The sequence below is a fragment of the Pongo pygmaeus genome, chromosome 11, assembly GCF_028885625.2.
Source record: "Pongo pygmaeus isolate AG05252 chromosome 11, NHGRI_mPonPyg2-v2.0_pri, whole genome shotgun sequence".
NCBI classification, from domain to species: Eukaryota; Metazoa; Chordata; class Mammalia; order Primates; family Hominidae; genus Pongo; species Pongo pygmaeus.
The window spans coordinates 139122236-139194324 of NC_072384.2; the positions used below are offsets into that span (position 1 = coordinate 139122236).

A 72089-nucleotide genomic window follows, 5' to 3' on the forward strand; every position below is an offset into this window, starting at 1 on the left:
GAATTTTTTTTAGTGTAAGTATGTTCTAAATATTACATGGGGCATACTTATACTAAAAAATGATTTGTTGTTGATCTAAAATCCACATTTATCTGGGTCCTGTATTTGACCTGGCCACCCTAGGTAGGGTTGCCTTTCAGTAGCTTCAGGGTGGGGTGTTGGAGCAGCGCCTGGGGCTGGAGGGCTGCGGATGCAGCCACATCTTTAGGTCTTTATTGGAGGGGCGAGTCTGACTCAGCCCTGGGGAGCCTGCTGGAATGGAGGTGTGGGTCTGTGCACAGTGTGTGTAAGATCTGTTTACTCTGCTCGCCCTGTCCGCTGACCCTCAGTGTCACCCTCTCCAGGGAATGAAACAGTTGGTCTTCTGCTCGGACACAGTCAGGGGACAGAGAGAGCCTGAAGCATCTTACACAGGCCTCCGACCACCCCTCTGCACGTGGCCCCTTCCTGACCTCCAGAGGCAGTGGAGCCGCCCTCGCCTGCACCTCCCAGGCCTCCCCCAGGTAGCCAGGCCGCTTCTGGGCTGCGTGGGCTCCTGGCTGAGGAGTCAGCTTTCTTGGATCTGCTGGGAGTTCCCCTTGCACAACCCTGGTTGCTGTAGCCGCTCCTGGCTCTCTTTGTCTTTCTGGATTAATGCCATTAAAAGTCCCCTGCTGCTCCCTGCACTGGGCTTCTGGAGCGGGTGATTAAATGCTTTTGTTCCTTCCACCGTCTTCTACAGGAGCCCACCCTGGTTTCATTCCTAAGCTGGCCTGCTCTTCCCAGGGTGTGTTTCATCAGCTGCATCTCCAAACAGCAGTAACCGCAGCCATGTAGAGGCCTTTCCCTCAGCCATCCTGGAGGTAGGACCCAGGTCCCCAGTTTTTAGGTGAGAAAAGTGGCTTCAGTGAGTCCGTGGCTTCAGTCACACCCCAAGGTCCCACAGCGAAGGAGTGGGTGCAGGGCCCCTGCACTTGACCTCTGACTTGCTGCCCCTCTGGGGGTCTCTGTTAGTTCTCTCTGGTTGGGGCAGTTGGTCCTGCTCAGTTTCTGATAACACAGCTGGGTGGGCCCGCCCAGTGCCCACTTTGTAGCTTGCTTGCTGGGGCAGGTGGTGGAGCGCGAGCACCCATTTAACCTACTAGAAAGGGGTCCCTGGAGGTGGGCGCCTCAGGGATTGGGGAGAGACAGGGGCTCTGCCCGCCCTCCACCTCCCGGCCACCCCAGGCCCTTCTCTGCCACGGCCTGCTGGGGTGGGGGTCAGCACAGAAGATTTCGGAAGGCCTTACCACTCGGCTGCCCTCCTTCAGGTGTTTTTTCATCTTGATTTCTTTTGGGAGGAGTCTAGATACTTTTACTTTTTAAATAAGCCTTGTATCTTCTCGCTCTTTAAACACCACAAAAGGGGTGGCATTATTAAAATATAAAAAACCGCTCCAAACTATAACTTTCCTGTGCACAATGGAGAAGACTGATTTTAAAAGTGGAGCAGGTGTTTTTTATGTTGTGCATACTTAGTGTAAACAAACTGAGCAATCTGAGTAAGTCCGAGCGCCCCTTTGCTCTCATATTTGTGTCTAATGCTGACAGTTTTGTGGAAAAGCTGTTTTTACGATTCTGAAGTACCTACGCCCCTCCCTCATGTAAAATTTAATCACATCTTATTGCATCGGGTATTAACACTCATAGTTTATTGAGGAGTTTTCTCTGGAGCTTGCTGAGCATGGGGTTGTGAAGTGATGCCTGGGTGCCTGGGAGGAGGGATATGAAAGTCTAGACACTATGCGCAGGGAATGAAATATTCCCCCGAATTCCGGGAACACACCAGCTCCCAGCGTCCAGGTTCCCATCTGGAGGGTCTCACCTCCCAAGGTAACAGCATCATTTTCCCAGCTTGAAGAGTGAGGTGTGGGACTCGGAGCTGGCCTTTCCTGTCTCTCTCGCTGTGGGGGGCATCCATGGAGCTGTGTGCGAGCTGCTCCCGGAGCTCCTGGGATCAGGTCCCAGGGGATGTGCTCCAGCCTAGTGGGGGCAAGTCTGCAGGGCCACACTCAGACGTGACAGCACCGGGGAGGGCCACACCATGCATGGCCCCGTGGGGCAGGGCACCCCCGAGAGGCCACCTGGGGTTGGCTGGCAGGTGGTTCCATACTCCACTCTCATCAGCACCTCTCGGGGGAGGACTGGGCCCTGGGAGCGGCTCTTGTAGGGAGGAGGGACTCTGGCGTACTGTGAGGGACAAACAGTGAAGTGGCTGCGCCTGCAACATCAGACTGGCCATCCAGAAGAGTGGCCAGGACCCCCACCCAGTGTCCAGCGGCCGTGGTGAGGGCAGGCCTGGGTGTCCAGGAGCAGGAGACATGGGGCAGAGGAGCCCTCAACGAGACCCGTGTTCTCTTGCGTTGGAGCAAGACCCCAGGCCGCGGCATGGAGGTCGGTGAAGCTGGGCAGCCGCTTCCGTCCGGAGCTGGGAAGCTTGGGGGGGCCCTCTGCGGATTGGGAGTGTGACGGCCCTGTTTGGAGCTGGGAGGCAGGGGGGGCCCTCTGAGGGTCAGAGTGTGATGACCCTGTCTGGAGCTGGGCAGCCCCCGATCCCTGGCACTTCTGGGCTTAGAGGACGCCTTGGCTGCTTCAGGGGTTGGCCTCAGCTACTCCTCTGGCGGTACTGGGAGCGAGGCAGGCTTGGCGGGGGGCTGGCTCAGGAGCCCTGCCTGATGTCCTATGATCATCTTGGGGACAGTCCCCTCGGCCAGGTTGGTGGCCACCCTGTCTGAGTGCTGGGTGCCAAGCACTCGACTCCACTGGGCAGCAGAGGGGACACAGCTTCTAGGTCCAGACTGCTGCACACAGATGAGGCAGTTAGAATGGCTGCCCGAGAGTGATGGGTATCCAGAAGATGAGAGTGTGACCCCATGGACAAAAGGGTCTGCACAGATAAAATTAAGGATCTTAAGATAATCTTGGACGAAGGTGGGCCCTGAATCCAATGGCAAATGTCCTTGTAATAGACAGAAGAGGACAGACACAGACATGAGAAGGCAATGTGAAGACAATGCCAGGTATGGGAAAGATGGGGCCACAGCCAGGAGTGCTGACAGCCCCCAGAAGCCAGAAGAGGCAAGGAGGGCCCTCCCCAGGAGGGCACACCCTGTCCACGGGTGTGCTCTCACCTGCAAACCTGCAGTCATCCCCAGGCCAGGGACCACTTCCTGGGGAACTCAATTCTTGACAGGATGTAACTGGGCTTAGGGCTGGAATCACGCTGCGGAAGGTAGGGTGGGCTTCTGACCACCGGCTGAAGTGTTCTGCCTGGACGGCTGGGCAAGGCCCATCGTTCTACTGATGCACAGACGCCCAGCCCTGCCTTGTGCCAAGCCCTTCACTTTCATGTCTGGAGCTGCCCCCATCCCACTGTGGCTGCTGGCTGAGGGCAGTGAAGGTGCTGGAGGAGAACCAGCACCCAGTGAGGGATGATGTCATTTGCAAGGTTTCATGTGGGCAGAGACTTTTTTTTTTTTTTTAATCTGCCACACGTTTTGCTCACCCTTTTACTTTCAGCTTTTCTGAGTTTTTTTGTTTGTTTTGTTTTAGGGCAGGAATCAGCAATGTTTTCTGTAAAGGGAGAGATAGTAAATATTCTAGGCTTTGTGAGCCATTTGGTCCTTGTCACACATACTCAACTCTGCTGTATTTTGAGAAAGCCACAATGGGTGTGGCTGTGTTCCAATAAAACTTTATTTACACAAGCAGGAGGTGAGGCTGGATTTGGACCAAAGGCAGTTTGCTGAGCCTTGTTTAACGGCTGTAATTTTTATTTTTATTTTTATTTTTATTTATTATTATTATTATTTTTTGAGACAGAGTCTCGCTCTTGTCACCCAGGCTGGAGTGCAATGGTGCGATCTCAGCTCACTGCAACCTCCACCTCCCTGGTTCAAGCGATTCTCATGCCTCCGCCTCCCTAGTAGCTGAGATTACAGATACCTGCCACCATGCCTGTCTAATTTTTGTATTTTTAGTAGAGACAGGGTTTCACTGTGTTGGCCAGGCTAGTCTTGAACCCCTGACCTCAGGTGATCTGCCCACCTCAGCCTCCCAAAGTGCTGGGATTACAGGCGTGAGCCACCGCGCCCAGCAGGGGCTGTAATTTTTAAATCACAGTGCTGATTTTCAAGAAGGTTGAATCTGAGTGTTTTTTTCTTTAAAAAGTTTAGTGTGGCAGATTAAAGATGGCCTCAAAGTCTTTGACATTCCTTCTATCAGGAGGTGGGGTCAACTGCCAACTCCCCACAAGTCTGGAAAGGTTCTATGACTTTAAAAAAATAATGGCTTTATTGATATATAATTCACCACATATGTCTAAGCTGATGTCTCATACAGAAGATAGTCTGCTGTGGTCTGAATGTCCATGTGTCCCCAAAATTCATATATTGAAAACCTGATCACCAAAGTAATGGTGTTAGGGGTGGAGTCTTTGGGAGGTGATTAGGTGAATGGGACTAGTACCCCTTTAAAAGAGGCCCCAGAGAGCTATTCTTCTTTCCACCATGTGGGGGCGCAGTTAGAAGGTGCCGTGTGTCAACCGGAAAGTGGGCCCCTAGCAGACATTGAACTTACCAGTGCCTTGATTTTGGACTTCTCATAACTGTAAGAAATAAATTTCTGTTGTTTTTAAGCTACCCAGTTGTTGGTATTTTGGTATAGCAGCTTGAACAGACTAAGATGCACCCCTTTAAATAATACAATTATGTGTTTTTTGTACATTCACAGCGTTGTGCAACTGTCATCACGGTTCATTTTCAAACATTTTGATCCTCCTTATGAGAGACAGGACTAGCTGGATTTCCTAGGCCGACTAAGAATCCGTAAGCCTAGCTGGGAAGGTGACCGCATCCCCCTTTAGACGCAGGGCTTGCAACTTATCTCACACCTGACCAATCAGGTAGTAAAGAGAACTCACTAAAATGCTAATTAGGCTAAAACAGGAGGTAAAGAAATAGCCAATCATCTATCGCCTGAGAGCACAGGGGGAGGGACAATGACCGGGATATAAACCCAGGCATTCGAGCCAGCGATGGCTACCCCTTTTGGGTCCTCTCCCATTGTATGGGAGCTCTGTTTTCACTCTATTAAATCTTGCAACTGCACACTCTTCTGGTCCGTGTTTGTTACGGCTGCAGCTGAGCTTTTGCTCGCTGTACACCCCTGCTGTTTGCTGCCGTCGCAGATCTGCTGCTGACTTCCACCCGTCTGGATCCGGCAGGGTGTCCGCTGTGCTCCCGATCCAGCGAAGCGCCCATTGCCACTCCTGATCGGGCTAAAGGCTCGCCATTGTTTCTGCATGGCTAAGTGCCCAGGTTTGTCCTAATCGAGCTGAACACTAGTTGCTGGGTTCCACGGTTCTCTTCTGTGACCCACAGCTTCTAATAGAGCTATAACACTCACCGCATGGCCCAAGATTCCATTCCTTGGAATCCATGAGGCCAAGAACCCCAGGTCAGCAAACAAGAGGCTTGCTGCCATCTTGTAAGGAGCCCGCCACCATCTTGGGAGCTCTAAGAACAAGGACCCCCCCCGACCCCCAACACTTAGTTATCACCTCCTTAGCTTTACCCTTCCCCACGGACCTAAGCAATCACAAATTTACTTTCTGTCTCCATAGATTTCCCTGTTTTGAATCTTTTATATGAATGGAATTATGTAATATACAGCCTTCTGTGTCCAGCTTTTTCCACTCAGTATAATGTTTTCAGGGTTCATCCATGTTGTAGCATGTATCAATACTTCATTCTTTTTTATGGTGGAATAATACTCCATTGTATGGACAGACCACATTTGGTTTATCCATTTGTCAGGTGATGAACATTTGGATTTCTAGAAATCCTTGTGGGTGTGAAGTGGTATCTCCTTATGGTTTTGATTTGTGTTTCCCTGACGACAAGTGATACTGAATATCTGTTCATGTGCTTATGGGCCATTTCTATCTCTGGTTTGGAGAAATGTCTACTTAATCTTCTTAACTCATTTTAAAATTGGGTTATTTGAATCTTAACTCATTTTAAAATTGGGTTATTTGTCTTTATTATTGAGTTAGAAGAGTTCTTTATGTATTCTGAATACAAGTCTTTTATCAGACATGTTATTTGTAAGTATTTTCTCCAGTTCACTGAGTTATTTTTACTTTCTTGATGGTGTCCTTTGAAGCACAAAAGGTATCAATTTTGATGATATGAGGGAGAAAACATCAAGTCTTTCACAATCAAGTATGAACTTAGCTGTAAGTTTTTTGTAGATGCACTTTATTAAGTGAGGAAGTTCTCTTCTGTTTTCTAGTTTGTTGAGTGTTTTTTTTTTATCGTGAAAATGTGTTGAATTTTTTCAAAAGCCTTTTCTGGTTCTATTGAGAATATTATATGACTTTTGTTTTTTATTTTATTGATATGACGTATTATATTCATTTATTTTCAGATGTTGAACCAAGCTAGCATTTCCGGGACAAATCCCACTTGGCCACGGGTGTATGTATAACTCTTTTTATATGTTGCAGACTTAGTTTGCTAGTATGTTGCTGAGAATTTTTTTGTTTATATTCGTATGAGATATTGGTCTGTAGTTTTCTTTTCTTGTAATGTCTTTTCTGGTTTTGGCATCAGGGTAATAGTGACCTAAAAATGAGTTAAGAAACGTTCCTGCGGTTTTTCTATTTTTTGGAAGAGTCGTGAAGAATTGATATTAATTTTTTAAATGTTTGGCAGAATTCAGTGATAAAGCTTGGGTGGGCCTGGACTTTTCTTTCTGGGTAATTTTTGAATTACTAGTTCAATCTCTTCACTTGTTATAAGTCTATTCACATTGTCTTCTTGAATCAGCTTCAGTAGTTTGTGTCTTCCTAGGGATTTGTCCATTTCATCTAAGTTATACAATTTGTTGGTGTATAATTGTTCATGGTATTCCTTTACAACACTTTCTATTTCTTCAGGGTCCTTAGTTATGTCCCCATTTTCATTTCTGATTCTAGTCATTTGAGTCATTCCTCTTTTTTCTTAGTCAGTCTAGCTACAGGTTGGTCAGTTTTGTTGACCTTTTCAAAGAACCAGCTTTTGGGTTTCATTGATTTTCTCCATTGGTTTTCTATTCCCTGTTTCTCTTATTTCTGCTTTAATCTTTATTATTTCCTTCCTTCTGCTTGTTTTCAGTTGGGTTGGCTCTTATTTTTCTTATTTTCTTAGGGATTATCTACCACTGGGGTTTGCAAGTGGAAGGTTAGGTTATTGATTTCAGATCTTTGTTCTTTTGTGATCTAGCATTTATACCTAGACATTTCCCTCTAAGCACTGCTTTAGCGGCATCCCATAAGTTTTGGTATGTTGTGTTTTTGTTTCACTCAGTTCAAAGTATTTTCTAGTTTTCCTTGTGATTTTTTTCTTTGAACCATTGGTTACTTAGGAGTGCATTGTTTATTTTCTTCAGTTGGTTTCCTCCAGAGCATTGCAGCCTTTCCTGACTTCTGAGTGACTCTCTTCTTTTAAGAGATAAGAATGGCAGATTAAAGATGGCCACAACTTCTTTGACAGTCCTCTCTTCAAGAGCTGGGGTCTATGGTTCCCTTCCCTTGGAATTTAGACAGGCTCTATGACGGTTTTGATCAATGGAATGCAGGAGACTTGATACCGCATGACTTCTAAGGCTAGACTGAAGAAACTTTGGTGCTTTTACTTTGGTATCTTGGTGCTCACTTGAAAGGGGATGAGGGTAGGCAGCCATTATGTGAGAAGTCCAACTACCTTGAGGCCACAATTCTATGATGAACCCAAGCTAGCCATGTCAAGAAGCCACTTGGAGAGAGAGAGAGAGAGAAAGTGCTGTCCAGCCCCTAGCTATTCCACCCATATCATCCCAGGTGCTAGGATCACTAGACTGGCAGTAAAATAAGTCACCTTGGTAATTTCTGCCACATCAAAGCTCTTGCTTCATCTAAACATCCATGCAGAGCTACAGGACTGGGAGACTTGTCGGGAAAGAACTGCACTGTTGGAGGTTCAGGAAGGACTGATGTAAACCAGTAAATTGTTTCCCCAGAATCCTGCAGGATTTCATGGAATTAAATACCCTCACAGACTCAGAAGGTTTAAATGGAAACATAAACAGTTCATCATACATACTTGATGGGATAATGGTTAGCTTCTTTTAAAAATGCACCAAATCTACATAAGTTACTGAGAATCCCCAGAGGATGCCATGTCAAGAAGAATCAAGGCCCACACATGTGGCACGAGTTGAGCTGTCCCTGCTATCTCCTATTTCAGCAGAATGAGGCTGCCAACATGGTAGGGCAGAGACAAGCTTTCCTCTCTGTGCCTGCCCTGACTCCTGACCTGTAGAATTGTGAGCATAAATAAAATGGCTTTTATATTGCTAAGTTTTAAGGTGGTTTGTTACCCGGCAAATAGAAACTGGAACAGTGTATTTGTCCCATTTATATTTATTGTTATAATTATCAGTTGACTTCAATTTCAGGTGCTTCAGTTTCTTCATATGTAAAATGGAAATAAGACTATTAATTCAATTTAAGGATTAGGTAAGATAATATATATAGAGTACTTACATATATATTTATATGATTTATATAAACATTTATATAAATATATGTGCTTTATGTATATAAATAAACATATATACATATATAAGATACTTAAAAAGTTAGCTAGATGAAAAAGATATCTACATGTCTAAATTTTTACATATTTTCTTTCATTTACTTGAGAATATGAGAACAGTTTTTGTCTCCACTTTAATTTCTTGCCATGTTTTGAAGTGCTCTCTTTATCTGCTTTTTTACTTTGCTGTATTTTCATTTTGAAGTTTTGTATAGCTTAAGGTGCTGGAATTCTTTTATTTACGCATCTTGGAGTGATGGGAGTTTCATATGGGTTTTCCATTGGCCCCAAACTAGAGAGAGCAAAAGTCCTTGGCCTGTATGCCTGGGCCCCGCAACTCCTTTTACTCCGGACTTCGTTCTCTGTGCACCCCCACAGCGGGTTTCCTCTAGAGCGTCTGTCATGAGCTGGTGGTTTTTGGCGATTTCAGCATCCTTGAACTTTTCTTTGTCTTTATTTTTGGTAGTAGTGGGTAAGAGGGAGTATGTTCTGTGGTGCGATTTGTGTAAGAACGTATGACATGTTGGTAAGTGTGCAGCATTATGCCATTTTTCTTTCTTTCTTTCGCCATCCAGGGTGAAACAAAACCCTGCCTCAGCCCTGGAATTTACCGGAGCTCATTTATGGGAAATCTCCTTGGTCCCTTCAAGGGGCAGCTGTGTCTGTTGGCTCAAGCGACGGCACTTCTCTCACATCAAAGCTCTTGCTTCATCTAAGCGTCCGCCCTGCTACGGGGGTGGGAGGCTCATCGGGAAAGAATTCTCATTTTGTCAGAGGTTTGGGAAGGACTGACGTGAATCAATAGACTGTTTCCTCAGAATCCTGCAGGATTTCAGTGGTTTCCACAGAATTAAATACCATCTTAGACTCAGGGGGTTTAAATGGAAACATACACACTTCGTCCGATGTACTTGACGGGATAATGGTTAGCTCCTTTTAAAAACGCACCAAACCTACGGAAGCTACTGAGAATCCAGCAGGGGTCATCTCAGTTCCTGGAGAGGGGAGGTGGGAAGCTTGTTTTAATTAGACTTGGACTTGCTGTCATACACGTCTGCATCTGATTTTCACTCTGAGCACTTCCACCTCCCCAGGCAAACGGAGGGTCGGAACGCTTGATGTGAGAACACATTTCACACACACGCTGGTGTATTTACTTACACAGACACGGACTGCACACACATGCAGACCTACATGCTTTCCTGGGCTCGTCATGTGGGGGGCACATTGCAGCTCCTCCTCCCGCTCTGCTCTTTGTGGAGAGCTGGGTCGTCATGCTATTTATTTTTACACAGAGGAATTCATCAATCAAACGTCCAACTTTGAGATCCGGCCTATCAGGAACTATTCCTGCAGTGCCAACTCAGCGCTTTCATCTCCACCCTTGGCCTCGTTGTGCTATTTGGACAAAGATCCTGTAGCCTTTCTTATCCAGAGGGAGCAAAGGAGAAGTTGGGGTGTTCTTACTGTCCTGTGGGGGCCCTGCTGCTCGGGCGTTGGATCTGCTCTCTGGAGGTGCCCCCTCACCCCCCTCCCACCCAGGGACTCCGCACCGGCCATGGTGGTTGGGCCACTAAACCTGGAGGTTCTTGGGGATTATCTACCACTGGAGTCTGTGTTCGGTTTTCAGTGCTGGGTCCCTGGGGATCTGTTGGAGATCACAGAGCGCCTCCCTGGAGGTTTGTGCACACACCTCCTCACACATGCACACGCTACTTCTGGTACATGGGCCGTGCTGGTCTGGCCTTGCTGTTAAGGGCCGAGAAGCCAAGGCCCAGGGTGGGTATGTCAATCTGTTGGTGCTTAGTGATGTGGCCTGGACTGGAAGCCAGCTGGCCAGGCACCTGTACACCCTGCCTTTTGCATGCTGGGGCCGCTGTCTCTTAGCCCTGGCTTTCCTTCTTACCTTGAATGAGTCTTTCCTTGCTGCCATTTCAAGAGGCCTGGCTTGGCACCCAGTGAGGGTCAGCTGGGCCCCTGGCAAAAGCTTGTGGGGAGGCTTTACTCAGGCCAGGTTCGACCGGTCCCAGGGGTCCCACCCACCCCACCTCACAGAACTCCCACTCACCTGTGGCCCTGCCATTTGGGGGCCCAGCCACCGGCAACCCTGGGCCGCAGAGGCGACCCCAGCAGCAGGCACTGCTCTCCCTGTGGGCCTACTCCTTGGAACCTGCCCTCCCTCAGTGGAGCTCACAGGGAGATACACATTTTTAGCCTCTTCTTGGGGGTGAGGCTGTGTACCAGGTAATCATATGGCCTCCTTTAATTCTCAACATAACCATTTGGGGAAACTCAGGCTCAGAAAAGCTAAATGACATGGCCAGGTTGATAAAAGTCTAAATAATATAGCCAGGCCTGGAGCTCCAGAACACTTGCTCCCCCTTCTCTATTCTGTGTTTGAAAAGACACAAAGCAGGGACTTTGTGTCACACCGCCCTGCACCCTGATCACAGGGGGAGAAGGGAGGCAGGGTCTCCTTGCTGTGACTCCCAGAGAGAGGTGGGGGGAAGCTTGCCATTCCCCCGAACTTCCCAGCCTGTACAACCATGGGCTAAATAAACCTGTTTTTTTAAAAATAATAAATTATCCAGCCTCAGGTATTCTTTTCTAGCAATACCCAACAGACCATATAGATGGGAAGGCCAATTACAATGGAAACAAGCAAACAAACAAAAGAAGCAAATAGCTTTCTATTAGCAAAACTGTCCATAAATGAGATGGGCTGACTCAGAGAGTTGCGTGTTCTCTGTCACAGGAAGACCACTTGAGAGTGATGATGGTTGTGGTGGTGATGGTGATGGTGGTGATGGTGATGGTGATGATGGTGATGGTGATGATGGTGGTGATGATGGTGGTGATGGTGACAGTGATGGTGATGGTGATGACGGTGATGTGGTGGTGATGGTGATGATGGTGGTGATAGTGATGGCGCTGATGGTGATGGTGATGGTAATGTGATTGTGATTATGGTGGTGATGGTGATGGTGACGGTCATGGTGATGGTGGTGATGGTGATGATGGTGGTGATGGTGGTGGTGATAGTGATGGTGGTGGTAATAATGATGGTGGTAGTGATGATGGTGGTCATGATGATAGTGATGATGGTGATGGTGATGGTAATGTGGTGATTGTGATTATGGTGGTGATGGTGATGGTGACGGTCATGGTGATGGTGGTGATGGTGATGATGGTGGTAATGGTGATGATGGTGGTGATGGTGGTGGTGATAGTGATGGTGGTGGTGATAGTGATGGTGGTGGTGATAGTGATGGTGGTGGTAATAATGATGGTGGTAGTGATGATGGTGGTCATGATGATAGTGATGATGGTGATGGTGGTGGTGGTGGTGATGATGGTGATGATGATGGTGATGAAGGAGGTGATGGTGATTATAGTGGTGATGACAGTGACGGTGGTGGTGATAATAGTGATGATGGTAGTAATGATGGTGGTGGTGATGATGGTAATGATGGTGGTGGTGATGGTGATGGTGGTGGTGGTGATGGTGATGGTGGTGATGGCAGTGATGATGGTGATGGTGATAGTGAAAGTGATGGTGATGATGGTGATGGTGATTATGGTGGTGATGGTGATGGTGGTGATGGTGATGGTGACAGTGATGGTGGTGGTGGTCATGGTGATGGTGGTGATGGTGACAGTGATGGTGGTGGTGGTGGTGATGGTGGTGGTGATAGTGATGGTGATGGTGGTGGTAATAGTGATGGTGGTGGTGGTGGTGGTGATGGTGGTGGTGATAGTGGTGGTGGTGATGGTGGTGGTGATAGTGATGGTGGTGGTGATGGTGGTGATGGTGGTGATGGTGATGAAGGTGATGGTGATAGTGATGGCGATGATGGTGGTGATGGTGGTGATGGTGATGGTGACAGTGATGGTGATGGTGATTATGGTGGTGTGATGATAGTGATGATGATGATGGTGGTGATGGTGGCAATGGTTATGGTGACAGTGATGGTGTTGGTGATGCTAACAGTGATGGTGATGTGATTATGGTGGTGATGGTAGTGGTGATGATAGTGATGGTGATGTTGGTGGCGATGATAGTGATGGTGGTGGTGATGGTGGTGGTGGTGATGATGGTGGTGGTGATGGTGGTGGTGGTGGTGATGGTGGTGGTGGTGATGGTGGTGGTGATGATGGTGGTGGTGATGGTGGTGGTGGTGATGGTGGTGGTGATGATGGTGGTGGTGATGGTGGTGGTGGTGATGGTGGTGGTGGTGGTGATGGTGGTGGTGGTGATGGTGGTGGTGATGATGGTGGTGGTGATGGTGGTGGTGGTGATGGTGGTGGTGATGGTGGTGGTGGTGATGGTGGTGGTGATGGTGGTGGTGATGGTGGTGGTGGTGATGGTGGTGGTGGTGATGATGGTGGTGGTGATGGTGGTGGTGATGGTGGTGGTGGTGGTGGTGGTGGTGGTGGTGATGGTGGTGGTGGTGATGGTGGTGGTGGTGATGGTGGTGGTGATGGTGGTGGTGGTGATGGTGGTGGTGGTGGTGATGGTGGTGGTGGTGATGGTGGTGGTGGCGATGATGGTGGTGGTGGTGATGGTGGTGGTGGCGATGATGGTGGTGGTGGCGGTGATGGTGGTGGTGGTGTTGTGGTGGTGATGGTGGTGGTGATGATGGTGGTGATGGTGGTGGTGGTGGTGATGGTGATGGTGATGATGATGGTGCTGGTGGTGGTGATGGTGGTGATGGTAATGGTGGTGATGGCGATGGTGACGGTGACAGTGATGGTGATGGTGATTATGGTGGTAGTGATAGTGATGATGATGATGGTGATGGTGATGCTGATGGTGGTGATGGTGATGGTGATGGTGACAGTGATGGTGATGGTGATTATGGTGGTAGTGATAGTGATGATGATGATGGTGATGGTGATGCTGATGGTGGTGATGGTGATGGTGATGGTGACAGTGATGGTGATGGTGATTATGGTGGTGGTGATAGTGATGATGATGATGGTGATGGTGATGCTGATAACGGTGGTGATGGTGGCGATGGTTATGGTGACAGTGATGGTGTTGGTGATGGTAACAGTGATGGTGATGTGATTATGGTGGTGATGGTAGTGGTGATGATAGTGATGGTGATGATGGTGGCGATGATAGTGATGGTGGTGGTGATGATGAACTTAAACATTCTTAACATCCTTAATGTTCATGTTATTTTAACAATGAACAAAGCATTCCTTTCCATACCCAACTGATACTTGCACCAGCCCTCTGTGGGTGTGCTCATGTGTGTTAACATCCAGCAGAGTGAATGAGGCTGAAAGATATGGTCACTGGTGTAACAGAGACAGAGCTCAGACTTGGCTCAGCCTTTCACTCCCAGCCCAGGGCTTTGTCCCCCTTGATCTGAGAGTGGCAGCACCTTGTGCAAACCAAAGGCATCTGGAAAGGCTTTTTCTGTGGATCCCACCACACAGGCCTGTGGCTCGGGAAAATGTGGCCACAGCCTGCACCCTCAAGCCTGGGACAATGTGGGGTGAGGAGCGGGTTTGCAGGAGCACGGTGTGGGCAAGAGTGTTTCTGTGGTGGGAGCCTATGGTCGTGTATCTTGAGACCTTCCCCTCCCACAGTAGCAGCAGGGGGACAGGTGACTCTGTTTCCCCAGGATGGGCCACACTAGTCTCCAAGACCTTATCCTGGCATTCTGCGGACCTTTCCACTTTGCAGCCTGGCCCTTGAGTGTGGAGGCTGCCCTGGGTCCCTCCATTTCCAGGCTCTGCTTCCCCACATTTGCTGTGGCCTCATCCCCTGCCTTTGGCCCAGACGGCCCTCCTGACGTCTGACCCCAGCTGGCTGTATCCGCCTGCCCTCTGCCTGGTCGTTCCTGCTACCTGTTTCCGTCATGGTACACTAAGTGCCGCCAAAGCAAAGCCCCTCCCAGATGGCACTCATATTCCTGCCAGGCACCTTGTCTGGAGGGGCCCGCATGCCACCACCTGCTCAGGGGTGTGCAGTCCCAGGTCCTGGTGACTGTTCTTCCCCGTTCTTCTCAGAGCTGCCTCCCCCTCCTCTTCAGCTGTGGCCCCCCTCCCATTTTGGGGTACAGCAGCCTCTGCACTAGCTGCTGCCTGCAGCCACCCAGCTGGCTGGTCAGCCTCTCACACTTTGCAGGTGGGTCCCCTCCCTACTGTCTGCCCTGCGTGGCTTCTGGGCTCTCAGGGGGATGCACAGTCCCCTTTAGTAAATCTTTTCTGTCTCTTTGAGGTTTTCGCTCTAGTCACACGGGCTCCTGAGTGGTCCCCAAATGTCCTCAATCTCTTGTGTCTCCAGGTACCCCCAGGCTTCATCCTCTGCCTGGACTGGTCTTCCTTTTTCCTTCACTTGAGAAACTCCCTCCATCCTTTGGGCTCAGGTGGGTGTCAGCCTGGGAAGCTGCCATCCTGACGCCTATTCCTCCCTCTGGTGGGCACCCCAATGTCCTTCCATCAGGGTCTCTGTCACAGCCCTTGTTACACTAATGACAATTGAGGGCAGGGGTGGCATCCATTTACTGTCTGGCATGGAGCAGGTGATCAGGGTGCTTATGGGGTGTGTGAATACAGGAGGGAGGGAATGAAGAATAAATGGAACTGGCCCTGGTCACATGGCTTCTCATGGCAGAGCTGGGATTTTCATCATTCAGCAAGTGTCTGCTGCCTCCCCATCTGGGCCTAGCCCTGAATTCAGAGCCAGTGCCACAGAAGCCAAGCAGGCAAGCAGAGGTTCAGCCTGCCCGGGGCATGCAGGCAACTGGAACGCAGGCCTGCAGACTCCTAGTTCAGTGCTCTTCCTGACATGCTGCGGGAGGGTGACACGACCTGCGGGGGATGCTGCACCTTCAGCTTGAGTGAAGTGCAGTCGAGAGCCCAGCAGCCCTGGTGACTGGTTGCACTGTGCTCCAATCCGTCGGGGACCCCAAGGGCTCTGCATTATCTACTTCTTGTCTCTAAGTGGCCACTGTGGCGAGGAGGAAGACAGTGGGCTGGCTCCCCATGCATGAGGTGAAGGCCTGCGGGAACAGGAGAGGGAGCTGCTGAGCGGCTCTCAGAGGGCTCCTGGGCCGGGTCCCTGCCTTGCTCCCATCAAAGGGATGGCTCTGCAGTGACGGCACAGAGCATCAGACACATGCCGGCCCGGCGGGGCCAAGCCAGCCGTGCTATTAAGCAACAGCACCAGATCCCTTTGTTTCTCCCCTTCTTCCAAAGTGGCAAAAGATCAAGGCCCTGAGCTTGAAATAACAAAAGGGAAATAGCTTGCAGACTGCGCATCTGGAGGCCAGAAGGGGTTTAATAGCTGTGCTCAGGAGGGAGAGGGGAGGGGGCTGGACGCCGATTCATAAATTCTTCTCTGTGGCTCCCCAACCTGCTCTGCTCAGGCTCCCCGTGCCCGTCCCTGGCCCCGCGGCAGGCTCCCCCTTCGTCATTCGCAGGGCAGGTGGCATACCTTGCCCATCAGCATGGGCACAGGACATCTGGGCCTCTCTGCAGGTTCCCCATCCCTGCCAGCGCCCAGGTCTCCCTCGCTCCTCTCGGCCCCTTGCTCCTCTCAGAGTCCTTGAGTCCCCGGGTTAATGAGGATCTACTGCAGGGTCGTGGGAGTCTGACCAGTGACATGTGCAGACACATGTCTGTAATTACTTGGGGCTGAGGAAAGCCAGCCCCCAGAGCTCTGTGGCCTTCCCCATAGACAGAGCTGAGCCAGGTGGGCCTCCTGGGGGAGGAGAGCCATGCAGGGCATCACAGCACCCACGGCCATGGTCAGAGGCCTGACCTCAGAGGCAGAGGCCTCTCGTTCTCCTGTGGGTCCCCTGGTCTCTGACCTTTGGGGGCGTTTGCAGTGAGGAGCTTACACAGCACATGGTTCTGTGGGCTGACTCTTCTCTGTACAAGTGGTGAGAGGGGAGCCTGGAGTCCTGGGGGAGTGGGGCGGGTGGAGGGGGCTCCCTGCTGCCGTGCTTCACACTCACCATGAGACACCACCATGAAACTCACCCAAAGACACCAGCTAACAAGGACCGAAAGGAAATGTTCATGAGGGGCTGCAGCCCATGCCAACATGACACGGTGCCATCTCACAGCATTTGCCCCAGGCCGGGCCCACTGGGGTCACATCCCTGAAGGGCCTGGCCAGGTGGCGTTTCCGTCCCTATTGGACAGAAAGCGGGTGGTTGTTGTTTGAAGTCACACAGCTTGTCAGAGTCAGTGCTGAGATTCGAATCCACACCTCCCTGACAACTCGGGCTTTCCCGAACCCTTCATCCCCTGAGATCCCAAGCAAAGGAATTATCCAGCCTGGTCCAATCCTTTCTTGGTGCATATTTTCCTAAAAGGCAATTTGGAACCCGTCACTTCCCACCTCAAGAGCTGGCTGAAGCTCTCCTTTCTTGGCGGTTCTTTTGGATGGCTGGAGTGGCAGATGACCCGGGAGGCTGGAGTTGGTCACGGTGCAGCCCCCAGGGCAGGCGGGCAGAACCGATGGGCACGCGTGCCCTCCCTCCTGAGCGGGTGTGTGAACCCCAGCAGCTGGCTGTCCAGGTTCCTGGGCGGTGCTCACTGGGGGCTCAGGCTACCCATTGGCCTTCATTTGTTGGGCACAAGTGATCAGTTTGCCCTGTCTCTAAGGTGCTTCAGCCAGGGGAAGGGGTAGGAAGTGAGGGCTGACACCTGGCTCATCGGTACCACTCGAGCCTCGTGGACTGGAGTTGCCCTGGGCTCCGCTCGACACATTGCACATTTTCAAGCTCCTCCAAGGAGCAGGATGTGTTTCCCCTTGCCTAGAATGGAGCTTGGGGCTTGTGTTTGTTCAGCCAGTAGCTCAGTGGGGCCAAGGAGGAGGCTGTCCCTGCGGGATCCCCTGGTTCCTGAGCTGCAATTCTTGGGTCACTTTTTACTAAGCGAAATTACTGGAATGTCCTGGATGTTAAGATGTCCTAGGAGGCTTTATCCTGGGGTGACTTTGCCACCCTCCCAAGCCTTTGTTTCCTTCCTTTGTCAAGCTGGCGACCGGGCACTCCCTGTGTCTTTTTGTGGCCGCAGGTTCTTACTATGGCTCCCAGGCAGGTCACCCCATGACTTAGGGAGCTGTCGCTAGCTGAAGCCTGGTCGGGGGCAGGGTGGGTGGTTCAGCCAAGCTCTCTATATCTATTCTAGAGGTCCTAGGAGGTCTGCTGTGAGTCCCATCACAGTCCCATGCCCCTTCCTGCTGAAAGTCACGAATGTTGCCACGCATGAGTTGTTGCTGAGGCTCCTCAGGGAAAGCCCGTCCCACGCCAGTGCTGCCCTTTGCTTCTCCCTCTGTTTTGTTCTGGCATCGGTGTGATGGATTCTACTTACATCCTCCAGAATTAGGCACCATTCGCTATTTCTAGTGCTATAGGAAATATATTCATAGTTCCATACTTACTTTGTTAATTTAATGGGATTTGTGGCAGAAGATGTAAACGCTTCAGTCTGCAATTTTGAACGGGAAGTCAAGTGAATTTTAAAGACAGGAAGAAAGGCTACAATTTGGCGGGGCGTGGTGGCTCATGCCTGTCATTCCAGTGCTCTGAGAGGCTGAGGGGGGAAGATCGTTTGAGCCCAGAAGTTTCAGACCAGCCTGGGTAACATGGTGAGACCTTGTCTCAAAAAAAGAATTTTTATTAAAAAAAGAGTACAATTTAAGGAACCACACAAATGCAGATTCTCCTACACAACTGTAATTATTGTGGTCGAATAATATTTTGAAATATTAAGTGATTTAACTTGTCCAGCATGTCCTTTTTCCTTTTTTTCATCAAGGGTTTTTTCTACCCTGTTATTGGAAAGAGTGGTGGCCTGAGGAAGAGAAGACACAGCTGATCTTGAAAAGGGAAGTCGTCAGTCCATGGCTTTGTGAGCTGCCGGCATGGGGTTTCCTGGGATACTGGCCAACAATGGCTGCACCTGCAGCTGCTCTTGCCACACCCAGTCCCCCTCATGGACCATGGCCCAGGCCTCTATCAGTGTCTAGAAGGTGCTGGAGAGCAGTGCGGGTCTGATTTGGGCTTGTGCCCCTCTTTTTTTGAGATAGAGTCTTGCTCTGTTACCCCGGCTAGAGTGCAGTGGTACAATCTTGGCTCACGGCAACCTCCGCCTCCCGGGTTCAAACTATTCTCCTGCCTCAGCCTACGGAGTAGCTGGGACTGCAGGCGCGTGCTACCACACCTGGCTAATTTTTTTTTCTTTTTTGTATTTTTGGTAGAGACGGGGTTTCACTGTGTTAGCCAGGATGGTCTCGATCTCCTGGCCTCGTGATCTGCCCACCTCGGCCTCTCATAGTGCTGGGATTACAGGTGTGAGCCACCGCGCCTGGCCCCTGGGCTTATGCCTCTCAACAGTCTCAAGCGCTGTCCTGGCATGAGGGATGGTGCCTCCAGGACCCTGCTTCTTGGTCCTGGAGCTGGAGATTTTCAGGGGCCGATGGGCTCTGCCCTCTTCTGCTCTCAATTTTTGTCCATCAGGTGGGCTTGGCAAGTCCCCTTGACCTTCCTCAGGAAAACTTTGGTCCGTCTGGCCCTCCCCGACCTCCCACAGTGTCTGCTCCCTGCGAGGTTTCTCATGCCTTCCTACACGTGCTCACCTGGAATGCAGCCCTGCCCTTTTGTATCACGAATGTCCAGAGTAGGCACTGGCTCGAGGAGAATTGGTGAACATGCTAAGTAACTTCCCCAAAACGACTGACACTGACAACAGGCACTGTAATTCCAGTTAGTGCACTGATCCTTGTGCAGAGATTCCAGATCTGGAGACCATATGTGGCAGAATTTATCATTTGATATGTGCGGCATTTCAAATAAGTAGGGAGAATTGAATACAAGATTTTAGATCACTGGCTATCCACAGGGAAAACAATGTTACCTAAAAAGTAACATTGCCTTCTGCCACTCCGTACACACAATCCATTCCATACATACAATACATTCCATACGCACAATACATTCCAGCTGCATTAAAGATTTAGCAGTAATAAAGAAAGACTGAAAAATTACAGAAGGACATATAGGAGAGTATTTTTGTCTCCTCGGGGATAGCAAGGTATTTTTAGCCAAGACATAGAAATCACTGATTTTAGGAACACGTTGGAGCCAATCCTGGTGTCCCGGAAACTGACCCAGCACAGATTTACTTCTTTTTCAGGCTACGTGTTTTGTGGAGGTTGGCTGGGGCTCTGCTCTACCGAGACACCCAGGACCCAGGCTGATCGAGACTCCACCATTTGGGAGAGTAGAGCAGTGGAAGGGACCCCTGGGGGCTCACACACTGTTTCTTCTATATTTTGGCCCAGAGGTGACACACACCACGCTTGCCCAAACTGGTCCAGAACCAGTCACATGCCCCTGCTCTGGCTGTGTGGTAAGAATGCAGGACAATGTGGAGACTGGGTTGAATGCTGAGGAATGTTACTGTCCCTGCCACAGACTCTCTCCTGATACAATCTGACATCAGAGGGGATGGTGACTTTCCTGGGAAGTGTTAACTAGCAGAATTGATCTAAGATGTAAGAATTCCAAAGAGATGCGTAAGAAGACAAGGGAAAGGTTTCTAAGATTTACCTTCCAGACTGGATCCCATCCCAGATGGTTTTATTGAAAGGATATCCAGTGCGTGTGTCTGTCTGGGGGAGGGACAGGATGCTCCCAGAATGGACTTGAGGGCTGGGTGCCAGGTGTGGAATCAATGAAACTCAGGGGGCAGGAAGTGCCATAGCATGGTGTTAGGGGCTGGGCAGTGGGCCACCCGGACCTGCTCTCTAGTTCTTCCAAATCTACTGAGAGGCTGCTCAGGCCCTGTTACTTCTGCCGTAGAAGCTGATTACCCGGAATTGTGCTCCCAACAGACTAAATGTAGCAGGGGAGCTGTGATTCCCCATAAGAAACTGGGGAACATGGGGTACTGTCACAGGCTGAGAAAATGAACTCTTGGCAGCCAAAGAGGAATTAAAGAAAGCAGAGACACCATGGGCATAAGACTGTGGAAACTGTCAGAGAATATGACAAGGAGGCATGACAAGCTAGCAGTTCATAGAGCGAAGCTAAGGAAATCACAGGAAAATGGGTGTTATTTATACATGTACATACTTGGTCCAGAAAAGTGGCTCACATCTGTAATCCCAGCACTTTGGGAGGCTGAGGCGGGAGGATCACTTGAGGTCAGGAGTTTGAGACCAGCCTTGGAAACATAGCAATACCCCATCTCTGTTAAAATAGTAATTTAAAAAATTAGCCAGACATGATGGTGTGCCTGTACTCCCAGCTACATTAGCCAGGCATGATGGTGTGCCTGTACTCTCAGCTACTTTCAAGGCTGGGGTGGGAGGATCGCTTGAGCCTGGGAGGTTGAGGCTGCAATGAGCCATGACTGCACCACTGCACTCCCACCTGGGTGCCAGAGTGGGACCTTATTTCTGAAAAAAAAAAGTACATACTTAAAGAGGCTTCTTGTTAATCATTGGAAATGGATATAATCCAAAGTCCGTAGCTACTAGGCACCTACCACCTTCATCATCATGGTACCATTTGAAGGTCACCTCTGTGCTGGGGACCAATGGCTCTGAGACCATCATAGCTGTGCCTGGCAGTGCAGGAGCAGAGAGCTGACATGTGTGTCCCTCAAGCAGAGACATGGATAAGATGGCACCCTGACGGGAGGGTGAGGGTCCAGAGAGCCAGTAAATCCACAGCCACATGGCTGGTCATGGAACAAGATTGGCTGAGAAAGAAGGTTTTGGAAGGTAAGAGGTTCATTTCAGATCTTCCCTTAAAGGCGCCCTGAGGCATCTTCTTTAACAAGAGCATCAAAGAGGAGGTTTCTGGTAGGAAGCTCTCTCTTGCATGCTGAGCAGAACGGGCCGGCCATGCCAGGTGCTGCTTTGCTTTGTTTGAACAAAGGTCCTGGGGTCCTCACAGTGAGACACGGTTCTCACTTCTCATCTCTGCTCTCAAGGCCTTTGTGATCTTTGTGCTATCCTATTGAAGACAGGTAGAGGAGAGGAGCAGAGGACCCCAAACAAGTCCCTGTTCAGCCTGGACACCTGGGAAAGGGAGGAGTGCGGAAGAGGGAAGGAAGCTAGCTGGGGGACAGTGAACACCGATGTATGTGCAGATTCAATCAGCAGCGATCTGTGAGTCAGAGGCTCTCAACATGCTCCAAAGCAAAGCTGGGTAAACACTGCCACTTTTTGTTTGCGTTGAGAGTTAGCTGCCTGCAAGCACATTAGGAAACCCTGGCAAAGAGCATTCTAAATGCATGTGGTGCCTTTGAGTTTATTTGTCTCAATTTATTCCAGTTACATTTGAGCATGGCATGATTATACATCTCACACTGATTGAAGACCTTGGGCCTGTGTGGCAGGCAGGGGAAGAAGTGGGGGAGGAAGAGGGTTTCCTAGCACCATCTAATTTAAAGCACCTTTAGCTGAGTGGTGCAGTGAAAAGGATGTGGCTAAAACAAATAAAAATCATAGCAGGATCAAAGTACACGCACAGATTTATTCCTTCTGGAAGCAGCTTCTCTTTCCCTCTCCCCCTCTCCTCTTCCCTTGTTTTCCCCTCCTTTGAGTCCCAGCGATTCTTTCATGGCAGAACTCCAGGATGGCCTTGTCTCCTTGCAACGCAATCACAGTTTCATCTCTGATTGATGGGGCGAAGGCACCGGCACCGTGGGTTTGAAGGAGATCTAAGGGCCTTCCTAATTTCATGGTGGGCATGTGAAGTGTCACATTAATCAGCGCTCTTTATGAGCAGTTCAAAGACAGTCATAGATGTTGGGAAGATGCCTGTTTGAAGCACAGAGCCAAGGGATTTCAGGATTTTATCAACAACCTGCGGGTTCCACCTCCTCTCCCCAGTGCACCTCTTGCCTGACTGCTGGGTGGAATTTTACATGAGAATCATACAGAGCTAAAGGAGCCTACGATACCATCCAGTTCCAACCCACACTTTACATAGGAATCAGCAGAGGCTGGGAGTCTCTCTTGGGGTCACACAGAAAGCCATCTAGTCTGGAAGCAGTGGGTTATTCAAGCCTCCTGGTTGCGTGTGACAACTCAAATAAGGTTAAGCACTGATATAGTTTGGCTCTTTGTCCCCAACCAAATCTCATGTCGAATTGTAATTCCCAGTGTTGGGGAAGTGGACTGGTTGGAGGTGATTGGATCATGGGGGCAGATTTCCCCCTTGCGTTCTTGTGATGGTGAATGAGTTCTCAGGAGACCTGGTTGTTTGAAAGTGTGTGGCACCTCCCTCTTTGCTTTCTTCCTCCTTCTCCAGACACATGAAGACATGCCTGCTTCCCCTTTGCTTTCTGCCATGATCGTAAGTTTCCTGAGGCCTCCCCAGCCCTGCAGAACTGTGAGTAATTTAAACCTCTTTCCTTTATAAATTATCCAGTCTCAGGCAGTTCTTCATAGCATCATGAGAATGGAATAAAACAGTAAATTGATACTGGGTAGTGGGGCGCTGCTATAAAGATACTAAAAAGTGTGGAAGTGACTTTGGAACTGGGTAACAGGCAGAGGTTGGAACAGTTTGGAGGGCTCAGAAGAAGACAGGAAGATGTCTTCCAGGAAAGTTGGAACTTACTAGAGACTTGTTTAATGGTTTTGACCAAAATGCTGATAGTGATGTGGACAATGAAGTCCAGGCTGAGGTGGTCTCAGATGGAGATGAGGAACTTTTTGGGAACTGGAATAAAGATGACTCTTGCTACATTTTAGCAAAGAGACTGGCAGTATTTTGCCCTTGCCCTAAAGATCGGTGGAATTTTGAACTTGAGAGAGATGATTTAGGGTATCTGGCAGAAGAAATTTCTAAGCAGCAAAGCATTCAAGAGGTGACTTGGGTGCTGTTAAAAGCATTCAGTTTTATGTACTCACAAAGATATGGTTTGGAATTAAAACTTATGTTTAAGAGGGAACCAGAACATAAAAGTTAGGAAAATTTGCAGCCTGATGATGTGATAGAAAAGAAAAACCCATTTTCGGAGAAGAAATTCAAGCCAGCTGGAGAAATTTGCATCAGTAATGAAAAGCCAAATGTTAATCACCAAGACAACGGGGAAACTGTCTCCAGGGCATGTCAGAGTTCTTCACAGCAGCCCCTCCCATCACAGGCCCAGAGGCCTAGGAGGAAAAAAAGGTTTCATGGGCTAGGCCTAGGGCCTTGCTGCTTTGTGTAGTATAGGGATTTGGTGATAGTGAGTTCCAGCTGTGGCTAAAGGGGCCAACATAGAGCTCAGGCTGTTGCTTCAGAGGGTGCAAGCCCCAAGCCTTGGTGGCTTACACGTGGTCTTGGAGCTGTGGGTGTACAGGAGTCAAAATTGAGGTTTGGGAACCTCAGCTTAGATTTCAGAGGATGTATGGAAATGCCTGGATGTCCAGGCAGAAGTCTGCTGTAGGGGCAAAGCCCTCATGGAGAACCTCTGCTAGGGCATTGAAGAAGGGAGATGTGGGGTTGGAGCCCCCACCAGGAGTCCCCACGGGGGTGCTGCCCAGTTGAACTGTGAGAGGAGGGCCACCATCCTTCAGACCCCAGAATGGTAGATCTGCTGACAGCTTGCACTGTGCACCTGGAAATGCCTCAGACACTCAATGCCATCTTGTGAAAGCAAAGCCACAGGGGTGAAGCAGTCCAAGGCCATGGGAGTCCACCTCTTGCATCAGCATGACCTGGATGTGAGACATGGAGTCAAAGGAGATTATTTTGGAACTTTAAGGTTTGGTTACTGCCCTGTTGGATTTTGGACTTGGGTGGGGCCTGGAGCCTCTTTGTTTTGGCCAATTTCTCTCATTTGGAATGGGTGTATTTGTCCAATGCCTGTATCTCCATTGTATCTTGGAAGTAATTAACTCACTTTTGATTTTACAGGCTCATAGGCAGAAGGAATTTGCCTTGTCTCAGATGAGACTTTAGATTTGGACTTTGGGGATAATGATGGAATGAATTAAGACCTTAGGGGACTGTTGGAAATACATAATTGTGTTTTGAAATGTGAGGACATATTTTAAAGGGACCTTGAATGGAATAACATGGTTTGGCTGTGTCCCACCCAAATCTCATCTTGAATTGTAGTTCTCATAATCCCCATGTGTCATGGGAGGGACCTGGTAGGAGGTAATTAAATCATGGGGGTGTTTATTAGTCCGATCTCACACTGCTGTAAAGAACTGTCCAAGACTGGGTAATTTATAAAGAAAGAAGGCTTAAATGACTCATAGTTCTGCGGGGCTGAGGAGGCCTCAAACAACTTACAATCAAAGTGGAAGGAAGTAAACACGTTCTTCTTTACAGGATGGCAGGAAGGAGAAGTGCCAAGTAAATGGGGGAAAAGCTCCTTATAAAACCATCAGATCTGAAAACTAACTCACTATCATGAAAACAGCATGGAGGTAACTCCCTCCATGATTCAGTTACCTCCCACAGGGTCCCTTCTATGACATGTGGGGATTATGGGAGCTACAATTCAAGATGAGATTTGGGTGGGGACATGACCAAACCATATCACTGCACCTCAGGGATGATCCAAGACACTTCCTGGTACAGTGCTCACACCTCAGGGATGAGCCAAGAGACCTCCTGGTGCAGTGCTCACACCTCAGGAATGACCCAAGACATCTCCTAGTGTAGTGGTCCTACCTCAGGGATGATCCAAGACACCTCGTGGTGCAGTGCTCACACTTCAGAAATGATCCAAGAAACCTCCTGGTGTAGTGATCCTACCTCAGGGGTGATCCAAGACATCTCCTGGTGCAGTGCTCACACCTCAGGGATGATCGAAGACACCTCTTGGTGCAATGCTCCCACCTCAGGGATGATCCAAGACACCTCCTGGTGCAGTGCTCCCACCTCAGGGATGATCCAAGACACCTCCTGGTGCAGTGCTTACAATTCAGGGCTGATCCAAGACACCTCCTGATACAGTGCTCACAACTCAGGCATAATCCAAGACACCCCCTGGCGGAGTACTCCCTTCTTAGGGATGAGCCAAGACAACTGCTTGTGCAGTACTCACACCTCAGGCACAATCCAAGACACTTGCTGGTGCAGTGTTCTGACCTCAAGGATGATAAAATACACTTCCTGGTGCAGTGCTGACAATTCAGGCATCATCCAAGAGACCTTCTGGTGCAGTGCCTACATGTCAGGTTTGATCCAAACATCTCCTGGTGTAGTGCTCTGACCTCGGGGATGATACAAGATACCTCCTGGTGCAGTACTCACACCTCAGGAATGATCCAAGACAACTCCTGGTGCAGTGCTTCCACCTCAGGGATGATCCAAGACACCTCGTGGTGTGGTACTCCCACCTCAAAGATGATCCAAGACTCCTGGTGTGGTGCTCCCACCTAGGGATAATCCAAACACCTCCTAGTGCAGTGCTCACATCTCAGGCATGATCAAAGACACCTCCTGGTGCAGTGCTCAAGCCTTAGGGATGATTCGTGATGCCTTTTGATGCAGTGTTCACACTTCAGGGATGATCCAATACACCTTCTGGTGCAGTGCTCCCTCCACAGGGATGATACAGGACACCTCCTGGTACAATGGTCACACCTCAGAAGTGATTCAAGACAGCTCCTGGTGCAGTGCTCACACCTCAGAGGTGAATCAAGACACCTCTGGTGCAATGCTCACACCTCAGGGATGAATCAAGACACCTCCTGGTGTAGTGCTAACACCTCAGGGCTGATTCAAGACACCTCCTGGTGCAGCACCTCCACCTCAGGAATGATTCAAGATACCTACTGGTACAGTGCCTGCACCTCAGGGATGATCTGAGACATCTCCTGGTGCAATGTTCACACCTCAAGGATGATCCAAGACATCTCCTGGTGCAGTGCTCACACTTCAGCGATGATTCACAACACCTCCTGGTGCAGTGCTTACACTTCAGCGACGATCCAAGACACCTCATGATGCAGTGCCTGCACCTCAGAAATGATCCAAGACACCTCCTGGTGTAGTGCTCCCTCCTCAGGGATGATCCAAGACACCCCTCGTGTAGCGCTCCCACCTAAAGGATGATCTGAGACATCTGCTGGTGCAGTGCTTGCATCTTAGCAATGATCCAAGACACCTTCTAGTGCAGTGCTCACAAGTCAGGGTTGATCTAAGACACCTCCTTGTGCAGTGCTTCCACCTCAGCAATGATACAAGACACCTCCTGGTGCAGTGATCCCCCCTCATGGATGATTGGGGACACATCCTGTTGCAGTGCTCACACCTCAGGGATGATCCAAGACACTTCCTGTTGTAGTGCTCCCACCTCAGGGGAGATCCAAGACACCTCCTGGTGCACTACACTCTCCTCAAAAATCATTCCAGATACCTCCTGGTGCAGTGCTCACACCTCAGTGATGATCCAAGAGATCTCCTGATGCAGTGCTCCCATATCAGGGATGATCCAAGACACCTTCTGGTGCACTGCCTGCATCCCAGGGATGATCCAAGACAACTCCTGGTGCAGTGCTTATACCACATGGATGATCCAAGACACCTCCTGTTGCAACTGAGACATGATCCAAGATGCCTCCTGGTGCAGTGGTCATGCTTAGGCATGATTCAAGACACCTCCTGGTGTAGTGCTCAAACCTCAGAGATGATTTAAGACACCTCCTGGTGCAGTGCTCACAACTCAGACATGATCCAAGACACTTCCTGGTGAGGTGTTCACATCTCACGGATGATCCAAGATACCTCCTGGTGAGGTGCTCACACCTCAGGGATGAATCAAGACACCTCCTGGTTCAGTGCTCACAATTCAGGGATGATCCTAGACACATCCTGGTGCAGTGCTCACACTGCAGGCCTGACATAAGACACTTCTGGGTGCAATGTTCACACCTCAGGGATGATCCAAGACACCTCCTAGTGCAGTGCTCACACCTCAGGGATGATCCAAAATACCTCCTGATGCAGTGCTCACAACTCAGGCATGATTCAAAATACCTCCTGGTGCAGTGCTCACACTCAGGCATAATACAAGAAACCTCCTGGTGTGGTGCTGAGACCTTATGGATGACCCCAAACACCTCTTGGTGTAGTGCTCACACTCAGGGATGACCCAAGACAATTCCTGGTACAGTGCTCACACCTTAAGGGTGATCCAAAACACATCCTGATGCAGTGCCCACACAACTCAGGCATCATTCAAGGTCCATCCTGGTGAGATGCTCACACTCAGGCATGATCTAAGACACCTCCTGGTGCAGTGCTCACATCTCAAGCATTATCCAACACACTTCTTGGTGTAGTGCTCCCACCTTAAGGATGATGGGAAATACCTCCTTGTGCAGTTTTCACACTACAGGGATGATCCAAGACACCACCTGGTGCAGTGCTCACACCTCAGGGATGTTCCAAAACACCCCCTGTTACAGTGGTTACAACTCAGGCATGATCCAAGACACCACCTCGTGCAGTGCTCACACCTCAGGGATGCTCCAAAACACCTCTTGGTGCAGTGCTCAAAACTCAGATATGATATAAGACACCTCCTGGTGCAGTGGTCACAACTCAGACATGATCCATAATACCTTCTGGTGCAGTGCTCACACCTAGGGATGATCCAAAAAACCACGTGGTGCAGTGCTTACACTCAGGCATGATCCAAGACACCTCTTGAAACAGTGCTCTCAACTCGGGGATGATCCAAGAGACCTCCTGGTCCAGTGCTCACACCTTAGGGATGATCCAAAACATCTTCTGATGCAGTGCTCACATCTCTGGCATGATTTGAGATACCTCCTGGTGCAGTGGTCCTACCTAGGAATGATCCAAAAAGACACCTGGTGCAGCGTTCGCACTCGGGCATAATACAAGACACTCCTTTGTGCAGTGCTTACACCTCAGGGATGATCCAAGACATCTCCTGGTGTGGTGCTCACACCTCAGGGATGATCCAAGACACCCCCTGGTGCAGTGCTTGCACCTCAGGGATGATCCAAAACACCTCATGATGCAGTGTGCACAACTCAGGCATGATTCAAAATACCTCTTGGTGCAGTGCTCACACTCAGGCATGATCCAACACAATTCCTGGTGTAGTGCTCTCACCCCAGGGATGATTAAATTTTTTTTCTTTGTGTAATTCTTTCTTTGTGTAATTCTCACACTACAGAGATGATCCAAGACACCACCTGGTGCAGTGCTCACACCTCAGGGATGTTCCAAAACACCCTCTGGTACAGTGGTCACAACTCACGCATGATACAAAACACCCCCTGGTGCATGGGTCACACCTCAGACATGATAAAAGACACTTCTGGGTGAAATGTTCACACCTCAGGTATGATGATCCAAAGACCTCCTGGTGCAGTGCTCTTACCTCAGGGATGATTCAAGACACGTCCTGTCACAGTGTTCACCCCTCATGGATGATTCAAGACACCCCCTGGTACAGTGATCACACCTCAGAGATGATCCAAAACATCTCCTGGTGCGGTGCTCATAACTCTGGCATGATGGTGCAGTGGTCACACCTAGGAATCATCCAAAAAGCCACCTGGTGCAGTGTTCACACTCAGGCATAATACAAAACACTTCCTGGTGCAGTGCTCATACCTCAGGGATGATCCAAGACACCTCCTTGTGTAGTACTCACACCTCAAGGATGATCCAAGACACCTCCTGGTGCGGTATTCACACCTTATGGAGAAACCCAAACACCCCCTGATGCAGTGCTCACACTCAGGGATGATCCAAGACAATTCCTGGTGCAGTGCTCACACCTTAAGGGTGATCCAAAACACGTCCTGATGCAGTGCACACACAACTCAGGCATGATCCAAGGTACATCCTGGTGAGGTGCTCACATTCAGGCATCATCTAAGAGACCTCCTGGTGCAGTGCTTACACCCCCGGTATGATCCAACACACTTCCTAGTATAGTGCCTCCAACTCAAGGATGATTGAAAACATCCTGTAGTGTGCAGTTCTCACACTACAGGGATGATCCAAGACACCTCCTGCTGCAGTGATCATACCTCAGCAATGATCCAGGACACCACCTGGCGCAGTGCTCACACCTCAGGGATGTTCCAAAACACCCCCTGGTGCAGTGGTCACAACTCAGGCATGATCCAAGACACCTCCTCGTGCAGTGCTCACACCTCAGGGATGCTCCAAAACACCTCTTGGTTCAGTGGTCACAACTCAGGCATGATCCAAGACACCTCCTGGTGCAGTGCTCACACCTCAGGGATGCTCCAAGACACCTCTTGGTGCAGTGATCACAACTCAGATATGAATTAAGACACCCCTTGGTGCAGTGATCACACTCAGACATGATCCAAGATACCTCCTGGTGCAGTGGTCACACCAAGGGATGATCCTAAAAACCACCTGCTACAGTGCTAACACTCAGGCATGACCCACGACACCTTCTAATCCAGTGCTCCCATCTCAGGGATAATCCAAAACATCTCCTGATGCAGTGCTCACAACTCTGGCATGATCCGAGATACCTCCTCGTGCAGTGGTCACACCTAGGAATGATCCAAAGAACCACTTAGTGCAGTGTTCACACTCAGGCATAATACAAGACACTTCCTGGTGCAGTGCTCACACCTCGGGGATGATCCAAACCACTTCCTGGTGTAGTGCTCAACCCATAGGGATGATCCAAGACACCTTCTGGTGCAGTGCTCCCACCTCAGGGATGATTCAAGACACCTCCTGGTGCAGTACTCACACTTCAGGCATGATCTAAGATACCCCCTGTTACAGTACTCCCTCCTCAGGAATGAGTTAAGAAACCTGATGGTCACGCATGATCAGGCATGATCCAAGACACTTGTGATGCAGTGCTCTGACCTCAGGAATAATGCAAAACAACTCCTGGTACAGTGCACACACCTCAGGGATGACCCAAGACATGTCCTGGTGCAGTCCTCACACTTTAGGGATGATAAGACACTTTCTGGTGCAGTGCTCAAACCTCAGGCATAATCCAAGAGACCTCCTGGTGCAGTGCCTGCACCTTAGAGATGATCAGAAACACCTCCTGGTGCAGTGTTGACACCTCAGGTACGATTTAAGACACTTCCTGCTGCAGTGTTCACACCTGAGGGATGATCCAAGACACCTTCTGATGTAGTGCTGCCACTTCAGGGATGATCCAAGAGACCTCCTTGTGCAATGCCTGCACCTCAGGTTTGATCCAAAACACCTCATCCTGTAGTGATCTGATCTCAGAGACGATACAAGAGACCTCCTGGTGCATGGGTCACACCTCAGGCATGATAAGACACTTCTGGGTACAATGTTCACACCTCAGGGATGATCCAAGACACCTCTTGGTGTAGTACTCTTTCTTCTGATGATTCAAGACACCTGCTGGTGCAGTGCTCACATCCCAGGGAGGATCCAAGACACCTCCTGCTACAGTGTTCACACCTCAGGGATGATTCAAGACACTTCCTGATGCAGTTATCCTACCTCAGGAATGATTCAAGACACCTCCTGGTGCAATGCTCACACCTTTGAGATGATTCAAGACACCTGCTCGTAGAGTGTTCCACCTTCAGGAATGATCCAAGACAACTCCTGGTGCAGTGCTCACACTCAGGCATAATACAAGACACCTCTTGGTGCAGTGCTCACACCTCAAGGATGACTCAAGACACCTCCTGGAGTAGTGCTCCCCCAGGGATGATCCAAGACCCCTTTGGTGCACTGCTCTTACCTTAGGGATAATTCAAGATACCTCCTGGTGAAGTGCTCCCACCTCAGGGAAGATTTAAGGCACCTGCTGTTGTAGTGCTCCTACCTCAGGGATGATGCAACATGCAAGACACTTCCTGGTGAAATGCTCACACCTCAGGGATGCTCTAAGACACCTCCTGGTGTAGTGCTCACAATTCAGGGATGATCCTAAACACCTCCTGGTCCAGTGCTCACACCTCAGGTGTGATGCAAGACACCTCCTCTTGCAGTACTCCCTCCTTAGGAATTAGCCAAGACACCTGCTGGTGCAGTGCTCACACGTCAGGCATGATTCAAGACACTTGCAGGTGTAGTGCTCTCACCTAAGTGATGATCCAAGACACCTCCTGGTGCCGTGCTCCCAACTCAGGATGATAAAAGACACTTCCTGGTGCAGTGCTCAAACCTCATGCATAATCCTACAGATCTCCTGGTGCAGTGTCTGCACCTCAGGAATGATCCAAGACACCTTCTGGTGTAGTGCTCCCACCTCAGAGATTACTTAAGACACCTCCTGATGCAGTGGTTACAACTTAGTTAACATCCAAGATACCTCCTGGTGTAGTACTCCCTCTTCAGAGTTATCCAAAAAACCTCCTGGTGCGGTAGTCCCGTCTTGGGGATTAATGAAGACACCTCCCTGTGCAGTGCTCCCACCTCAGAGATTATTTCAGACACCTCCTGGTGCAGTGCTCACATCTCAGGGATGATGAAAGACACTTCCTGGTGCAGTGCTCAAACCTCAGGCATAATCCAAGAGACCTACTGGTGTAGTGCCTGCACCTCAGAGATGATACAAAACACCACCTGGTACATGGGGCACACCTCAGGCATGATATAAGATACTTCTGGGTGAAATGTTCACATGTCAGGTATGATGATCCAAAGACCTCCTGGTGAAGTGCTCACACCTCCGGGATGACCCAAGACCCGTCTTGGTACAGTGCTCACACCTCAGGCATGATCCAAGACATCTCTTGGTGTAGTGCTGTTTCCTCTTGATGATTCAGGACACCTCCTGGTACAGTGCTAACATCTCAGGGAGGATCCAAGACACCTCCTATTACAGTGCTCACACCTCAGAGATGATTCAAGACACTTCCTGGTGCAGTGATCCTACCTCAGGGATAATCCAAGACACCTCCTGGTGCAATGCTCACACCTCAAAAATGACCCAAAACACTGCCTGAAGTAGTGCTCTCTCCCCAGGGATGATCCAAGACATCTCCTGGTGCAGGGCTGCAATGTCAGGGATGATTGAAAACACCTTCTTGTGCAGTTCTCACATTACAGGGATGATCCAAGACATCTCCTGCTGCAGTGATCACACCTCAGTGATGATCCAAGGCACCACCTGGTGCAGTGCTCACACCTCAGGTATGTTACAAAACACCTGGTGCAGTGTTCCCAACTCAGGCATGATCAAAGACACCTCCTGATGCAGTGCTCACACCTCAGGGATGCTCCAAAACGCCTCTTGGTGCAGTGCTCACAACATAGATATGATTTAAGACTCCTCTTGGTGCAGCGATCACAACTCAGACATGATCCAAGATACTTCCTGGTGCAGTGCTCACACCTGGGGATGATCCAAAAAAACCCACCTGGTGCAGTGCTCACACTCAGGCATGATCCAAGACACCTCTTAGTGCAGTGCTTGCAACTCAGGGATAATCCAAGAGACCTCCTGGTCTAGTGCTAACGCCTCAGGGATGATCCAAAACACCTCCTGATGCAGTGCTCACAACTCAGGTATGATTCAAAATACCTCCTGGTGCAGTGCCCCCACTCAAGCATAAGACAAGAAACCTCCTGGTGCGGTGCTCACACCTTATAGATGACCTGAAACACCTCCTGGTGCAGTGCTCACACCCAGGAATGATCCAAGACAATTCCTGGTGCAGTGCTCACACCTCAAGGGTGATCCAAAACACGTCCTGATGCAGTGCACACAACTCAGGCATGATCCAAGGTACATCCTGGTGAGGTGCTCACACTCAGACATGATCTAAGACACCTCCTGGTGCAGTGCTCACACCTCGGGGATGTTCCAAAACACTTCCTGGTGTGGCGGTCATAACTCAGGCATGATCCAAGAAACTTCCTGGTGCAGTGCTCACACCTCAGGGATGCTCCAAAACACCTCTTGGTGCAGTGGTCACAACTCAGATATGATTTAAGACAACCCTTGGTGCAGTGGTCACAACTCAGATATGATTTAAGACAACCCTTGGTGCAGTGGTCACACTCAGACGTGATCCAAGATACTTCCTGGTGCAGTGCTCACACCTAGGGATGATCCAAAAAACCACCTGGTACAGTGCTCACACTCAGGCATGATCCAAGACACCTTCTAGTCCAGTGCTCAAACCTCAGGGATGATCCAAAACATCTCCTGATGCAGTGCTCACAACTCTGGCATGATCTGAGATACCTCCTGGTGCAGTGCTCATACCTAGGAATGATCCAAAAAACCACCTGGTGCAGTGTTCACACTCAGGCACAATACAAGACTCTTCCTCGTGCAGTGCTCACACCTCAGGGATGATCCAAACCACTTCCTGCTGTAGTGCTCAACGCACAGGGATAATCCAAGACACCTCCTGATGCAGTGCTCCCACCTCAGGGATGATCCAAGATACTCCCTTTTACAGTACTCCCTCCTCAGAGATGAGTTAAGACACTTGCTGGTCAGGCACAATCAAGCACAACCCAAGACACTTGTGATGCAGTGCTTTGACCTCAGGAATAATGCAAGACAACTCCTGGTGCAGTGCATACACCTCAGGGATGTCCGAAGACATGTCCTGGTGCAGTGCTGACACTTCAGCAATGATAAAAGACACTTCCTGGTGCAGTGCTCAAACCTCAGGCATAATCCAAGAGATCTCCTGGTGCAGTGCTGACACCTCAGGCATGATTTTAGACACTTCCTGGTTCAGTGTTCACACCTGAGGGATGATCCAATACACCTCCTGGTGCAGTGCTCCCACCTCAGGGAATGATCCAAGAGATCTCCTGGTGCTGTGCCTGATTCAAGACACCTCATGGTGTGGTGATCCCACCTCAGAGACTATACAAGAGACCTCCTGGTGCATGGGTGACACCTCAGGCATGATAAGACACTTCCAGGTGCAATGTTCTCACCTCAGGGATGATCCAAGACACCTCTTGGTATAGGGCTCTTTCCTTTGATGATTCAAGACACCTTCTGGTGCAGTGTTCACACCTCAGGGAGGATCCAAGACACCTCCTGTTACAGTGCTCACACCTCAGGGATGATGCAAGACACTTCCTGATGAGTGATCCCACCTCAGCAATTATCCAAGACACCTCCTGGTGCAATGCTTACACCTCTGAGATGATCCAAGATACCTGCTGGTACAGTGCTCAACCTTCAGGAATGATCCAAGACACCTCCAAGTGCAGTGCTCACACGCAGGCATAGTACAAGATGCCTCTTGGTGCACTGCTAACATCTCAGGGATGACCCATGATGCCTCCTGGAGTAGTACTCCCTCCCCAGGGATGAACCAAGACCCCTTTGGTGCACTGCTCTTACCTTAGGGATGAATCATGATACCTCCTGGTGAAATGCTCCCACCTCAGGAAAGATCCAAGACACCTGCTGGTGTAGTGCTCCTACCTCAGGGATGATGCAACATGCAAGACACTTCCTGGTGAAATGCTCCCGCCTCAGGGATGCTCTAAGACACCTCCTGGTGTAGTGCTCACAATTCAGGGATGATCCTAGACACCTTCTGGTGCAGCACTCACACCTCAGGTGTGATGCAAGACACCTCCTCGTGCAGTACTCCCTCCTCAGGGATGAGCTAAGACACCTGCTGGTGCAGTGCTCACATGTCAGGCATAATACAAGACACCTTTTGGTGCCATGCTCACACCTCAAGGATGACCGAAGACACCTCCTGGAGTAGTGCTCTCTCCCCAGGGATGATCCAAGACATCTCCTGGAGAAGTGCTGCCACCTCAGGGATGAGTTAAGACCCGTTTGGTGCAGTACTCTTACCTTAGGGATGACTGAAGACACCTCCTGGTGAAGTGTCCACACCTCAGGAATGATCCAAGATACCTCCTGGTGTTGTGCTCCTACCTCAGGGATGATGCAACATGCAACACACTTCCCAGTGCAGTGCTCCCACCTCAGGGATGCTCCATGACACTTCCCAGTGCAGTGCTCCCACCTCAGGAATGATCCTAGATGCCTCCTGGTAAAGTGATCACACTTCAGGCGTGATGCAAGACACCTCCTGGTGCAGTGCTCCCAACTCAGGGTTGATAAAAGACACTTCCTGGTGCAGTGCTCAAACCTCAGGCATAATCCTACAGACCTTTTGGTGCAGTGTCTGCACCTCAGGGATGATCCAAGACACCTCCTGATGTAGTGCTCCCACCTCAGAGATTACTTAAGACACCTTCTGGTGCAGTGGTTACAACTCAGTTATCATCCAAGATACCTCCTGGTGCAGTGCTCCCTCCTCAGGATTGTCCAAAAAATCTCCTGGTGCAGTAGTGCCTGCTGGGGGATGAATGAAGACACCTCCCTGTGCAGTGCTCTCACCTCAGAGATTATTTAACACACCTCCTTGTGCAGTGCTCACACCTCAGGGATGATAAAAGACACTTCCTAGTGCAGTGCTCAAACCACAGACATAATGCAAGAGACCTACTGGTGCAGTGCCTGCACCTCAGGGATGGTACAAAACACCTCCTGGTGCATGAATCACACCTCAGGCATGATATAAGACACTTCTGGGTGAAATGTTCACACGTCAGGTATGATAATCCAAAGACCTCCTGGTGAAGTGCTCACATCTCCTGGATGATCCAAGACACGTCTTGGTACAGTGCTCACACCTCAGGCATGATTCAAGACATCTCTTGGTGTTGTGCTCTTTTCTCTGTTGATTCAAGACACCTCCTGGTACAGTGCTCACACCTCAGGGAGGATCCAAGACACCTCCTGTTACAGTGCTCACACCTTAGGGATGATTCAAGACACTTCCTGATGCAGTGATCCTACCTCAGGGATGATCCAAGACACCTCTTGGTGCAATGCTCACACCTCTGAGATGATCCAAGATACCTGCTGGTACAGTGTTCAACTTTCAGGAATGATCCAAGACACCTCCTGGTGCAGTGTTCACAGTCAGGCATAATACAAGACACCTCTTGGTGCAGTGCTCACACCTCAAGGATGACCCGAGACACCTCCTGGCATAGTGCTCTCTTTCCAGGGATGATCCAAGACATCTCCTGGTGCACTGCTCCCACTTTAGGGATGATCCAAGACCCCTTTGATGCACTGCTCTTACCTTAGGAATGATTGAAGACACCTCCTGGTGAAGTGCCCACACCTCAGGGATGATCCGAGATACCTCCTGGTGTAGTGCTCCTACCTCAGGGACAATGCAACATGCAAGACACTTCCTGGTGCAATGCTCCCAATTCAGGGATGATCCTTGACACCTCCTGGTACAGTGCTCACACCTCAGGTGTGATGCAAGACACTTCCTCTTGCAGTACTTCCTCCTCAGGGATGAGCCAAGACATCTGCTGGTGCAGTGCTCACATGTCAGGCATGATCCAAGGCACTTGCAGGTGCAGTGCTCCCACCTAAGTGATGATCTGAGACACCTCCTGGTGCAGTGCTCCCAACTCAGGGTTGATAAAAGACACTTCCTGGTGCAGTGCTCAAACCTCAGGCATAATCCTACAGATCTCCTGGTGCAGTGTCTGCACCTCAGGGATGATCCAAGACACCTCCTGGTGTAGTACTTCCACCTCAGAGATTATTTAAGACACTTCTTGGTGCAGTGGTTACAACTCAGTTATCTTCCAAGATACCTCCTGGTGCAGTGCTCCCTCCTCAGGGTTATCCAAAAAGCCCCCTGGTGCAGTAGTTCCTTCTTGGGGATGAATGAAGACACCTCCTTTTGCAGTGCTCCCACCTCAGAGATTATTTAAGAAACCTCCTGGTGCGGTGCTCACACCTCTGGGATGATAAAAGACACTTCCTGATGCAGCGCTCAAACCTCAGGCATAATGCAAGAGACCTACTGGTGCAGTGCCTGCACCTCAGGGATGGTACAAAACACCTCCTGGTGCATGAATCACACCTCAGGAATGATATAAGCCACTTCTGGGTGAAATGTTCACACGTCAGGTATGATGATCCAAAGACCTCCTGGTGAAGTGCTCTTACCTCCGGGAATATTCAAAACACCTCCTCTTACAGTATTCACCCCTCAGGGATGATTCCAGACACCCCCTGGTACAGTGATCACACCTCAGGCATGATCCAAGACACCTCTTGGTGTAGTGCTCACCCCTCAGGGAGGATCCAAGACACCTCCTGTTACAGTGCTCACACCTCAGGGATGATCCAAGACATTTCCTGGTGCAGTGATCACACCGAAGGGAAGATCCAAGACACCTCCTGTTACAGTGCTCACACCTCAAGGAGGATCACGCCTCAGGTATGATCCAAAACACCTCTTGATGTAATACTCCTTCTTCTGATGATTCATTCTGGCGCAGTGCCTGAACCTCAGGGATGACCCAAGACATCTCCTGATGCAGTGTTTTTACCTCAGGGATTATCCAAGACATCTGGTGCAGTGCTCACAACTCAGGCATGATCCAACATACCTCCTGGTGCAGTGCTCACACCTCAGGGATGATTCAAGACACTTCCTGGGGCAGTGCTCCCACCTCAGGGATGAATCAAGACCCCTTTGGTGCAGTGCTGTTACCTCAGGGATGATTCAACATACCTCCTGATGATGGGCTCACACCTCAGGAATGATCCAAGACACCTCCTGGTGCAGTGCCTGCATCTCAGGGATGATCCAAGGCACCCTTAGGTGCAGTGCTCACACCTCTAGTATGATGCATGGAATCTCACAAGCACCTAGTGATAAGAAAAGGATCATTTAGTAAAGGAACTTGTGAGGCTGGCCTCAGAATTATCTCAACATTGTGTTAGAAAGGCCAGTATTTGTAATTCTTCAGATGAAGAGTCTGTGAACCCAAGATTTTCTCCTAGCCAAAGTTCCTACTTGTATAATGCAGCAGAAGACAATATCTCATGTAAGAGAACTTGTTTCCCGTGTATGCACTTTTTCAATTAAACGATGTCATCAAGAGCAACAGCTATTACTACTATATGAAGATTTATTTCAACCAACCAAAAGATTAATCCAAATCATAAACTAAACATGGATTGGACAAAGAAAGGGCAGATGGTGAGCAGGGAATTCGTTTAAATGTGAAATGAAGTCCAAATAATAGTCTTGAGTCTGGACACACATCAGAACATAGACGTTTCCCTGATCACTAATCTAATCAGGTTATCATGTGGCTGATGGAGATTGTAAAGTGCCACCAATGATAAGGTAAGTGTCACTCTCAAAGAAGCTGAAAAGTTTTATATTACAATCTGAATGTTTGTGACCCCCCAGCCCCTACAAATTCATATATTGAAATTCTAACCCTTAAGGTGATGCTATTAGGACATGGGGCCTCTGGGAGGTGAGTAGGTCGAGGATGGTGCCTTCATAAATGGGATTAGTGCCCTTCTAAAAGGGACCCAAAAGAGCTTTTTGGTCCCTTCCACCATGTGAGAACACAGGAATAAGACACTGTTTATGAGCCAGAAAAATGGCCCTCGCCACACAATGAGTGTGCCTTGATCTTGGCATTTTAGGCTCCACAACTGTGAGAAATAAATTTTTATTATTTACAGGCTACTTAGTTCATAGTGTTTTGTTATAGCAGCTGAACAGACCAAGGCAGACTACACGTCTATTGTGGAATTAGTCACTTAACGTCTCTCTTCCCTTCTAGACTGCAGTCTCTCTGAGGACAGATTATTTATTCTGAGGACATATTTTGTTTTGTGTATGACTGAGCCACCAGCAGCAACAGAACCTGGAACTTAGGGAATAATCATTAAGTATTTTCTGAATAAATGTTAATAATTTTAATAAGATAAAAATCACAACAGATTAACCAAAATGGCAAAAAATGTGCAGAGAACACCAGCCAAAAATAGGTAGCTGGGGAAGTTGGAATAAGTGTAATTCTGCTAATTTACTCACTTTGTTTTGTTACAGTAGATCATAACGTTCAGAAACACAGGATAAGAAGTATTTTTAAAGTTATGAAGAGAATTAAGGCTGGGTGTGGTGGCTCATGCTTGGAATCCCAGCACTTTGGGAGGTCAAGGTGGGCAGACTGCTTGAGGCCAGGAGTTTGAGACCAGCCTGGGCAACATAGAGAGATCCCATCTCTACAAAATTAAAAAAAAAATTAGGTGGGTGTAGGGCTGTGCACCTGTGGTCCCAGCTGCTTGGGAGGCTGAGGCAGGAGGATCGCTTGAGCCCAGGAGTTCTGGGCTGCAATGAGCTGTTATGGGGCCACTGCACTTTAGCTTCCTCATGATCCTTTCGACATCCCACTCCACTCAGCAGAATTAACTTCTCCCCGTATTCATTTCATTATATTTATATAAAAAAGTATTACAATGAAAACAACCATGATGACTGTATTCTTCCAAGGTATAGGAGAGGACAGAGAGAAAGAAAACAACCTAACAATATATAAAACAACAATGGAAGAAAACCCCTAGGAAGCATTCCACCAGGAGATTGAAATAAGATCCTATAACATAAGACCAAATGTATCAATTATAATTATAAATCTAAATGGGATAAATTTACCCATTTTAAGAAAAAGACTCTCAGGGGCCACATAAACCCAAGACTTTTTGTATGTTTACAATAAGAAAAATGAACACAGAATCATGAGAATATTTCCAAGTAAATAAAAAAGAAAATAAAACCCAGAGTGAAGTAGGAGTCACGATATTAATACCAGAAAATTTGAGTTCAAAGAAGAAAAACTGCATGAAGAGGGTTTCTTTTTGTTGATAAAATGTTCAATCCATAATGAAGTTATACACTTCCATAAAACTAAATATAATAGACAGTATTAATATTTATTTGAGAGGCCGGGCGTGTTGGCTCACGCCTGTAATCCCAGCACTTTGGGAGGCCAAGGTGGGTGGATCATGAGGTCAGGAGTTCAAGACCAAACTGCCCAAGATGGTGAAACCCCATCTCTACTAAAAATACAAAAATTAGCTGGGCGTGGTGGAGGGTGCCTGTAATCTCAGCTACTCGGGAGGCTGAGGCAGATAATTACTTGGACCCGGGAGGCAGAGGTTGCAGCAAGATCACACCATTGCACTCCAGCCTGGGCAACTGAGCAAGACTCCGTCTCAAAAAAAAAAATAAATAAATAAATTATTTGAAGAGGGATTGGAACCACAAGGAGAAACTGGCAGCACTACAGCTGTGGGCACTCTCAATCTCCCAGTCCCTGGTAGGTTTTGGAGACGAAGGTAAGTAGGCTTAACAGGTAATAATTGCTCCATATTACTCAGAGTGTGGATGATGTCACATTACCTTTTCCCTCCAAATCAAATAAAATTTAGCCAAAATGGCCATATGCAAAGACTGGTAGCAAGACTGACATTAGATTTTTTTTTTTTTTTTTTTTTTTTTTTCAATTGAAGCCTCACTCCTCCCTTGAACTCGACATGAGGACTTCTTTCCGGACAAAGGGGAGAGACATGGTCCTCTGTCCAAGTTGCCTTCTGCCGCTGTTGCCCCGTCCCAGGCCGGGCCTGTCCACTCAAAGCCTGGCAGCTCCAGCAGTGAGTCAAAGCCCCTGTGCCAAGTGGGGCCACAGGGATGCAGCCCCCCCGTCACCCCCACAGCCCCTTTGGCAGCCCTTCTACCCCAGGCCTGCAGCTGAGGACCTGTCTGTTAGCTCTGTCAGTTACCTTTAGCTCCTATCTTGGTCCATTTGGGCTGCCGTAACAAAATACCGTACATGGCCTGGCTTAGGAATATCAGGAATGAGTGGCTCACAGTTCTGGAAGATGGAGGTCCGAGATCGAAGGCCCAGCAGCTTCGGTGTCTGGTGCGGAGCCGCCTTCCAGCTGGTAGGTGTCGTCTCTCAGGCCTCTTTGATGAGGGGCCTGATCCCATTCGTGAGGTTTCTGCCTCTGTGACCTCATCACCTTCTAATGGCAGGCCCCGCCCTCACTTGGGGATGAGGCTTCCAGCATGTCAGTTTGCGAGGGACACATTCTGACCGTTGAACTCTTTAAAGCAAAGCCCTAATTTCTCCCCTTTCTTTCCTAGTGGGGCTGATGGCGCAGTGGGAAGAGTTTGACGGTCCAGATAGCCTAGCCCCAGACCCCAGACCACCAGAAATCCTGATTAGGGGCTCAGTATTGAGAAAGGCAATGTCTGGGTCCCCCTTCCTCAAGGCTGGGCAAGCGGCCCTGCCCCTGTGAGAGGTGCTGCCCCTGCTACTCAGCCCTGCCCTGCGAACGCAGTCTGCTGCGGGGGTTTCTTGGCAAATCAGCCAGCACATCAGAGTCTCGAGTATGCAAATAATGGAAGACTGACATGGAAGTCTATGTTGTAACCATCCTTGCGACAGAGCCCACCTTACTTCCTGTGTCCCTGGATCCGCAATACATCCTAAATGCTGGAGATAGTAGAGGTCACATCTTCTAACTACAGTGTAATGACAGTCAAAATAAAAATTCAGGAATAAATTGGAACCAGAAGACCCACTTCCTGGGAACTTAAAACAGTCATCTCATGGATAAAAGAGAAAAACCAAATCAGCAGTGACACAATATTTAGAAAAGAACAAAAAAGAAAAAGTTACATGCTAGAGCTTATTAGATGTAGCTTGGACTATACTGAGAAAATAATTCCACAGTTTAAAAACTGTTAAAGGAAATTAAGAAATCACGTGAAATAAAAGACAAACAAACCCAAGGAAAGCAGAAGTAAGGACTACAGATAACAGCAGAAATAACGAATTCAAAGATGGAAACAAGTGAATTGATAAATGAAGCCTGAGAGCTGACTCTAGAAAAATAGAATAGATAATCTACTAACTTGTTAACCAAGAAGAAATGTAAGAAAACACAAATGCCCCTCATAAGACTAGCCTTGGATAAACCAGAATTTGCAGAGAACGATTCTTACCATTCTAAGTTAAAAGAGTTTAAAAATGTAGTTGAAGAAGGTAATTTTTGAAAAGTATATATTATTAAAATTAATTGAACAAGTGTCATATTCAAATGCACCAACATCTATAGAAACATTTGAGAAAGCTGTAAAAGAATCAACGCAACAAAGTGTAGCTTGTGTGTGTGTGCATGGTGTGTGAGAGTGTGTGCCTATATGAGCATGTGTGCATACATGTGCATATTTATGGGGTGTGTGTGCATGCTGTGTGTGTGTGCCTGTGTGTGCATGTGTGCAGATGCATATGTGTGTGTGATGTGTATCATGCATGATGTGTGTGTACGTGGCAAGTGTGTGTTTCTGTCTGTGCATGCATGTGCTGGGGTGTGTGTGTGTGTGTGTGTGTTTTAGTCTTCTGTAATCTTCCTCATGTTTTCCAAGCTCCTTCAAATGCAAGTAATAATAATCAAAGGAAAACAAAGCCCCGTATGTTTAGGGACAGTGCCGTGCTTTGCTGACTGGCGAAGCTCTGTATCTTTAGGGACAGTGCCATGCTTTGCTGACCAGGGTGCTGGCTGTCTACTGCTGGTCCAGACCCACCTCCATCCTCGCCACGCTCCGTGTTGCAGGAGGCTGACTGCACGGGCCAGACCCCAGCGGCTTCTCTGCTCTACGGCTTCTGGTCAGGTTGGCAGCCAGGGACACAGAGTAGAAGGGGGCAGGAGCTGGGCAAGGCCGCCTGGCTCCCACCCTGTCTGTTGCTGTCATTTGCCTTCTACTTGTGCCTACACTCAAACATCTCAACTTCTGCCCTTCTGCTGATGTCTCGGCTTCTCTCAGCCTGTGTGACAGACTTGGAGATGTGCCACCCAGATGCCCCTTCCAGGAAGGACTTGCTCCTAGCTTTGGGGAGTGGTCAGAACACAGCTTCCACCTGTTAGCTCTTCAGGATCTTCCCAATGATGAGCCCCAACCGGCCTGGGTCAAGCTTTTCATGCCCAGCTCACACCCGGAGACTGGGAGAGGGTCTTGGGAGACCCGAGGTGGGATGCTGGATGGGTACTGTGCACTTGGGAGCTTCCAGACAGGCCTGTACCACAGTTGAACGTCTCCCTCCACCCGCTCCTCCCTCGTCCCTCCTGTCCAGGTGCTGGACCCTCACAAACATCTTGTATCCTGACTTTGTCTGAACTCCTGCTTCTGAAAAACCCAACCCACGACAGGCGGGTCTCTCTCCAGCTCCCAACCCAGGACAGGTGGGTCTGTCTCAAGCTGCCATTAGCTACTCCCACAGCCCCTTGCCTTTCAGGACTAGGGGTGGTATCTCCCAGCTGTCTCCAGCCCCAAGATACTGTGGAGGGTCATCTCAGCGATTCCCAGCACAGGCTGCTGGCTGACAGTGGCACAGTTCAGGTCGTCCACTAGCTTTCTCTGCACACCATTATCCCGAGACAAGCTTGGCTCGGGGGTCCCACAGAACAGGACAGCCTGTTGGAAACTGGCTCCCGGGGATTGTACACTCACTCCCTAATGCTGGTCTTTGGGGTCGGAGGGGGCAGCAAAATGATGGGTGAGAGGAGACCTCAAACGAATGCGTGCTTCACAGAAGTCTCCACGATGTTTTGTTTAACTACTGCGTTCTGAGCAGTCACCCTGCTGGAAGAGAAGACCCTCGCTCCGGGCCCCACAGCTTCCCCACAGAGCCGGGATATTGGAATAGCGTAAATGACCTTCCTTTCCCCAAAATGCCCCCAGAAGGCCCTTGCCCTCCGCCTTGTCTCACGTGTGTCAGAGGGCCTGCTGCCAGCAGGGCTGCCTCCCAGGGTCTGTCCCAGCATGGGGCGCCCTTTAGATTGTGTGTTTCACACTGCAACAGGTAGGGCATTGCAGGCAGCAGAGGAGCTTGCGGATGGGGTAATTTGGGAGCACTGTGCCTGGGTGTCTTTGGGTCAGGCAGGAAAGTGGTCAGTGGCAGGGAGGCCCCATGAGGACAGTCAGGCTGGGTGCATGGGAAAGGCCCCCCCCCGAAGGGGCAGGCTGGCCTGGGCTGTGGGGATGTGAAGGAAGGAATGAGGCTGGAAGAAGAGGGCTAGGGTCTCTAGCTCATCTTGGTTTGACTGGGACTTCATTGGTTTTAAAATGGAAAGTCCTGCATTCAGGGAAACAGTCCCCTCTCCATCCCGAGGCCCAGGCAAATGGAAGGGAATTGGTCACTCTGAAGCGGGGCTGGGTCTAGTGTGGTTGGAGTCAGGGATATCCTAGAGGAGTGGCTCCGTGGGGCTGGGTGTGTGTGGGGTGTGATCAGGGACTGAGCTGTACTCCCAAGGAGGTCAGGCTGGAAGGGCAAGTCAGAGTGGGGTCCCAGAGGGCCTACTGATGGACCCCGACTTTATTATACATCGATTAAATAGGGCTGGGCGTTGCCCTGTCCAGCTTGGCGCAGTTCACACTAAGCTGCTCACATTGGGAGTAGCCAGTTGCTTGCTTTGCATTCCTTAACTGGTCCAGCCTTGTGCAGATTGGCCTGCTGGAGTGGGCTCTGCCTTGAGGTATAGGAGCTGGGTGCAGACCCCAGCTCAGCCCCAACTCCCCATGAGAATTGGGGGCCGTGCCTTGCCTGTCTGCCCCTTGATTTTCTCCTTGTAGAATGGGCGGTGGATTCTGCTGTCCAAGGCCTTGCCCAGAACAGCACTTCCTGACTCTTGCACTGGGTCTTTCTCTGGCCCAGCTGAGGTCCCTGAGCCCACACCTGCCGCCTGCAGGGCTCCATCGCCTTGGCGGCTACCAGGGCTCCAATCTGGCGCTCGGCCCTTCCTCCTCTGGCCTCCCTCTTTGTGTCCAGGAACTGGCTTCCCTCACCTCGCCTCTAGTCCCGGCCTCCCTCAGGGAGTGAGGGTCTTCTGGGCCCCTCCAGGGCTCCGGGGCTGGTGTCCTGCCCCTGCACACCACTCCCCAGACAGTCACCTGGTGCCCTGTGGGTTTCCGTTGCCCTCCCATGGCCGGTCCTCCAGGGGAGCCCATCCCATCTCCAGCTAAGCCAACCACGTTTTCTCAAGAGCTATTAGCACACAGCGGAAAAAGTGTTGCGGATGATGGAAATGAGGTGAAGTGAATTCAAGAGCCCGCTTTTAGAGGCTGTACTTTCAGAGGTCAACTCAAGTGTTTCTCTCATCTGCTTTTCAAAGTTAGAACAGAAGGTATTTAAGTAATCTTGGATTTCATCCCTCAACTGAGGCTTTCTTGTGGGGCTGGCGCCTGAGTGCCAGGTTCGGCCGGCTCTGCTGCCCTCTGTGTCCTGGGCCCATCCAAGCACAGCTGGCAGCGATCCGGACAGAGGGGGGTGCCCACCATGGAGAAGGCTCAGAGCCCACGACTTCAGCCCCTCCCCAGCCACAGATGCAGGAGACTGAGGCGCAGAGAGGAGGTGCCTCACTAGGGCCGGCTTGGGTTTATAGTGTGCCCTCGGAAAGCTCTGGAAGAATAGAGTCCACGTTTCATCTGAAGCTGCAGCCAGAAGCAGCCATGGGAACCCAGCACCCAGCCAGACCCGAGCCTCCCGGGCCGCTGAAAAACAAACCAGACCAGAGCCCCCAAGAGGAGACCCGTGTCAGCCGAGCTATGGGGAGAATTGCACGGAGCGTGCCTTCTGCTGCTTAAATCCATCCCGCTAAGTGCTGGGGGCTTTATGCGCTATGGGACTCTCTCAGTCCGGGGAAAGGCCTTTTAATAAGTCATTATTAAAACCATTTGCCTTTTCACTGTTTGCATATATAATTCTTGAAATATCTCCTTCCTAATGAGCCCGGATATTGATATTCAACAGAGTTCTCTCCCCTTCGAGGCCCATCATCCCTGTCATAAAGCTGCCCTGGCGAGGGCCCACCTGGGAGAGGAGAGGGGTTTACAGTCCCCCCCGCCAAGCTCGAGGGGCAGGAGCTGTAACGTGTCCACGGGAAGCTGCAGGGCGAGTTCCTGGAGTGGCCTGGCTTTTCTCAGTACATAGAGGGGGCTCCACAGCAGTGGGGGAGAGAAGCAAAAGGTGCTGAGCTTCTCCAGCACTTGCCTCCTGCGGCAGGGGGTGGCTGATGGCTGCAGGAGTCCTCAGGTGTCTTCAGACTGTGAGGAGTCAGGCCAGTGGCCCTTGCAAGCCTGGTGCAGCCTGGCAGCCAGCGCCTCAGCCCTCAGCCCACAGCTCTCTTGCGTAGGCGCTCTCAGGCCTGGATGTGCTGTTTATGGGGCCCAGGGCGAAATGGAAGTGGGGGCCCCCAGTTCAGAAGGCCTTCAGACTTCCAAGGCAGCGATGGCCAGGCCTTGAAGAGAGCGCGGGGTCCCTGTGGGCTCAGCCGGGCCCTATGAGTCTGCCCAGGCCTCACACCTGTGGAGCTGGCCCTGGGGGTCATCGTCCTTCTCTTCCTCCCCTTTGCCCATTTTTTAGGTTCAGAAACAAACGGATGGAGAGGTCACAGTCCTCTCCACAGTCCTCACCAAGCAGGTCCAGTCCCTGCTTGGCCTGGACCAAGACTAAGACCAGAGTGGCCTCTGGGCCTGTGGGTTGTTGTCTGGACACCCAGCATGGGAGGGACTGGGAGGACGCCTGGCCAGTGAGGGAAGGCTCGAGGTCCTGGGCCTGCACTGCCACCTCCAGGAGACACCAGGATGGCTGGGGTCGCCTCCTTTCTCCCACCCTCCCTCTCCCAGCACACAACACTGGCCATTCACATTTCAGCTGCCAGAGGGCAGGAGGCCTGAGTGTGCCAGTCATCAGTACTTACAGCTCCTTCCTCGTGCGGGACACTGCTGGGGTTGGGGCGTGGCAGACGGTGAGGTGGAGGGTCCCAGCTCCTGAGCTCCAGCCTTCGAGGGAGACAGACTCATGAATCACCACCGTGCAAGTGCTGGGAATATTCCTGGGACAGGGAGCACACATGGAGGCCTCTCCACCCCCAGGAAAGGGAAGGGACAGCACTGGAGGCCACGAGAGGCACCAAATGGCCGAGAGCTCGGTGCAGCTCGGAAACTGAAACAGGTCAGAGGGGCAGGGCTGGGCCAGGAGGGCACTCGGGGTTTGGACAAAGGAGGTTGGAGGGGCTGGTAGGGACAGACCCGGACAGTGTGGTAGGAACGTTTCATTCCAGCGCAACCGAGAAATGGTGTCGTGATCTGAGATGTGTTTTCGGAGGCTCCTGCTGGCTGCAGTGCACATGATGGATGGAGTGGCAGAGTGGGAGCCAGGGGACCCGAGAAGAGATCTGTGCATGGGTCTAGGCCTCCTGAGGACCGAACGAGTCCTCAGACAGCACCAGGGAATGGACCCTGGTCTGGGCCAGCCTCTCCTTCCAGGATGAAGAAATGAAGAAAATCCAACAGTGGAACTCATACAACTTTGAAGACCAGGAGGAAAAGAACTGTTTCCCTGAAAATGCAAGGCGGCTTTGTCTACTTAGCTTCTCCATTAGCTTGAATTCAACCTGAAGGGTCTTTGTATTTTAATTTTAATAGCAGTTGCAGCTTCCTAAAGAGGCCAGGATCTTAACACGCCCCTCAGCAGTGTATTAGAGACCTTTCTCCATCTCCCTGCCAGCAAAGTATGTTACAGTTTTCTTTAAAATTTTTTATGTGGCCTGATGGGTGTAATGATGACTTTCTGTTGCGCAAATATGCTCTTCCCTGGCTGCTTGTGACTTCAGGCATCTTTTCAGGTTTGCTGGATTTATTTGCTCTCACTCACTTCTGCCCATTCGTATCTCTTGCGCACTTTATTGCTGGATGTCTGGCTTTTTCCTGTGGGTTCATAAACGCTTACTGTATATTTGAGGCATTAACACCTTATTGGTCATCTGCATTAAAAATATTTTTTGTCAGCTACTCGGGAGGCTGAGGCAGGAGAATCGCTTGAACCCGGGAGGTAGAGGTTGCAGTCAGCTGAGATCGCGCCATTGCACTCCAGCCTGGTGACAGAGCAAGACTCCGTCTCTCTCTTTCTCTCTCTCTCTCTCTCTCTATATATATATATATATATATATTTCTTTTTTGTGATCTCTTTTGCCATAGACATATTTTGAGTTTGCTAAAGTAAACTTTAAAAATCAAAGCATATACAAATACAGATAAGTACACACTTTAGAAGTGTATACTGTGATGAAGTTTGACTTACTGAACACACTCATGTGATCTCCAGCAAATCAAGACTTAGAAAGAACATGAGTACCTCCTCCCGCCCCTCACAGCGATCAGCCCCTGGAGGTGAACCCTGTCCTGAACTCCTGGCTGGAAAGATTAGCTTTGAGCTTTACCTAGATGAATTCACACTGGCTGTACTCTTTCCTGATTATGAAAACAACATGATTGTTTACAAAATTGAGAAAACATAGCAATGTATAAAGAAGAAAACATTTGTGTGGTTTAATATACTTTCTATATTCATCATCCATTTCTACTTTTTTTCTTCTGTGAGTTGCCTATGAGGCATTTTCCTCTTTTTCCTACTGAAAGCTTGGCTTTAAAAAATAATTGTGTTAAAGCACCCTTCCTACAGTAAGGATATGAACTCTCTGTTACCTTTGTTACTTGTATTTTTTCCTGACTTCTTATTTGCTTAATTTTATTATTTGAGGTATGAATACTTTCCCATTTTAGATAAAATTTTCCTTTGTTATTTGTTTTCATACTTGCTATGAAATATTTCAAAGGGAAATATGTTTATTCCTTTTGAAACTCACGTTGAAACTGAATCCCCAAGGTAACAGTATTGAGAGGCGGGGCCTTTAGGAGGCGGGTAATCCCTTCGTGGATTGGTAGATCAGTGGGTTCTCACAGGAGGGGCTGGTTACCACGAGCATGGGGCTGTTATAATGGCCATGCTCTGATGCAGCAGGAGGTCCTGGCCAGAAGCCCATCGGATGCAGCGCCTGAACCTGAGGCCTCCCAGCTTCCAGAACTGGCAGAAACAAATTCCTTTTCTTAATAAATTCCCCAGCCTCAGGTACTCTGTTATAGCAGCAGAAGATGGACTAAGACAATACAGTTCTTTAAGAGATCTTACCCAACTTACTATAAAGTCAGTTAAATGTTCACCTCTGTTTTCTTTGAAAGATTTTATGGCTTCTTTTCAACGTTCAGCTTGTCGATCTATTTGGAATTTACTTTGGGATATGGTTTGGAGTGACACTCTTAACTTGATTTTTTTCCCAAGGAGTCACACTTTTAAGCACTATTAATTGAAAATTCCATCCTCAGTCTAATCGTCCATAACGCGACTTTGTCCACGTGTTCAGCCTTTGCTAGAAGCGTCTTTTTCAGGGGCATCCTCTACCTGTCATCGGCTGCAGCATGAAGTTCCTGTTTTGACTGCTTTCTCACTTGTTTTAATATCCGCAAAGGCAAGCCTCCTCCACTGCCCCTCTTTCCAAAAATGTTGAATTATTCTTATTCCTTTCTTCTTTCATCTTCAGAATCATTTAGTTAAGGTTTTGGAGTCACATTAATTTGACTTATTTACAGTGTAGTTGGTCAGAAGCACACCCCATCTCTCCTCATTGTTTCTCCTTCGTCACAGCGAATCAAAGTTTTCTGTTTGCTGCAGCATCTTTCCTGCTGGAGGCTGTCAATACTCTGAGTGCAAGATGAGATGGTCTCAGATATTTGTGTCCTCAGGGACTTGTGCGGTGCTTGGCATGTCGTGGGACTCCATGGACAGATGGAGCGACGCACTGGGGACTGACGAGGGTGCTCCCCACCCTGTTTTAGAAATTACGTTGCTGTGTAAAATTTTATTTCACAAATGGCTCTCTTGCTTAAAACTGTTTGAGAGCTCAAACCTTTGTGCAAAACACTAAGCCGCCAGTAGTGAGATGAAGCTCTCAGCTCCAGGAAGGGAGATATTGGAAATCAGGGAATGTTTCTGGCAACTTCAGCTTCCCAACACGTGGGTGGTCTTCGGATCCACTTACACATAAAACCCCGGCAACGTTTAACTCTTTTAAAGCGAAAGGGGAGTAACGAAGTGGAAGTCATCACGAAGTGTCTCTTTTCATCCGGAACATTCCAGTTGAGCCATCTCACCATTCTTAAGGAAGAAGGTTAAGGGAAGCAGTGGTGGATGGGTGGTCTGGGCAAGATGAGGTCACCCAGGGGGCTCCCCCACCAGCTGATGTAGGTGGAGAGACGGCCTTCACCTCCCTAGAAGCAGCAAATGGGGCATATTCTTTTTTCTTGGTAGCTTCAAAGAGCACATAAGAGTCTATTTCCTGGTGCAAATTCACTCGCAGGGCCTGATTCTGTTTCCTCCTGCCAAAGGAATTTCCATTCAGTATCTTCTACTGGGGCAGAGTTTCTTTCAAGCAATGCATTTCCTGAGGAGTGAGACTGGCAAACTCTGTGGTCTTTGATGAGCCTCACTGTTGAAGGGATAACAGCCCTTTTCTTTCTTGTTCCTTCAACCCTCACTGATAGTAATTGGCTGTTGCCTCTTACGATTTCTCCAGAGAAATGGAAATAGCAGCTCAGAGTCCTAAAACAATGTCCTTTGATCTAAAAGTTCCAGGAAATAAAACACCTTTGCAGTTATGGAGTCCAGACAGGGACACATTTGCAGAAGGTCCTGGAGCTGGGCTGCTGCCCCTTGCACGTCAAGTGTGGCGTCCTCAGGCCACCATGGTGAGTCCTCCGTGCAGTCTGGCTCTCTTTCTGCTTGCAGACGTCTGCAAATGACTCCACGGATGACACGCACCCTCACAGCCCACACCTCAGTGCGTGTCCCAGTGACCTATTCCCAGGACTACTGCAACAGCCTCGAAGTGCCTCCTTTCCCAAACCTTTTCCTGCTCAAATTCACCTTCACTTGCGTGGCAGAGCCTCCACGTGAGGTGTGGAGATTTCTCCGGAAGCAGCCAGGGAAAGCCAGCCTCAGCAGGGGCTGCTGGCAAGGTCTGGTTTTCCGGGTGCTGGAAGCCCAGCTCATCCAGAGGACGGCCCATCACACTGCATTCTCAGGAAGACAGCATCCTGTGTAAGGGGCTTCTCCGACCCCGTATTCCCAGACCTGACACCAGGCACGTTTGCTAGTCAGGTAAGATGTATCTGGCTGTTATGGGCTGAGCTGTGCCCCACTCAATTAATATATTTTCATATATTGAAGTTCTAACCTCAGTACCTCAGAGTGTGACTGTATTTGGAAGCAGGGTCTTTAAAGAAGTAATGAAGTTATAGTGAGGTCACTGGGGTGCACCCTAGTGACTGATGGCCTTATAGGAAGAGGAAATTAGGACACAGCACCAAGGGAGGGATGCCCAAGTGAGGACACAGCGGGAGGATGGTGTCTACAAGCCAAGGGGAGAGACCTCAGAAGAAACCACTCCTGCTGCAACCTTGATCTTGGCCTCCAGAACTGTGAGGATACCTGCTGTTCAAGCCCCTTGTCTGGGGTACGTTGTCATGACAGCCTGAGCAGGCTACCGCACAGGCTGACTAGACCTTGGGCGGTTCTTTAACTTCTCGCATAAGATTAAAGGATTCATTTAGATTGTCTAAACCACTGGTAGGATGGGAACTAGGTGTAGTGTATATTTAAACCAGTTAGTTACACAGATTACACAGTGAACTCAAATCATGGTCGTCAGGCTGGGCTGTCTGTGGGGCTATCTGGGGAGCTTTCACAAACACGATGCTTGGGTCCTGTTTTCATGGTTCTGGTTAATTGGCCTGAGGTGCAGCCAGGGCTCTGCAAGCTTCACAGATAATTGTCGTGCATGGCCATTCTGTGTGTTCTACATCAGCCCCCAGGTCCCCATCAAGAAATGTGCTAGCCACTCTCCTCCTGGAGGCCCAAATGCTCTGCTTGGAGGCTGGGACCTCTCTGGGCGGTGTGTGTCTGTGAGGGGCTCTGCAAGGGGATTAAAGACCCTTGTTGGCAGGAAGACTCATTTCCTGTGCAGTGGAACAATATTCTCCTAGGCCACACACGTAAAGTTTAAAAAGTAACTATTTTTTTATGGGTATCCCTAGTTCATGAAAAAAATTCACTGAGCCCAACACTTATGATATGCACACTTTTCTGTCTGTGTATTATACTTTAATAAAAACTTTCAAAAAGTGATTATTATTTTTCCATAAGCAAGCTTATTTTTGGAATCAAGGCTCCATGGAGCCCGATAACACAAGCGTAACCAAATGTCTTCCGGATCAACCCCGTTGTGTAAACTCTGCCAATTCTGGGTTTCTTCCCTCTGTCTTTCTGGGCTGGGTCCAGACTCTGCTGGGATGGGGTGGCCCCTGCCTGGTGTGGGCAGGGGAAGCATCAGGCCCATCTCTCTGGGTCTCGGCTAGCCTCTGCCATGCCCGTTGCCAACTGGCATTGATCCTGGCCAGGCTGCAGGCCCCACTTCCAAATCCCAGCTTGGGAATCACATCTCTCTGCATCTCAATCTGGGATGAGCCCAAGCTACTGGGTGGGGGCCCCAGAAAATGGCTGAGTTCCAGCCAGCTTGAAGGCTTCTCCCAAGGGGAAGGCAGGAAAGGTGGGAGAGTTGGGCCGTTGGGGACACGAGCTGGGGTGGATGGGCAGCGGTCAGCTGGCACAGCATGAGGACAGGCAGCGCTCGAGGTCCCTACGGCAAGCGTGTGGGCAAATGTCAGGGCAGGGCATCGGTGCAGGCGACAACAGCCCCTTGTCTCCCCTGCCACTCTCCTCGCACTGTAGAGAACCTTGGTGGCGGGTGGCGAAGGAGAAGCGTCGGGGTAGAAGCAGATGGCCTCCTCCGCTCCGCCCTGCTGTGCAAGGACTTTGTGCGTCAGGCCTGAGCTGAGGGTGGAGAAAAGCTTTAAACTGGTGAGAAGTTCAAGTTTTAATTTAGATCAGACTGGACAGGGATGGGGACAGCACCCATCTCCCAGGCCTGGCCGCCCCCCCAGGCTAGCTCATTCAGGAATGCAGTGGCCCCAGTTTCCACGCGAGACCTTGTCTGTGGCCTGTGGGATCCAGGAATCTGAGACCTCTGCTGACTCCTCAGCCTCTGGACGTGCAGAGCCTCCTGGGGCTCCTGAAGCCCCCGGAAGTTCACCTCTCCAGGCGCCCTCTCCTCCCTGGGCTGCTGTGTCCCGCCCCTCATCTGCATTGAACCCTGTTGGTGCTAATGCGAAGCCCAGCACCTCCTCGAGCCCCTCAGAGTGCACTGCAGTGCAATGTGTGCACGGTATAGACCTTTCTGGGAGAGTCCTCGTGGACGCAGAGGAAGGTGTGACAGTGTGGTGGCCAAGCCCCCCTCATAGGCTCCCTGCTGGGCATCTACCTGCTGTCCTATAATTTGTCCTAGGCCCTGGCTTCTTGCTGATGTCAGGGTGAGGACACTGGAATCCCCTGGGAATCAACGCTTGTGCCACTAGGGGGTTCTGGCCTCTGGCAAGTGCTGGTCAGTGGGAGATGGAGTCAGCCGTCACCCTTCCTCCACGGCCCGGTGGCCCTGGGCCCGTCTGTGCACCGCCCTGGTGCCGGTTCTTCCTCCTGATATGGGAGAGGGGCAGGGAAGTGCTGGGTAGGGAAGAAGGGTGGGTCCCTGGCGAGGGCTCCACCCCCGGGCCTGTGCCCACGGACCTAGGTGAGGACAGGCACTCCTGCCTTCACACCCAAATGTTGCATTTCCCAAGACCACCATGGCCTGCCACGCCCCCATCTTGTGCCTATGAAAAGCCCTGAGACCCCAGCAGGCAGGCACACAAGCAGCTGGATGTCGAGAGGAGCACATCAGCGGGGGCACACACGGGTGGCTGGATGTGGAGAGGAATGCCCTGACACACACTGGCATGCCGGCAGGACACCGACGGGCAGAAGCAGAATGATGTGGAGTTTGGCTGGGGCAGTCAGAGGAGAGCCCAGGCCACTGAGCAGCCCAACTCCCGGGGAAAACCTTTCCACTCCATCGCCCTTCTGGCTTCCCCTCTGCTGAGAGCTACCTCCACTCAGTAAAACCTTGCACTCATTCTCCAAGCCCACGTGTGACCTGATCCTTCTGGTACACCAAGGAAGAACCTGGGATACAGAAAGCCCGTTGTCCTTTCGACAAGGCAGAGGGTGTAATTGAGCTGGTTAACACAAGCTGCCTAGAGACAGCAAAACTAAAAGACAACACTGTGACACACGCCCACGGGGGCTTCAGGAGCTGAAAACATTCACCCCTAGACACTGCCTGGGGTCAGAGCCCCACAGCCTACCCGTCTATATGCTCCCCTAGAGGTCTGAGAGCAGGGCATGAAGAAGTGAGTCACACCCCCATTGCACACCCTGCGAGGCGGACGAGGGAACATTTCTCGTTTCACTCCCACTCTTGCTCTTACTCCTGTTAGTGGGGGTCACAGCCCCCAACAGAGGACGGCCTGGAAAGCTCTGCGTCTTAGGCTCTGCTTTCAGCTGAAGCCGGCTGATGTCGTGCCTCCTGTCATTCTTGATTCAGCAGATGCAGGGGAGCAGCTCCATGGCCCGGGGGTGCTGCGCCTGGGGGGTGCTGCGTCTCAGGGGGTGCTGTGCCTGATGGTGCTGCGTCTCAGGGGGTGCTGCATCTCGGGAGGTGCTGCGCCTGAGGGTGCTGCATCTGGGGGGTGCTGCATCTCGGGGTGCTGCATCTCAGAGGGTGCTGCGTCTGGGGGGTGCTGCGTCTCAGGGGGTTGCTGCGTCTGAGGGTGCTGTGTCTGGGGGGTGCTGCATCTCGGGCGGTGCTGTATCTCAGGAGTGCTGCATCTAGGGGGTGCTGCGTCTCAGGGGGTGCTGCGCCTGGGGGTGCTGTGCCTGGGGGTGCTGCGTCTAGGAGGTGCTGCGCCTGGGTTTCCTGTTGTCCCACAGGCACTGAAGGTCCCAGGGCTGATCTGTCCACCTGGAACCAGCTGGGCCTACAGCCACACCGGGCTCTGCTCCAGCCTCTGAGGCTTCTGCTGGGGAGTCCCCGAGAGCCCTTTGAGCTCTGCCTTTCGCACGGTCTCTCTAGCAGGTGGAGAGGGGATGCTGGTGGCTGAGAACCCCTGCGGGGTGGGGTGGACAGTGTGAGCCTGGGCTCTCAACACCAGCCATGCATTTCGGCATCCCTAATTCTTTGTTTTACCTTAATCTTTATTAAATTACTATTGAAATTAACTCACTCTTCATAATTTTCACAAAGTAGCCTAGGTGAAATAAAACAGACTTTGGAGCCAGAAGAATTGAAATAAAATTCTCATTTCCCAATTACTTGCTGTGCTACCTGGTACAAATGACTTGGCCTCTCTGAGCCTGTCTCTGCATTTTTAAAAGGAAGTAATGACACCTGCCTCATGATACAGCTGAAAGGACTAAGTTAGATGCAATATCTCTGGTCCTGCGCAGGGCACCAGTGGTGCCCATGGTGCCGGTTACTGGGGTGAGTGTCACTTGTGTTGAGCTGAGCAGGGGGCCAAGCGCCAGTCCTGGGCTGTATCTGTATCTCCACGGAAGATCAAAACGTGGGGGCTGAGGAGTCCTCTATAGATCATTTCTTCTGAACAGAAACAGTGTGTGAAGTCAAGCGGGGGAGCCCTCCCTTTTCAGAAGCGAGTCATTGAAGCAATGCCCCTGTGCGGACTCCCCACACGTTAGCGCTGGCGGCCAGGCCGGCCTCCCACGGAGAGCCCCTCTTCAGAGCCACCTTGCCCCCATTTCCCCCTCAACTGCTCAGCTCACTGGGGACGAAGGCAGCGAAGTTGTAAAAACTTACTTTTTGGAAAAATAAGAATTATGGGGAATGACATTAATTGAAAAGCTTTTAAGGAGCCAATTCACCTGTGAAAGTGCTCCCCAGGTGAGAGCCTTCCTGTGTGGAGAACAGCCCAGTCTTTAAAAGGATTTTAATTAATGTTGCTGAGAAACACGCCGATGGCATTTAAATCTGAAGCTAAAGAGCAAAGGTACCAGCCAAGAGTTTTATGAGGTGGAGCTGGTTTTCTTAAAGGCTGTTGAAATAATATTCCCGTGCACTCAGCCTCCCCACTTAGTGCTGGTAACAGCCAAGAGTAAGTGCTGGAACCTCGGTGGCCTAACCCCAGCCCTCAGGACAGAACAGAAGGCAGGCGGCCCCTGCCAGGACATGCTCAGTGGAATTTCAGAGGCACTTTCAGGAACACAGCGCCTTCTCACCTTCTGCTCGGTACACACCTTGAGGGGTGGCAGCCAGCTCTTGGTGGCCCACCCAGCACCCTGAAGGCTGAACTGCCTGGACTGTCGCTGAGCAAATGCCAGGGCCCGAAGAGGACCTGGAAGAGGGCGGGTGAGGGGCTGCAGGCGTGTGGGGCCTGGATGATCCCGTCTGGACGACGAGCTGGGAACCGCAGACTGGTGTCGTCCTGGCTGGAGATGGAGGTCACCACGTGGCTCCCTGTGTGGCCAGACCACTGTGGCTGGACCACAGTTTCCTGATGGCCTCTGGGAATGGCAGGGACAGTGGGGGAGGAGGTCCCGGGGGATTTTATTAACAGAGGGTGGAAAGAGGGTAGAGAAAGGTAACGGGAACAAGTAGCTGAAAATATGCCCTGGAGAGCAGGGGAGGAGGCTGAGCAGGCAACTTCAAAAGGGATGGAAGAAAATGGGGGCTGCGGAGAGTTGAAGAGTGACCCCAAAAGATATGTCCTTCCAGAACCTCAGAATGTGACCTTGTTTGGAATAAGGGCTTTTGAGGATATAATTAAGGTAAGAATCTTGGGAGGAGATGGTCCTGGATTAGGGTGGGGCCTAAATCCGAGGACAGTTGACCTTATAAGGGACAGAAGGGGACACAGCAGCACAGGGGAGGAGGCCACATGAAGGTGGAGACAGCTCAGAGTGATGCGGCCACCTGCCAAGGGATGCAGGGGGCTGCGGGAAGCTGCAGGAGGCGGGAGGGATGGCCCCGAAAGCCTCTGGAGGGAGCAAGACTCTGTCTGCACCTGGATTTCAGACTTCAGGACTCCACAACTGTGAGAGAATAAATCTCTGTTGTTCTGTGTTACAGCAGCCCAGGGGCACAGGCACGCAGAAGAGACTTTCCCACAACAGTTCCCAGAGCCCTGGATGAGGCGTCCTCCAAAGGATCACGTCACCAAAGTTTCTGCAGGCGATGAGTTTGGGAGCTGTTGGGTCAACTGAAGGTCATATATGTGAGTGTGTTGCAAATCTCCAGGGGGCTTTAGAATGTGGGGTTCTCAAACTGTTTAACAAGATGGCTTTGTTTCCATGGCGTGTCTCCTTGTCCTTGTGTTTCTCGCAATGTCCCTTGGGAAATGCTGGTCTAGACCACCGGGGGTCAGGGGCTTGGGGAGGGAGCGCACTGCAGCGGAATGAGCCTGGACTGGGAGTCAGGAGGCTGGCCCGCCCAGCTCTGCCGGTGACACTGAAGTGACTCTGGGCAGCCCCTGATTTTTCTTGACTCCACTGTCTTAGCCCAGGTCCTCCAGAAAACAGAGCCGTAAACCAAACTTCCCACGTCACTGCTTTAGTGGGATGGTGAACCCAGGGAAGGAGTGAGGAAACAGCCGGGCGCGGTGGCTCACGCCTATAATCCCAGCACTTTGGGAGCCGAGGTGGGTGGATCGCTTGAGCTCAGGAGTTTGAGACCAGCCTGGGCAACATGGCAAAACCCTGTCTCCACAAAAATACAAAAATTAGCCAGGTGTGGTGGTGTGTGCCTGTAGTCCCAGCTACTCGGGAGGTTAAGGTGTGGGGATTGCTTGAGCCCAAGGAGGTCAAGGCTACAGTGAGCTGAGATTGAGCCACTGCACTCCAGCCTGGGTGACAGAGCAAGACCCTGTCTCAGAAGAAGAAGAAGAAAAAAAAGAGTGAGGAAACAGAAGTGAGTCATGATGGGAGAGGCCAGAGCTGCCCCATCCAGCTGGCCCAGCTCCACAACAACATCAGCCGGTTTCTTGGTCCTTGGGGGACGCCTGCATCATGGCAGGACCAAGCACCTGCAGCTGCGGCAGGAAGAGTGGGCCGTGTATCTGCTGGGGGCCGGCCACTGCCCTTTGCCTCCCTCTGCCCTCCATATTTTATCAGCCATGGTCTGGCCCGTGGGATATCGACTGCCCCGTGCTCCTGGGCTGTGTTGCGGGCTGCTCCAGAGCCTCTGGGGGGCCCATCCAACCCTGGCACAGGCTTGGTGGTGGGTCCTCTTCCATAGGTGTCATAAGAGAGGCCCTCAATTGTGGGCTGAAGGCCACTCTGACAGCAGCAGCTGAGCCCAGTGACTATAGATTGGTGTGAGCTGTTGCTATGGTTGTCTCGCCTGGGATGAGCAGCCGAGGTGGGAGGGACTGAGCAGGCCCAGAGAATGCAATGACTCGCCCAGAACAGTGTCCTTATCCCTGAATTATCAAGGCGTGAGAGGAGTCTCTGGGCTCCCTCCTGGCTGTAGCATTCTGGGAGTTGGTTGGATCTGAGTCTGTTACTGCTGCCCTGGGTTCTGGCAATCTCCCAGGACAGAAATCAAGAGAGATCACCAGACAAAGCAGCAAAGAGGACGAGAAAGCTTTATTTTAGCTTATGCACAAGAAGTCAGTACCACGAAAGGAAAGTGCAGGCGGGCCACTCCCTGACAGTAGTCTGTGGGTTAATTTCACAGGGAAGGGTCTCGCCAGGCCATGCATAGGAGGGTTTTCTCCAGCGGCTCTACATGCTTCTTCATACATCACGTGTAACATTTGCATTTTAAATCTCCACCCCAGGCATGATTTTTAGCATTAAAATGAAGGAGGGGTCACTGCACATGTTGGATCCCGGGGAAGTCCCTAGCTTCCTAATGCAGGAGCTTCTGGGGTCTTTTGTTGCTGATTGGTTGGAAGTTACGTAAGCCACAGCTTGAGTAAGGGGCTTTTGTTCTTTTTCTTTAAACCACATGGAGACAGGAAACCCACTAGCCTGCCTGCCTCAAGTCCACCAGGAAAGTACCTTGGTGAAGGCCAGAAGCCTGCCTGTCTTTTCTTAGGAGGCGGGAGGCCTCCAGGGACTACCACAGGTCTGCAAAGGCACCTCATTTATTCAATGGACAGATAAGCACTTTTGAATGTTTCATGAAGAACAAAATGAAATTACCTTTCCCTGAAATTCTTACCAGCAGCTCTCACTTCCCAAGAGACAGCAGATCTCAGTGGTTAAGCTGAACCACTACTAAGTATGGAGTGAGAGGGCCCAGGTTCAAATCCTGACTATGCCACTTAATAGCTGGGTGACCTTGGGAAAATTACTTCTCTCTGTGCCTGAGCTTTCCCACTTTTAAATAGGGATAAGAATAGTAGTCCCTTTATAAGATTGTGGTGAGAATTAAGGGAGTCAATGGTAAGTAAAGCCTTTCAAACAGGACCTGGCATGTCCTTTGCAAATGCTATTTTAAGTATTTGCTAAAGAAATCTTGCTGATGGCACTGTTTTGAAGAAAAATAAAGGTTGACTGTTCCAGCAGTGCCCTCTTTCCTTTTGAAGGCAGAGGCAGATATCCCTGTGGAGGAGTGACAGAGGGGATGTATCAGTCAGGAATGGGCTAGTTTGTGTGTGGTAACAAACACACCTCAAGTCTTGGTGGCTGGAACTCCTGAGATCTCTCTGCCATTCACTCTTCACATGTTGGTGAGGGGCTCAGGCTGACCCAGGGTTATTAATCCAGTGTCATGGGTTGTAGTTGCAGCTGGGGGGGTAGACACGGAGTCACTCTCGAGCCCTTAGGAAGGGACGTGCACACACCTCATTGGTCAAGGTGAGTCAGTGGCTGCTCCTGGCTTCCAGGTGCAGGGAGGTGCAATCCTCCTGCATGGCCAGTAGGGGCAGCAGCAGACACGCCTGTGAGCACCCTGACGCTGATGTCCTCTGCCCCAGGTGCCCTTGCCCCAGCTGACCTGGCCTGAGGTCTGCACTGAGGGCCAATGGCTTGCACCATGACGGCCTTATGCCAAGGGCAGGTGAGTGGTGGGGCTGGCTCAGCAGCTGTGCTGGGGGATCTGGATCCCAGCTCCCAAGCTTCTCCTCATCCCAAGGCCCTTCTCTCACTGTCTGTTACTTGGTTCAGGTAGCTGCGCCTATCACTGGCCCTGCTGACATCTCCCTGCTGGCAGACTTCGCTTGCGTTCCATGTGCACACCGCCTGTCTGATAACACAAAGCTCGTCCAAGCGCTTTTTTTCCTTAAAACTCCCCATTGGCTGCCTGATGTGCTTTGTCCAACAGGGCCCCCCACTGAGCCTCTTCGGGTCTCCCAGAGTTGGCCCTGCCTTCCCTGAGACGGAAGTATCCTGCCAGCCTCCCTGTGCCCCGTGCACACTCACTGCCTGCCCTGCCCACTCATAGCCACCAGCTCCCTCTGGCTACATCACCCTCATCTTTCTAGTCCCACCTTCAGAACTTATTGGATTTCATTCCCGGGCAGCCAAACCTGGGCCCAGCCCTCACTGCTTCCATCCTGCCCCAGCATGGTGTCAGACCTGCCCCCTGGCTAGCTACACACTGTGCTGGACATCACAAGAGGACAGGAGACTGCAGCTCACATGCTGTCCTGAGGCCCGCATGGGCCAGGGAGGCTGTTGGCACACCACCAATGCCAGCTGCTGGCTGAGCAGTTGGTCTGTCGGGTTCTGCTACTGCTTTTCTCGTCCTACCTGATGCCTGAGAAAGACAACTTTTCTGCTCCCTGAAATAGGTACCCCACACGTTTTTGAAGTGCTAGATTTTTCTCTCTTGAAATGTCCTTTGCCCCTCCCGCCAAGAACCCAAGTCTTACACAGTCTGAGCGCTGGGGACATTGTGTCTGATTTCCACAAGGGCTGTAATCAGTCCCCTCTGTGGTGCCTCTTCTGTCACTGGGGTCACTGTTCAGGACTCGTGGTCTAGTGTCCAACAGGCACACTGGCCCACCCAGAGGTGAGCTGCCTCCTGGGCTCCACTCCCAGGAGGCCTCGCCTTGTTGAGGCAGCACTTTCCACTCCCTCTGCACTAAGCTGGGTCAGGGTCACCCCCACGGATGTTCCCAGAGACCTTGGTCCCAGTGCTGTCAAGCCCACACCCTGCCATCTCCAAGCCTGATCCTCCCGGGCCTATGAGGGTCAACTCTGGGCAATGGGACCCAGAGCCACAGTCGGTCCCTTTTCTTACCTGAAGACTTATGACTGTGGGGGTCAGGCAGAATTTCCTTTTCTTTCCCCCCCAACTTTTCAAACCTGCAGAAAGTTTGAAAGAATGAAACAGTGAAGGCTGAGATTGCCCAATGGTGAGCACTTTGGCCAGATTTTCTTTCTCAATCTGAGAGCATTGAGTTTCTGATCATGCCTTTTTCCCGGGCAATGGCGCCCCCTTCTCACCCTCTTCTAGGTCAGTGCCCCATACTGGTCCAAGGGGATCCACATTCCTGGGAAGCCAGCTGTCCAGAACCACCTCCCTCCACATGCTTGTCTCTGTCTCCATGCTCTGTTGTTCTCTCCTTCCTGAGTGTTCTTTCCCTGGTGCTCAGTCCTTTTCTCTCCTCCTCCCCTTCTTAGGGACATCTTTTGAGTGTTCTGTACCAGGCAGTGTCTCCCCTCACTCACTTCCTCAGTCACTTCCGTGTCTCCAAAAGGCTTACCACCGTTCCTCACTTCTTTTCTTCTTTTTATAAGAGCATCCACTGTGTCACCCAGGCTGGAGTGCAGTGGTGTGATCTCAGCTCACTGCAGCCTCTGCCTTCTGGGTTCAAGCAATTCTCCCACCTCAGCCTCCCCAGTAGTTGGGACTACAGGTGCGAACCACCATGCCCAGCTAATTTTTGTATTTTTAGTAGAGACAGGGTTTCACTATGTTGGCCAGGCTGGTCCCGAACTCCTGGCCTTAAGTGACGCACCCACCTCGACCTGCCAAAGTACTGGGATTACAGGCGTGAGCCACCATGCCCAGCCCCTTATTTCTTTTCAAACTCCTTATTCTCTTTCTATTCTTCAATCTCAATTGATGTCCTCACTTCTTATTTGGAAGACTTCGTTATCAATAAAATGCCCTCATCTCCCAGTTTGCAAACCCACTGGCATCTATACCCACGCATGCTTCCTGCCTGTTGAGGATGAACTACCCCTGCCAAGGATGAACCCCCTTTTCACACGTGTCTCACCTCAAGAACTTTGCTCCTCAGTCACCTTCTACATCATCACATTTTTCTTTGGTCTTAGATCTTGCACATTACCTTAAAGACATGCATAACAGCCGTGCTGTTAAACACATCTTCTCTTAATCCCCCTCCTCCTTTAGCTGCTGCACCATTCTCCTGTGTCCCTTTAGCCACTGCCCCATTCCCCTGCATCCCTTCAGCCACTGTGCCATTCCCCTGCATCCCTTCAGCCACTGCCCTATTCCCCTGCGTCCCTTCAGCCGCTGCGCCATTCCCCTGTGTCCCTTCAGCTGCTGCGCCATTCCCGTGTCCCTTTAGATGCTGCACCATTCCCCTGTATCCCTTTAACTGTTGCCCCATTCCCCTGCATCCCTTAAGCCGCTGCCCCATTCCCCTGCGTCACTTCAGCCGCTGCCCCATTCCCCTGTGTCCCTTTAGCCACTGCCCCATTCCCGTGTCCCTTTAGCAACATTTCTTGCAAGTGTTCCTGATCTTCCTCACCTCTCTCCACTTCTTCACTTCCCACCCATTCCTCAAGCCAGTCTAATTGGCTTCCACAGCCTCAGGGCCACTAAAACTGCTGTCAAGGTCAGTAATGATCTTCCCGCCAGCTTCAAGGGTGAATTCTCACCCTCATCCCACTCACCCTCTCCCCACTCACCCTCTCAGCACCTTTGGTCACAGCCTTTTCTTGAAACCTTTCCTTTGCTTCAAGGACACCCCCCACCACAGTTTCTCCTCTCTGTCCTCTCCCGTCCGAGTCCATGCAGATGGCTCTTCCTCCTCCTCCAACCTCTCCAAGTTAGTGTGTCCCGAGCTCAGCCCTTGGCTCTTCTCTGCTCCAGCTATGTCCGTTCTCTGGGAGACTTCACCCAGCCCATGGTGTAATACAGCATCAGCACAGTGATGACTCCTGAATTTATATGAACTTTCCTCCTGAACTCCAAACTCAGATGCTAAATCGTCTACTCTCCATCACCAACTAAATGTCCAACTGACATCTCAAACTTAAAATATTCAACCTTGAATGCTTGATTTCCACCCCTGAATAAAACCCCACCCTCTCCTCCGTGGTCCAACCACAGCACCAGTCAGCTAGTGCTCAGGCCCACGATCTTGGAGTCAGTCTTGACTCCTCTTTCCTCTCCCACCTATAGTTTCAACTACCCGTTGCTATGCAACAAACTATCCCCAAATTTAGTGGCTTACAGCCTAGCATCCATTCGTTATCTCTTGAATCCTGTGGGTTGATTGGGCTCAGCTGGGTGGTTCTTCAGTTTCTTGTGGTTTTGGCTGGGGCTGCAGTCACCTGGAGGATCACTTGGGCTGGAATCTCCAGGATAGTTCACCTCATGGCTGGTAGTTGGTGCTGGCTTTCAGCTGGGGGCTCAGCTGGAACTGAGTTCCTGGTGGTCTTCCATATGGCCTTTCCACATGGCTTGGCTTCTTTATGGGAAGAGTGTCAGAGAATGTGGGGCCATCTTTAATCCAGCACAGTCTTCTCTATGACCACAAATTATTTATATCTCTCCTAAGCAAAGTCCTTTCATTCTATCCCATTACAGCATCAGACTCAGGCTTGAGGTCCAGGATCTCATCTATAAATCAGGTCCAGATATGGGTGGGGCTCCTTGGCTGAAGCTACTTGGATGCTGCTCCTCTACATTAGTAAACTATAAAGACAATACTTGCCATAGTTAAATAACAGCCAGTATGTATTTTCTCTCACGACTCTTTGGGTTGATTAGGCTTAGCCAGCTGATTCTTCTGTTCCGCCTAGTATTGGGAGGGCTGTAATTGTCTGAAGGCTGGGACATTCATTCACATTGCTGGAAGCTGGTGTTGGCTGTTGGCTGGGAGCTCAGCAAGAGCTATCAGAGTTCCCTGGTTCTGCTCCAGGTGGCCTCTCCATCTTGGTGGCTGCATTCCAAGAACAAAGGTGAAAACTACAGATCTTGGTGCCCAACCTTGGAATTTATGCAGTGTGACTTCTGTCACAGTTTATTGGTCAAAGCATGGAGCCAACCCAGATTCAAGGAGAAGGGAAGAAGACTCCATCACTGTATTAGTCAGTTTTGCATTGCTGTGAAGGGATGCTGGAGACTGGGTAATTTATAAAGGAAAAAGGTTTATTTGGCTCACAGTTCTGCAGACTGTATAAGAAGTGTGGTGCTGACACCTGCTTCTGGTAAGGCCTCAGGAAGCTTCCAATCATGGTGTAAGGTGAAGGAGAAGCAGGTGCATCACATGGCAAGAGAGGGAACAGAGAGTGAGGGGTGGGGGAGATGCCACATTTTAAAACAACCAGCTCTTGCATGGAGGAAAAGAGTGAGAACTCACCCATCACCAAGGGGATGGTGCTAAGCCATTCATGAGGGATCCGCCGCCATGATCCAGGCACCTCCCACCAGGCCCCCTTCCAACACTGGGGATCACATTTCATTGCAAGATTTGGAGGGGACAGACATCCAAACCATATCAGTCACTTTGATGGAAGAAATGGCAAAGAATTTGTAGTCATTTTTAACCTACCACACGATCTGTCAGTAAGTCTTTTCAGTTTCACATTCAAAATATAGATGTAATTATAACTTGTTTTTTTCACTACATCCACCTGTCACCCTAACCCAAATTATCAACAATTCTAGCTTGGAGCATTGCAACAGCCTCCTAGTGTTCACCCCACCTCTTCCTTGCCACCTTACCCCCATCCCTACACAGCACATGTACCTGGGGATTGGCTGGGACTCTGATGGTCTCACTTGAGGTCAGAGTGGCTCCAGGTCTGCTCCATGCACCTCCTTATCCTGGGACTGCTGGCTGCCTAGGGCATGTTCCTCTCCCGGCAGAAGTGCAAGAACCACTTACATCCTCTGCTACCCTCATGCCTGCTTGCACCCCAGTGGCCAAAGCCAGTCACACAACCCAGTCCAGCACCAACAGGATGGGGAAGATGTACTCCTCCACGGATGAGTGGAGTCATGGCAGGGCAGGGGAGGAAGAGAAGAACGTGGACCAGCAGTACAGCCCAGCGCAGACTGCATTTAGATTTGCTTATTCCAGCAGTCAGTGCTATGTCAACTATCTGATATGTCCACACATCTCTGTCTCTCTATTTCCCTCTTTTTCATGTCTCTGTCTCTGTCTGATGCCAATGTCACCCAGTATCCATAGAGTTGGGGACTAGATACACAGTTCTACTGACTGACAGTTTTCTAGACGGCAACAAGTACATAAACTCTTGAGAATGTTTGTGCCATTTGACTCAGTAATTCCACTTCTACTTATTTTTATTTATTTATTTTTTTTTTGAGATGGAGTCTCGCTCTGTCGCCCAGGCTAGAGTGCGGTGGTGCGATCTCGGCTCATTGCAACCTCCACCTCCCAGGTTCAAGCAATTCTCTGCCTCAGCCTCTTGAGTAGCTGGTATTACAGGTGCCCATCACCATGCCTGGCTAATTTTTGTATTTTTAGTAGAGATGGGGTTTCACCATCTTGGCCAGGCTGGTCTTGAACTCCTGACCTCATGATCTATCCGCCTTGGCCTCCCAAAGTGCTGGGATTACAGGCGAGAGCCACCACACCCAGCCTCTACCTACTTATTTTTAAAAAACGATCAGAGACACACAGACATTAACATGCCAGTAGGTTCCTGGCCTCGTTGTTAACAATAGGAAAAATCTGGAAACAACTTCTTCATTCTCACTGCACTGCTTGGCATTTTTCTTCTGTGTGTCTGGATTTTCTTGCAATGTACAATTAATTGAGTACAGGAAGAACTCCTGAGATGCAGATTTTCTTGATTTGTTCATTTCTTCCTTCACTTACTTTTGCTTATGAGGGCATTTTCCTGAGCACTTACTATGTACTACGTGCCAGATACTAAAAAGTGTTATGGAGTCTCAGGAACTTATGTTTAGAGTGAGGGAGACTTTTAATAAGTAGGCAAGCAGCCAGTAACATGCATACTTGTAATTTGTGATAAATGCTATAAAGGAAAGACAATGCACAGTAAAAACGATGGGACCTCACCTAGGTCGTGTGCTCAGGGCTGGCCACCCTGAGGAGGTAGCATTGAGGTTAACTCATAAAAACTCTTCCCAACCATAGTAAGACCAGAGGAAAGCATGGCCAGCAGAGGAGGCAGGGCATGCCAAGGTCCTGGGGCAGCATAGACCTGGGTGTGGGGGAGAAGCCAAAAGGGCTGGGGGCAGTTCTGCAGAGTAATGTCCATTCCTGGCAATTATCTTTTATCCAAGGACACTTGCCTGGAGACCCTGCAGCCATGAGCATTGTCCAAGATCCCTGCCTCAAGGAAGGGAGACCCTCCTAGGACAATGGAAAACAAAGGAGCCTATTTTCAGCATTTGGACTTCAAAATCAACTTTTGAAACTTCCCACTTGAGATAGTATATTGAGAAAAGATTTTTCCAATCTTAGAAGGCTAAATTTTTCTGTCCCCAATGTTATAAACATATTCACACAATAAACAACAGTTTTGGAAGAATGCAGGATGAATGTGAGGCAGTTTCTCCATCTTACAACTTGATACGCACTCCACAGGCTGGGGAGAGAGAGAAGATTCAGAGCAAAAGCAAATGAACCAGGACATGAAAACAGGGCCTGGGTCCTACCCAAGGCACCGTCTTCCAGAGTGAGCTGAAGACTGTCATGGAGGCCCTGCAGAGGTGGAAGAAAACCAGTTTATACCCTCAGTGGACCATCCATTTCCAGCCTACAAAAGAGGTGGAGAGGCTGAGGAGAGATGGTTGGAGACTGGAAGGTGATTCCTTTGAAGAGTGCTGTGCAGGGGTTGGGGAGCCCTGCCCTGGAGGAGGGTTTCATTCTGACTCTGGTTCCAGGGGGGCAGTGGAGATGACTCCCCTGCACTTGGGAGAACCTGAGACAGGCTGGAGCTGCAGAGTGGGGCCTTTGTCTGAGAAACACTGCATCCCCAGAGAGCTTTGGGGTAGGTGGGGTGCCCACGTGCAGGCCCCATACCATGAGAGAGCTGGCTTGGAGTCAACTGACGTCCTGTCCACCAGGGGCCACCCAGAGGCTGGAAAGACCTAGGCAGACAGGAACTAGAGATGGGGCCACCAGCCTTGGGCTAAGGGAGGGATGAGCCACACTGGCCTTGGCCAAGAGACTGAGATGAGAGTTCCCGTAAAGGGATGGGAGGGGGATCTCGGTGAACTCACCAAAGGTGAAGCCTTGGATTCAAGCTCCAAGCACTCTGACCCTATGTCCGCAGGACAGGCCAGCCAGGAAGGACTGTTCCTGGGCCCCTCTGTCTCCTCCCTCCCCCGACCCCTTAGACCTGTCAGGAGCCTTCTCTGCTTCCATCATCTTCCTCCTCTGTACACATCCTCACCCTGCCCTGAGGAATTCATACTCATCCTTTGGGACTGAGCTTGGCCATCAGTTCTAGAGACCTTTTCCAATCTCTCAGAGTCAGGCTTCTGCTCTAAGGCTTCCTAAGTCTGCTATGTTTGCCTGAATACATCACGTTATCCTACAGATGCCTGCAGACCTGTGCATGTCCCTCACTGGATTACAGACTCAGGGGACAGACAGGATTGCCTGTGGCTGAAATATGGGAGGCAGTGACATTTACTTTTTAAAAGACTGAGTGGTTGCAGGGGGTGTGATGAAATACATTCATACCATTAGTAACATGTGGCCCATTAAAATCATGCCTTAGAAAAATATGTAGCAGCACTAGAAAAGTTTCCTTCTATATACAATGCTGAATGTGGTGATTTCTACAGCAGTCTGCGTTTACAAGAAGGACTAAAATGAAAAAGACTGACAACACCCAATGCCAGCAAGGCTGGGGACGCAGGATGCAACCACCCTTGTTGTGGGCGAGTACCTGGCGCAGTCACTTTGGGGAAGTTCTGGTGGCTTCTTATCATTTTACCCAATGATCCTCTGCTAGGTATTGATACAAAGAAAGAAAAACATGCATTCACAAAAAAACAGATACAAAAATGACCACAGCCGTTTTGTTCATCAGTGCCCCAAACTGGAAACAGCTCAGGCATACATCCTTAGTTACCTGGATGCACAGGTTGGGGCATAGCTCCTTTGTGGAACGAGGTGTGATCTGTTGATATGTACAACATAGATGGACCTCAAACTATTATGCTGATTGGAAGAAGCCTTCCATACAAGTTACATACTTATGGTCCAATTATATAGTCTTCTAGAATAGCCAAAACTATTTTATGGTAAAATAGATCAGACCAGTGATTGTCTTTGTGGAACACAGAGAGGATTGGCCGGGAAGGGTGAAGTGCTATTCTATGTCTTGACAGGAGGTTGGCTCACACATTTGTCAAAACTCAGCAAATACACATATAAGATTTGTACATTGTATATAAATTTTACATCAAAAGAAAAAATTATTGAATTATAATTAATGCTAAGCATGTTGAGGTGTTTAGAAGTGCATGAATATCTGTAATTTACCTTGAGTTGCATAACAAAGAAGATAGATTAGTGCATGGCTAGAGGGGTGGATGGATGGATAACTGGTAAAGCCAGTGTAGTTAAGATGTGAGTGGTAACTGAGGGAGAGTATCTGGGTAGTCACTGTGCATGAATTTTCTGTGGTTGTTGTAATACATTAGAGCAACAGATGGTTGTGGTGGCTTAAAACAACAGAAATTTATTCTCATTCTGCAGGCCAGAAGTCTGCAAGGCCACATTCCTTCCAGAGGCTTTAGGGGAGCATGTTTCCTGCCTCTTCCAGCTTTTGCTGGCTGCTGGCATTCCTTGACTTGTGGTCACATCACCCAGGATCTGCCTCTGTGGTCACATCACCTTTTCCTCTGTATCAAATCTCTCTCTGCCCCTTTCTTACAAGGATACTTGTGATTGCATATAGAGCCCACTTGTATAATCCAGGTTAAGTCCCAAGCCCCATCCCAAGATCCTTAACTTAATCACAACTGCATGAACCCTTTTTCCAAATAAGGTAAGATTTATAGGGATCCACAAATTAGGACCTTAGTGATAAGTTTTCAGCTCATCTGGATAAATACCAAGGAGCACAGTTGCTGAATCATATGGTAAGAGTGTGTTTAATTTTGTAAAAAGCTGCCAAACTATCTTCTAAAGCAGCTGTATTAGTCCATTTTCACACTGCTGTAAAGAACTGTCGGAGACTGGGTAATTTATAAAGGAAAGAGGTTTAATTGACTCACAGTTCAGCATGGCTGGGGAGGCCTCAGGAAACTTACAATCATGGTGGAAAGCAAAGGGGAAGCAAAGCACTTTCTTCGCAAGGCGGCAGGAAGGAGAATGAGCACAGGAGGAACTACCAAACACTTATAAAACCATCAGATCTTGTGAGAATTCACTATCATGAGAACAGCATGGAGGAAACCACCCCAATGGTCCAATTACCTCCACCTGGTCTCTCCCTTGACATGTGGGGATTATGGGAATTATGGGGATTATGGGGATTATGGGAATTATGGGAATTATGGGGATTATGGGGATCATGGGAATTATGGGGATTATGGGGATTATGGGGATTATGGGGATTATGGGGATTATGGGGATCATGGGGATTATAGTTCAAGATGAGATTTGAGTGGGGACACGAAGCCTAACCATATTAGTAGCTGTACCATTTTTTCATTCCCACCAGCAATGAATGGGAATTCCTGTTGCTCCACATCCTTGCCAGCATTTGGTGTTGTCAGTGTTTTGGATTTTGGCCATGCTAATAGGTGTGTACTGGTATCTCATTGTTTTGATTTGCAATTCCCTAATGACATATGATGTGGAACATCTTTCTATATGCTTATTTGCCATCTGTATATCTTCTTCGGTGAGATATTTGCTCAAGACTTTTGCCTGCTTTTTAATTGAGTTGCACATTTTCTTGTGGAGTTTCAAGAGTTCTTTGTATATTTTAGATAATAGTCCTTTATCAGATGGATATTTTGCAAATATTTTCTCCCAGTCTGTGGCTATTCTTTTCATTCTTAAGCATTAATCGAGTTTCAAATGTTGAACCAACCTTGCCAACCTGGGATAAATCTCACTTGGTCATGGTGTACAATTCTTTTTATACATTCTTGGACTCAATTTGCTAATATTTGTTGAGAGTTTTTACATCTATATGCATAAGAAATATTGGTCTATTGTTTCTTTCCTTGCAATGTCTTTGGTTTTGGTATTAGAGTAATGCTGGCCTAATGCTGAAATGAGTTAGGAAGAATGAGTTAGGAACTATTAAGTAGTATTAGAATGAGTTAGGAAGTATTCCTTCTGATTCTGTCTTCTGGAAGATATTATAGAGTATTGGCATAATTTCTTTCTTAAGTGTTTGGTAGAATTCACCAGGAAATCCATTTAAGTCTAGTGCTTTCTGTTTTGGAAGGTTATTAATTATTGCTTCAATTTCTTTAACAGATATAAGCCAATTTATATTGTCTGTTTCTTCTTGTGTGAGTTTTGGCAGATTGTATCTTTCAAAAAATGGGCCCATTTCATCTGGGTTATCAAATGTGTGGGCATAGGGTTGTTCATAGTATTCCTTTATTACCCTTTTAATGTCCATAGTGTCTGTAGTGATGTACCCTCCTTTATGTCTGCTATTAGTAATTCATGTCTCCTTTCTTTTTTTTCCTTAGCATATTAATCACAGTTATTTTAAATTCCTGGTCTGAGAATTCCAACATTCCTGCCCTATCTGAGTCTAGTTCTGATGCTTTGTCTATCTCTCCAAACTGTTTTTTGCCTTTCGGTATGCCTTGTAATTATTTTCTTGGTAGCCTAACATGACATCCTGGGTAAAAGGAACTCTGGAAGACAGGCCTTCAGTGATGTGGTGTAAGGCATGGGGAGAGAAGTGGAGGGAGCGTCCTATAGTTCTATGAGTAGGTCTTGGTCCTTTGGTAAGACTATGCCTCTGGACTGTGAACTTCACAAGTGTTTCTCAGTTTTTCTCTCCCCTCCTAGCTAGGACATAATGTGTAGAGGGGGTTGGAGCTGGGTATTTCTCTTCCTAGGTAGTTAGGCTCTGCTAAAATCCCAGCAGGTTAGGCTCTGGTAATGTAGTTTCTTCTGAGGGCAGGCCTCAGAATGCCCCAATGTAGTTTAAACTGGTTCCTTTTTCTCTCTCCCTGCCAGAAGCATGAGGAGATTCTCCCCTGATTTCATTGTGAGAACCTGGTGGAGCTCCTGGAGGTAAAATTCACAAAAGACGCCAGGGCCCCCTGTGATTGGGCCTGCCTGTAGTTTTTAACTCTCAAACTTGCCCACCGTGAGCCTCTGGCAATTTGTCATTTACAGCCCAGGATTTCGACCCAGCCCTGATTCCTGCAGATGTGTCTGCTCTGGTGGGCTGGATTCTCTGTATCCACCTGTTTTTTATTTTTTCTTTCTTTCTCATAGTTCAATTTTTTTTTTATTATACTTTAAGTTCTGGGATACATGTGCAGAACGTGCAGGTTTGTTACATAGGTATAGATGTGCCATGGTGGCTTGCTGCACCCATCAACCCGTCATCTACATTAGGTATTTCTCCTAATGCTATCCCT

The 72089-nt window shown here is 49.7% G+C and overlaps 1 long non-coding RNA gene across 1 annotated transcript; it reads right to left on the minus strand.

The window, feature by feature from the left end:
• Positions 1 to 1649: 1649 nt before the first annotated feature.
• LOC129031644 (uncharacterized) lies at positions 1650 to 42552 on the minus strand. The gene is made up of 3 exons (XR_008501079.1): positions 41238 to 42552; positions 38164 to 38300; positions 1650 to 2905 (listed from the first exon to the last, which is right to left on the minus strand). It is a non-coding gene; the product is annotated as an uncharacterized LOC129031644 (long non-coding RNA).
• Between the last annotated feature and the right edge of the window lie 29537 nt (positions 42553 to 72089).